Raw genomic sequence first — 72,089 nt, forward strand, 5'->3', positions numbered from 1 at the left:
TGTGGGAAAAGTATGTAAAAGGGAAATGAGCTGATGATTTCTGAATGAATTGAAGACTACTTGCCATGCTCGTTCCAGAAGCATACCGTAACAAACCGCCCGCATAAGGTGCTTATATTGTTATGATCTTACCATACTTATAGCACTGGTCCCACAACTGACTCTCGTATACATGCGGCCGGAAATTAAAAAAAAAATATCTACCTTTTTTTGTGAATGCATGTATGTTCGCAAAGAATCATCATATGGTTATAAAAATTTATCACTTCAGCTTGGCCGGTGGGTGTAGAACAAAAACACAATCACTTCTTAGCAGCAATGCACGACGAGTTATATCAAAGCAGAAATAGAAAATTGGAGAAACTCTATATTCAAGGTGAACCAAGAAAACCAAGACTTAACCAGTCTAAACCAAACTCTCGCTTTCAATATGCAAGGTTAGCTGAACTAACTCTCATTCATTTTAATTTTCGAATTTCCAACTGATTTCCATTGCATACATTTTGTCTTTTACCCTTCCAATTCAGTATACTAGCTGGTCTCTCATTCTAAAGTTACGTACTTCACAAAAGGGGACAATATATTGTAAAAAAATATCACCCGTAGTGCAATGATGCGCGGTAGCATTGGGAATTTCCGGAGCTGGTTGAATTGACATACCACATCAGCTTGAGAAGTGGCGAAAAATTGTGGCAGCTGTTTTGTAAAGTGATAGTTTTAGACCATCTCGAATAAACCGAGCTGTTTTTACCCATACGTGCAACACAGTGAGGCCAAATTTTGGTAGTTCTGGCTCGCCGCAGAAGCGCAGGCGAAATTATGGCTGAATAAAAATACTTTCACAATTCCGTGCTACAATTAGGCTACGCTTATTGTGGACCACGGTTTTTTGTGCACGCAACCGATGCGACGTTTTTTAAGGGGCCACCCGTATCTGGATATTTTCTTAGCTCGGCAAACTAACCTCAACGCTGTGCCAAAGAAAAACGATTCATCAAGATAAGAGAATGGCCAGTGATGTATTACCGTGAATAAACTTTTCACCAAATAACCTTGCATGCCGCGCTAGCAACAGACACTTGTTGCCGAAGTTTACCCTGCCATGCGTTTGTTTGCATTTTGTCCTTGCCTCTTTTCGCGCCAGGGAGGAAAATTTTGACTCTTCGTAGATCAAGTTGTGACAGCAGCCATGTCCGATTTCAGGAAGCGCGTCGAACTCACAGAGCAGGGCAATGCATGCTCCTGCGGGAACGTTCAGATGCACATAAAAATAAATAGGCACTACTATTTCAGCCCACAAACAGCCATATAAGTTTACAATGATATACAATAATATATATATAAATCACCGAAAAGCAAGCAAAACGTATTGCTGCATCCAAGGGGGCTACTGGTCCCGCTTTTTATGGGTATGTGCTTTTAGTTTATATTAAAGTTGTTAGATAAAGTAAATAATGGTCATTTTTGGCGGGATAATACTTTCAAAGCTGAACGTATACACATACATACAAAGACGCAGCAAAACAATAGTCTCGGTTCCAGGTCAGAACGTTGATGCAGTATGTTCTTTATGCAAGGTAACTATGTAGACGTAATCTATGCCACTTTGAAAAGCGCATGATCAGTCATTACAATATTTGGTGATGAGAAAAAGTATTATGCCGATGGGAGCTTAGATCGCTTTTTTACTCTCTCAATAACATTACTAACAATTACAAAATAACACCACATTTATTGTACCACAAGAAAGACTGCGGTTTTAACGACAATATTCTTATACCTCGTGCGGGAAAAAAATTAATTCGCCAGCAATTTTCCAGTTGTTCAAGTGGCCGAGACAGTGTTCCAACAATTGGGCAGCTGGTCAAAATGAATTTAGTGAAACCGTCACATTACCGAGCGACTGGGAACACGCGTCTACCTCTTCCGTCGCTGCGTTTTCATAACACGTGAAGCTGCGACGGAAACAGCACAACCAACCAAACGCAACTAAACACCCACTGTGGCCAATGACGACTGACTTCTTTGCTTTTACAGCTCGCGGAACGATGCAGCAAGCAGTGCCTGATATTCACCTTAAGAGCAATCAGCTGGCTATTCGTGCTAAAAGCTGGTTCGAGGCTGCTGAAATAAAAACAAAATAAGCTATGTTGCGCACATTTTCGGTAATTTTGTTTAGTGATTGAAAGAAACATTCTGCTAATATAACGAAGAGTAATATCTTGTCGGACAATTTGGTTGTTCTTGTTCCTTGACTCTATATAGCGCATGATGGCTGCATTTCGGCGTCCAGTAATTCGGTCAAGTTCAGAATATAGCGTGTCCAAAGAAACAGTCCCCGACTGGATTACAGTGATAAAATGTGGCAAAAGGTATAATAAGATGTAGCAGAGAGAGAGAGAAAATGCCTTCAATGAAAGCTGAAGAGGTCAGCCTCGTATTAAACACAAGCATATCTCCAATTAGGGTAGCTCTTTCAGCTTCAAGAAATGCTCTTAGCGTGGCCGCGTATAAGTATTTTTTAAGCAACGGATGTATTGGCTGACACGTGTCGCTGTCCGTATTGCTGATCAGGTCATGCTCAAACATCCATTCTCAACCACCTGACCTCGTTCGTCAAACGCCACTGGCGGCTGGAAACCCCATTTCGTCCGCAGCTGGAGTCCCGAACACGCCATACGTGCCGTCAATATCAGGCACTTTTTCCCTCTAGAGAACGGAAAAGGAGTTTAGCTCGCTTCATATGGACCGTTTTCTGGCAAAGTAACGAAAAAAATGGGTAAAAGCATAAAAAATAAAGAAACAGTTACACGCGTCCATCATCAACTTTTACGGAGCTAATTCACGGATAAATTTCATTATTGTGGTTTAAAAACACACAATTACAACAAATATAATTGGTATTTCCGAACAATCAACATGGTGCCGACGGCGCGTGCCTCGCGACAAAAACCGCAAATGGCGCAAAGCCGACGAGCACAACGGCGACCATAAGCCCACGCATTTGTCATTGCCACGGCACACGCAGAAGTGTATTTCCGTTGTGATCGGTCGGGGATTGGATTGTGGTTGGACAAGGACTGGACATTTCGTTTTGCAGGGATTGAACGAGGGATCGGGTTAGGGTTCTGCAATGTTGGACAAGCACCGCGCTCTTGTTTTAATTCTAGGGCGGGTTGGGTTTTTGTATGAGGCAGGCACAAGAGAGTGAGCTAGAAGCTTCTCACAAAAAACCGTAATAAAAAAGAAACGACAAAAAAACAAATTTGGATCGGGTATATCTGCCCATTAATATTTGGAACATTTTTCTGTAGTGGTAGTGTCCATTGCTTTTTTCAACACATTTGTCGTAGAAACACAGAGAAACATCCAATATTTGTTACTTGCTTCACTGGTGTTTGGTCGCGAGTATATTTTACTTTGGCTCTGCTTGCATCCAGCGACCCGTTCAATTAAGTTCTTCTTTAGTGGCTTTACAGCAAGCGGAGTAACGCAGCCGAATTTACTCGATTTTACAACGCTTCCATTGACAATCGCGTTACCTCTTGAGTTGATCCTGTCAAGTGGAGATTGGAGAAAACGGTTGCATCCTGTCTCTGCACGTAGAATCACAAGCTAAATACAATGGTCAGGACGGTTCAGCCCGAGGACTGCAGGCGGATCATATTGTAACAAACTGCTATAGCCCTACTTTATCCCATGTATCACACTGTGTTTAATTCGTGTCCATTTTAAACAAAACAAATGATGAGTAATATTTGTAAAAGATAAATTTTATCGCTATACTGAACTCTTCCAAGAAAATGTTTTACTCAACTTAACATTCCCAGAAACTTTGCAAGTTTAATCCTTCTTACTACAAAATCGAAAAATTACATTTGAAATATTTGTAAACCTTTCTGGGGATCGTAAATCTATTTTTCTCCTTCTTCAGCTATAAACACCACACACAAAAAAGAAAGCTGCTGCATGTTTCAAAAAGATCACAACAAGACCAAGTGCACGACACGCTGTTTCTTCTAGTAGCCTGATTACGCTATCGCATATCCATTTCTGCCTTTATCACTGTTCTTGCCTTATTCACTGCACACCCCAGCTACCGCAATCGTGTATCAGAAAGGCATAGAAAGGAAAATTTTTTGTATGAGACCATTGTATAAAGCGTAGGTATCACCAACAAAACATCGTAGGCCGTCCCATTCTGCTTTGAATGCTGCCCCGAGAAAGTATTCACGTTCCACGTGGAAGCCGTGGGGCTCTAGAAAGCCAGTAACAGCTCGTGTGCTCCTCTCTTCGAGGCCGATTTCGGGGTGGGACCCCAAAAATGAGCTCAGTTCTGCAAGCTTGTCAGAATGGCGTTCACTAACACCATTTACGTCGTTCTTAGGCTCACCATCATTTGAGAAACCCGTTGAACAACCTTGTACACACCAGCCATTGCCTCATTTCAGCCTAGACGCAGCCTCCTTCGCTGGTCTTGGTATAAAGACCTACAAATCATGTGCAGAAATCTAAAAAAAGTGTACTTGATTTATTATATGCCCACCTTCATGTAAGACGTTGTGGGGAGGGGAAGCTCCCTCGCAGGTTCTTTTAAGGTATTCTGTGGAGACTGGTACCGGCAACAGTGCATATAATTAGACGAGGGCGTTTGACCGTGCCAAAAAGCATATTCTTACCTAGCATAAACACACGGCAAGCAATCGCAACTCAAACTTATACGACAATCATTTTAAAGAAGGATTTACAAACTCTAGAGAAAATCTAAACTACAGTCTCCACCAAATGTTCAGTGTGCTGAAGTATTTCTGCAGGGAGTTGTGGGGGCTGCTCATAATGCGAGGCGAGGCGTCGCGGGTCAACGATGAAGTGGTCAGGCGTGCCAGATCGTCGACGAGGAAAACGCACCGTTGTCCTCGTGTACGACGGTCTGCTCCGCATCCGCTCACAATAGGGCGCCCTGTAGCAGCGTGCAGAATGAAACCATGCACTGCCGATTGCCCACGGGCAGCAGGGATCGGGTCGTCGAAGAACGGAGCAAGCGAACGTTGCGCTCCTCTACGTGTCGGTCGGGCCACGGCCCCAAGATGCTAAGGCGCCTTGTAGACCCTTCTCGAGCTCGGTTACCGAAAATCCAGCGAGCTCCAAGTCATGAACCTCGACTTCGCGGTCCTTGAAACTGCTCCGTCCACTCCTGCCAGCGCTCTCCTCTATTCTCGCATGGCCTGCCTAGCTCTTCGGTTGTAGCCGCCCCTAATCCCTCCACGGCCTCACCTCGCGTGACTTGCCGCTTTTTTTCATCGGAGAGGCCGGATAAGGGCAATCCCTTAATGGTTACGTTCCCGCGCTTACGCCAGTGTGCTCGTCAAAACGAGCGCGTAAGCTCACACACGTTTTAAGTCAATACTTACCTCATCTCATCTCAACTCTCAACTCACCTCATCTGATCTCATCTTTGGCGACGGCATTCCTCAGGCAGAAAAGTGATCGCACATGTTTGGTCGTGCTGCTGACCGCGCTTCTAGCTCACCCAGTGCAAAACTTACTTCCAACACATTGGTTTTACTCTGTCACATAAAATTATCGGTTCATTTTTACTCCTTATTACCTATAATTATTCCGCTGACTGTTCTCCAGCGTTTCATTGGAATAGAACCCGCCGCGGTGGCTCAGTGGCTAAGGCGTTGCGCTGCTGAGCACGAGGTCGCGGGTTCGATTCCCGGCCGCGGCGGCCGCTTTTCTGATGGAGGCGAAAGGCAAAAACGCCCGTGTGTACGAGATTTCGGCGCACGTTAAAGATCCCCAGGTGGTCAAAATTAATCCGGAGCCCTCCACTACGGCGCGCCTCATCGCCTGCGTTGCGTCGGCGCGGTAAACCCCACAATCAATCAATCAATCAATCATTGGAATTAGATAGTTTTACCAGCGTACCAGTCACCGAAGCATCGCATGGGTTCTTGTGTGGAGCTATCTGGACTTCGAGCTTGGTATAGTCTACAAGGAAACAAACGAAGTGCAAATTCGTTCGGGCGCAGAACATGTCGTGTAATAATTTCAACTGAGCGTATGAATTGCAACGACACACCAGCGCTGGCGAACTGAACAATCGGTCGACTGATTCTGTCGGAGAGTCGCCGATCGGTGGAGTATCGCAGTCAAGACAAGCCATCTTTTTCTGATGTCATCCGAAAGGTCGAATGCAATTTGCGAGGAGGATGCAGAAAAACCGATAGCACTTTCAAAGGAATTTCTCTACTGAATAGGTTCCCGTAAACGCAGCGAGAGTGTTCGAAGCACGGCCTACGGATTCCACACAGCAATTGGCGGAAGTAATTCACCAATGTTTACAAATCACCTCAGGGTCCCTATGAGACACTTAATTTAGGAAGAAACGGTTTCGTATACACCGCAATCAAATAACTTTTACGCACTCCACCACCTAAGTGCCTATAATGATTCCGGTCTTAAAATTTGTGTACGATTGCAAGTCAAGCATCAATTTCCCAGAGGGCTTCCACGTTTCAAAATTGGTCCCAGAAACGCTCACCTGCTTCCCTTGCCGTTGTGTGAAAGAACGGTAACGGGTGGATTTAGTGAGGAAATAAGCAAGAAAACTCCATTTGCTAGGGATTTCGCTACTGTAAGACTTTTGGTTGTCTGCATGACTGCTGTTTTTTTTTCGGCATGGCCCCTTACAATAACTCCAGCACGTTGCTCGTCGACAGGTGAGTGCCTGAAGTTCCTCTATGCCACCCATCCTGCCTATTTCGTGCCTAAGTGGCGCTCAGTGCAGCCGTGGCATCAATAAAGGAGCCAGGACGCTGGTCGCCTTCTGCGCGATCTGTCTTTGCGGTTCCAGTTGCGAAAGCGACAAGTTGCAGCGGGTCATCATGCAAATGAACCTCGGCGTTCTAATGAGTTATATCAAAAACTTAATAGAAGAACCCAAGGCCGCAGTCGGGAACGAGTGAAGAACGCAAGCATCCCTAAGCTACGTGTAGGGAGAGGAATCTTTAAATGCGACAGGAACAAGGTTTATAGGCGGTAATGGACGCTTGCGTTAAGACGGCGGTTATGAAAACTGACGAAGCGACTGTAGTGAGTGCTCCAGTACGCAGTGTTCGACTAGCTGTATCGTTCGGTTTTCAACTGCACTCCTTCTGGCTTTACTTGCTTGACCGTGAGAAACCGAAAAGTCGCGGCTAATTTTTAGTTGAAGGAGCAGTCGCATTTTTACAATTACATCAGCGTCTTTAAACAGGAACAAGTGTTGTTAGTGCCAAATGAGGCATTAGAAAGTACAAACCTTTCAAGTGCGCGAACAAAATGGGCGAGAATTTTCTCCACAGTTGTTTTTATTAATTTGAGAGTATTTACGAACTAAAGTGATTAGCATTCCTTGGTACTTAGCTGTGTCAAGCATATCAACAACACGAAAGGTGTTTATTGAAAGGTGGTTTGTATAGGCGACACTGTATTTATGATATTCCGAGTTTTTTTTTATGCTCTTGTAGGTCTCATGCTCCTCATGCGGCAACCTTTGATCTCGAAGGGACAAAACAAATTTTACGGCCTAAAGTAGTGGCACGTTTTGCCCAACCTAATCAAGACTTCGAACTCTCAATTTTTTTTATTTAAGTTATCGGCGTCACGTCGCAACAGTACACATGGGCGTGTGTAGTTGGTCAGGCGTTGCCTGAGCTGGATTGAAGTACTTCTTGTGTTGGTGGCGATATTAACACATGTGGCAGCCCTTACGTTGTGGCGCTGCCTCAGTCAATAGGTTGTATTTACTGAGTAGTTTAGCTGCTGATTTCTTCGCTTGGCAACAACGGAAACATCCACAGACATGGCCGAAGCACCGCGGACATGGCGCGGCTTGTGCCCTGCGCCCGTTCACCACAGAAACAAAAACACCGGCGTGCGTCCTCTGCCACATTTCAGCACAATTTTCAACGGTGGTATCAACAGAGATGTTATCGATCGCACTGACATTGGAGTACAGGCATTCCTTTGCGTTCGGTTGGGTAGAGTTTGGAACGTCTAACATACATCGTTTAATTCACACGGACAAGTACCGCCATCCCGCGGGGCCAAACATAACCATTAACGGCGCACCATGGCGTCCGAGATCACCCGCGCGCGTTTTCCTCCGGCGGTTCCAATCGCCCCGCACCCCAATCAAATTTCGTCAGCGTGCGGGCTCGACAAGGCTCTACGAAGCAGCAGTGCGCACCTATGCAACAAATGCATCGTTCAGCACGTTGTTCCGCTGTTTATGCGGTATTCTGCGGCATATCAACGCTGGAGTTTCTGTGGTCCTGTCAGGATTGTATTTGCGAGCTCATCTCCCGCATTGCTGCTGAGCACGAGGTCGCGGGTTCAATTCCCGGCCGCGGCGGCCGCTTTTCTGATGCAGGCGAAAAGCAAAAACGCCCGTCTGTATGAGATTTCGGCGCACGTTAAAGGTCCCCGGGTGGTCAAAATTAATCCGCAGCCTTCCACTACGGCGCGCCTCATCGCCAGCGTTGCGTCGGCGCGTTAAACCCTACAATCAAAATCAATCATCATCATCTGCCGCATTTATGCTCAGCTCCTGCCGGTGATTCTGGCGCAGAACACTTGTATTAATTGTGTCCTTCAATGGAAACGGCGAAAACGACACCTTCGTGCCACAGGCCACCTCCAACCTTGCATATCGCCCATCGACCCTTCCCACCGCCCCCCCCCCTCCCTCCCCCCATCCAGATATTCACTGGTGCATAAAACGACCACACCACCGCGCTCTTGCCCACTCCCGCGAAGCGGACGCCAAAGTAGAAATTCATTTTATGCCATGAGGCATACAATCGCATTTAGAAAAAGAGCGCTGCCTATCGTTGTTGGCTGGATATTGAGGGAACACACAACCGGCGGCTACCCCACGTACTGCACATTGGTGCAGTACGTGGGGTACGAATAATGGAATCTGCACGTACTTTTTTCGAACATGTACCCTACTCTAAAAGAGCATTCTGGTAGAATGGGACTCATAGGTCGAGAAACTCACTCATGAGTGCCCTCACACACCCCCCACTCACCAGTCACGAGTGAGTGGTGAGTGAGCCTCATCGACGTTTTGGCCTGGTGCGTGCGAGTGCGAGCGCCACTCACGGTGAACCCAGTTCACCACTCGCGAGTCGGACTTCCACTCGCGGCGAGCCATGCTCAGCACTCGCGAGTGCCAGCGCCACTCGCGGCGAGTGGAACTCGCCACTCGTGAGTGCGAGTTCCACTCGCGGTGCCACTCGCGAGTGCGTGGGGCACCGCTTACCACTCGCGAGTGCGTGTTGCACTCGCGGTGAGCCCTACTCACAACTCACGAGTGAGAGTTTCACTCGCGATGAGCTCCGCTCACCAGTCGCGAGATCGAATTCCACTCGCGGTGAGTCCCACTCACCACTCGCGAGGGCAAGTTCCACTCGCGGCGAGCTCCGCTCACCACTCATGAGTGGCGAGTGAACGCGCGCTTCTTGCGCGCTGTGCAGGGCTTACCGCGGTGAGCATCACTCGCTGTCGGCATTCGTCCCAGGAACCGCTTGCTGTGGTAACTGTTGCTTGCGATATCCACTCGTACGCACAGCCACTATTTAATATAACGACTGCTTGTAACTTCTGAAATATCTGGCTACTCCCCTTTGTAATTAAGGCACCGTGGAACCAACTCTGAAGTGACCTCTTGATTGAGGATTATGATTTGGATGGACGTCTGACACCATAATGGGCTGATACTCTCACTGTAATGACTCATTGAGGGGCCGTTGCGCGCAATCTCGCAGAATGATGTTTCTGGCTCCCACCGTTTTGTGTTGGAATTAGTGTCGGCAACGTCGTCGCAATAAAGCGATTGCACTTCCCTATCGCTGAGCGCAGCGATGGAGGCATTAGGAAGCACCGTAGTCTAGTGCCGCATTACTTGGTGTACATAATTGGCCGGCGGCTATTCTGAAGCGAAAATTGTGAGTGCCCGCAATGGTTTGAAAAGGTATCGCAGATTTTTCCAGCTTCGCGTATCAGGATGGCAAACGGTTCGGATGGGCGAATTGCGTCTTGTGGAAGTAGTAGCTCATTTTCGAGGCCTTGGCGTATTAAACGTATATGTATTTGTCATTACTTGTTACGGCGGCGTTCTGTTATGATACTCGGTTTTAAGCGGACCTGGCGTCACACATCCTTCTACAGCAATTATGGTGCGTGCCTTGAGGCATGTGATTTGCTTCGGGTGTTTGACACAGCTGAAAACTCCACCGCTGCTGTTTTATTGCAAACTTCACTAAAAATGTTTACAGTTCGTTATGTTGCGTGAATGTTGCGTACCTTCCGCAAGCAAAAGAAGTAAGCTCGCTTTAGCATCACCTCACATATTATTTGTCATGATGACTCCCCGTATGCACCTCTTTATTTAGTTCCATGTCTCCATCTGAAATTTGTGTATCCGTTCGTGCAGATTCACAAGAATCGTACCTTATGTCTGACTCCTCATTCGCCGTACCGAAACGCGGAGTTCGAATCGTTACTGTTGCGCGCATTTTGTGAAATATATATTTCATATCTTCAGATCGCGAAAGGTAAGATACTAGCTGTTCGCGCTGCTCTGGTGTCATCGACGGTCATTTACCATTAACCTTGTAAATTCGCCTAGCGAAGCTAAAATTGTGACCTGGGCTCCCACGTGTTGTTTTTGTTTTGTTCTGGCCGTTCACGGTCGCGAACCAGCTAGTTATGCAGGTGAAATTGCTTCCGCTGCTTTATTTTCGTATTTATCGTTCTGGTCAGCCCAAATACTGTAGTCCCCGTCATGCTTGCTGCGCTTATTCGCTGAACAGGGCTTCGCAGTCAAGTGTTTCTTATATTTTGTGCCCCGTATGTAGATCGTCGTCCGCGTGCCGATGGCGTAGGGGTACTGTGACCCCTGAGTGGTGTGATGAATAGTAGACGTTCTCGGCAGTCGGATAGCGTAAATTGTTAGTGGGTGACTGAGTGAATGAGTGCGTGCGTGCGTACGTGCGTGCGTGTGCGTGTTCACGTGAGTGCGTCTGCATGCGTGGGCTCGTGCGTGCGAGTTCTTATGTGTGTGCGTGCGCGCGCGTGTTGAAGTGCGTTTGTGTGCGTGTGCGTGTGTATGTATTGCGTGCGTGTTCGTGCTTGTGTGCGTGCGTGCGTGTGCGTACGTGTGCGTGTGTCCGATGACTTATTCTCCCAGTTATTTCGTATAACATTTCGACGTGAACTTGTCTCGGTGCCTTGTGCGGGCGCATGACGGTGTAGTTTAGGATCAAGCTGCGGTTTTGCTCTGTGGCAGGCTGGCGCCGTTCAGGGAGGGAGACAGGGATGGAGGCGGGCGCTAGGCAAATCGTCTCCATCAGGACGCCCGCGCTAAATCAGGCGTCGCGTATTTGGCACGACCACGCGGGGCTGCCTCTCTGCCTCGCCTTGTCTCTGCCAAGCGCTCAAGGCCAAGCGCTCCAATAGCCTTCCTTCACTTTGCTTGCCGTTTCCAATCTTTTCGTGGCCGTGTTTTGTTGGACACTCGCTCTCCGCCCTTGTTCACCTGGGATTACTCTTTAAATAATCTGTTTGGAGGGTTGTCAGAGCAAATAGACTGCGCAATTTTAGTGTCGGGGATAGCGCGCTTCGAGGTAGAAATATTTGCGCGCGCTAGCCAGTATTTTGACACATGGCAACAGCTTTTCTAAGCTTTTCTTCCGAACTGGACTATTTATTTTATGTTTCCACCGCTGTAAAATATTCAGTGTCTTTTCTTTTGTAGAATCTGAGCGAAATAGCATAGACAATAATAAAAAGTTATGAATGGTTCAGGCAAATTGGCGAGAATTTGTTCATTTCGTAAAAGAGTCTAGCCACGATTACCGCTTTGAAAGTGGCATATCAAGACATGTGCTCATAATAACCGAACACATACTTAGGAAAAAGGGAGACCCCATTCGCTAGAAAGGTAAATTTTAGCTCAAATCAGTAAATATTTCATGCCTGAAAATATTTGTACATGCGTGTGAGTGGAGGAAGCGAGTGGTGACCGCGAGTGAGTCTGAGTGGCCATTGCAAGTGGTGAGTGCGAGTGCAAGGGAGTGTAAGCGGCGAGTGCGAGTGGTGAGGTTAAGCGTGGATGAGTGCGAGGGGTGAGCGTGAGCGCGAGCGAGTGTGAGTGGTGGAGATGAGTAGTGAGTGTGAGCGTGAATGACTGCGAGTTGTTACGACGAGTGTTGAGCGTGAGCACGAGTGAGTGCGAGTGGTGAGGACGAGTGGCAAGCGTGAGCGGGAGTGAGTGCGAGTTGTGAGGGCGGAGTGGCGAGCGTGAGTGCTAGTGAGTGCGAAGGGTGATGACGAGTGGCAAGCGTGAACGGTAGTGAGTGCGAGTAGTGCGTCCAGAGGGGCGAGTTTGAGTGCGAGTGAGTGCGAGTGGTGGGGCGGAGGAGTGAGAATGAGCCCGAGTGAATGCGAGTGTTGCGGACGAGTGGAGAGCGTGAGCGGGACTGAGTGGGCGAGTGGTGAGTGTAGAGCGGTAAGCGTGAGTGCGACTGAGTGCGAGTGATGCAGACAAGTGGAGAGCGTGAGCGGGAGTAAGTGCAAGTGGTGAGGGTGGAGGGGTGAGCATGAGCGCGAGTGAGTGCGAGTGGTGCGGAGAAGGGGAGAGCGTGAGCGGGAGTGAGTGCAAGTGGTGAGGGTGGAGGGGTGAGCGTGAGCGCGAGTGAGTGCGAGTTGTGAGAGTGGAGTGGTGAGGGTGAACGTGAGTGAGAGCGAGTGGTAGGGGCGAGTGGCCAGCATAAGCGCGAGTGAGTGTGAGTAGTAAAGGCGGAGGGCGAGAGTGAGTGCGAGTGAGTGCGCGTGGTGAGGGCAGATTGGCGAGTGCGAGTGCGAGTGAGTGCGTTAGGATAAATATATTTTTTTGAGTGAGTGTGAGATAGTGGCATCCAGTTTTGCCGAGCTATGATGAGACGACGCCGAAGCACTCGATTGTTAAAAGATATAGCTCTGGAAAAATACTTATAAGGGTTGATGATCCGTCTTATGGGACCACAAAAGTGGCCCTGAAGAAAAAGATGCCGAAATACTCTACAACCAAAACTAGGGCCAACTACTCTCATTTGATAGATGAGTGTCGGATTTTCCATGGCAAAAGTTCTCGGTTGGCATATGAATCCGGGTGGAGCGTTCCGTCAAGATGGTGCTACGCTACAGTGCCTACAATGCTTTCTGACTCGTCGGACCGAAGTACAAACACGTTACGGATATCGGGAGCTCGAAGGACGAGGTTAGAAGCCAAGGCAGCCTTCAACGGCTCGAAGGCTCGTATCCTGGGGGAGGGTGTTCACTAGACGTTGTTCTCAATATTTTAGGTCATTTCTACGAAAGGCTTGATTTGTCGGCGTAATGTGGGATGATGCCTCGGTAATAGCCTGCTAGTCCGTAGAAGGAGTTTACTTTCTTTTTGGTTTCTGGTTTCCGGAATTCAGTGAGCTTACTTTATCACGCCTCCACAGGGTGTATCATGTATTCTCCCAAGCTATATCCCAGTAAAGTGACCGAAGTGGCACCCAGTTCGGCGCGATCACACTGAGGGCAATCCAGCAGCCCGCATTTGAGCCACGACCAGAGCACAGGAAAGTAACCGCAACGTTGTCGTCGTAGTCCAAACAAGCGCCTTTCGTCACCTGATCTTGAAAACATCAAGCTACTCAATCTTACCCCCAAAACTCAGCTCACAACAGGGACGTCACAATGTGAGAGTGAGGATCGCGTATTGATTAACCATGACAAGGCTACTGATTTGTCACAATGCTAAAAATTTATAGGGCTACAAAATCGTCACGTGACCCATTTCTCTCTGCCATACAAAAAACCACGAGGGGTTCGGCAAAGTACAATTATACCTAAATAAAAAGCAGCTCGAAAGCCCGCCGTCGCTCTCGACGCTGCTCTCATGCGGCCTTTGTTAATGTGTTGTCCATACTGTGCGCGCTAATGATTCGGCTCCTCGCCTCCGAAAGTTCGTGCTTTTTCATCTCTTTGTCATCTTTTTTTTTCATGTATAAATTGCAGAACGCAGTAAAGCACCCCCAGTTGTTAGTCAGCGCTTGTACTGTCTTTTCGTCCGTTAGTCCCCGTCTCTGCGCTGTTTTCCCCCCTGAGATGTCAAACCGACTAGCCCAATCCCAAGCTTTAGTGCTTTGTCAACACGGCACGTACATTACGTAGCGTGGCCATCTACCCATTGACGTATCTTAGCCACCGAGTCGCCATGGTCAAAATGGACGGAATCGTTACCCTTGTCGATCCCACAGCTTCGGTCTGCCGCGGACATTGTCATGGCGGTAATCGTGGTTGTTACAAGGCCCATGGTCCCTCTAGGCCCGTTTCCCAACACAAGAGAGAAGAAACCCTGCTTGAAAAGGTAGCATCGCCTGTGACGACTTTCGGGTGACCTGGGTGTTGGTATAGGTCTTCCACTGGCCTGCTCTCCAATAAAGCGCAGAAGCGCGGCGAACGAAAAAATGAGCACCCTTCAACTCTGTAAAGAAAGACGGCCTGCGAAGCTGGGCGCAGTCTATGGAGCGCACGAAAAAAACACATTTGTTCGTAATTCGCGATTCAGATTACTACCTAGCCAATTAGGTGAATGATATCCGGAAGAACCCGAGCTCCAGTCTCACGGACAAACATGGAGCTGTTTGTTTCATTTCCGCGTCATCGGCTTCTTACTGTTTGTCTAACACACCAACCCAATCCGCTGGACCACTGAGAGGACACCGTACAAGTCTCATCGGGCTGTTTGACGTCCACGTTTTAACCTACCGCCATCACAACGGACATGTCATTAGCAATGGCATGAAACATAGCTTCGTATGCACCCCCGCCACCCCCTCCAAACCACACACGCCGGCAACCGATTATGTGCGCCGCTTTCGAAATGAAAGAAAGAATCGAACATATCACTATGAAAGATCTTCACGCCGACCGAGTTATATAGGCTCGCGTCAGCGTTCCAATCGAGCAAGTTGCAGTTCATCCGGCAGATATTCGCAGTGACTGACTCGAAGAGCATGAACTAGAGGGCGCAGTGGCGGCGGCACCCGCTTTCCATTTTTTTCGCGACTATTCGCGCTTCTATTCGGGCGGATGCTTCTTAGATTTGCGCTCTTCCTCCAAGCAAACAACATGCGTCCGTCCCAATAGCGTGTTAAATCTGGAAGGTCTGGAGCTTTATTCTAGCGGACAAACATACGGATGTTCGTTTCCCTTGCCCGTCGAAGGCATCTTACTGTCTGTTTAGCACACAAAACCAGACCGAAACCGCTCGATTACGGAGGACACCGGAAAGGGGGCATTTGTGAGCCATATGACTTCCACGTTTATATCTCGTACGAGCACACCAAGCTTTTTCATAGTGGCATGAGGCCTATCTGTGCGTGCGCGCCCCACTTCTCTTCTCCCCCCCCCCTTCCAGCGACCCCTGCACGCATAAGTCGGCAACGGGTAATGGGCGTATAATTATGCGGGAAATACACCTGCGGAAATGACCTTCGGCCTTTTAGGTTGAAGAAAAACTATGCGCTCACGCCGGCTTTCCAAGTGTGCAAGTGGCTCTTCAATTCACACCCAGTCGGCGAGGTGGATTTTGAGGTGGCCGCGACGGCGGTGGCTTTCGCTCACTTTTACAAACGTTCGCGCTTCAATGTGTTCTCCGCAATCCTCTAATAACACTGCTGCCGCCGTCCTCAGCCGACAGCCTAACAGTGAAAGAGGCATCGGTGGCGGCGAGGGAAATAGCAGTTGTGATAGAGCGGTCGGCAGTGGCGAGGAGGAGCTTCGGAGGGGTGCCTAGTCAATCGGCTTCAACGGGATGAAAGGGAGGGGTTAGACATTGGTTAGACTGGTTGGCTTCTGAGTAATCTGTCTTTGCGGTTCCAGTTGCGAAAGCGACAAGTTGCAGCGGGTCATCCTGCAAATGTACCTAGGCTTTCTAATGGGTTATATCGAAAACTGGGTAGGAGATCCCAAGCCCGCAGGCTTCCAAGTAAAAGGGCCGCCGCGGAATTTCCGCGCGCCCCACCGGCCTCGATCAGCTCGGCTAGCGTGAAAACAAACACATACATAGAAACACACTATACACAAAGACCGATATCTAGTGTCCTGGATGCCATCATAATTAGGTGAAGTGCCCGAACTCAACACTTTCCAAACGCGTTTTAGGATGACCCTCCCCGTTACTCGTTTTCTTCGTAGAGCTAACCCGCTTTGCGTGAACGTCAGCACTACACACCGTCAACATCCACACAGCACTCTTCCGTGTTCCACAAAGACATGGGGAGAGGGAGGAAGGGTTAACTCAGAACAACTGGAATTTTTCAGTGCTGCTGCACGATGGCACCGCAGTTTTTGCTCTCCTCTACATTCACTAAGGATGAAGCCACTGCCCACGCAAATCTTGCCACGAAATCATATATGCCGGTGGGTACGCTTACCTAAATCCGTTCATGCGGATTTTATGCTGACGCACCGCAGTCTTTGTCCACTTTCGAAAGCTTATTGGTCATCCATCACTGGAATGTTTTTTTTTTTTTTTTTTCTGCCTGCCGCCGCCGTCGCCGCTTCTGGAGGTTTCATTGTCCGTTCCGTCAACCGTTTGGTGCAAGCGCACACACGGAGTACTGCTCAAATCGGCAAAGCTCACCAGTCCTTGCTTCACCCACCTAACGTGACGAGTCAATGTGCTTTTCTGAATTGGATTAGCGAACTTCATTTGTTGTTTTGTCCCGTGGGAAGAAAGACTCCGCCAGGTGGTTATCACTGTATCACCAAGCTGAATCGCTAGAATATCGATCCTGCACCAGAATAGTCAAAGACTGCGGCGCCACGTAGATTGGTAAATGGCTCCCGCGTACCTCAACTGCAGTTCCGGTTGCCGCCACGCCGACAAGCGTCGGCTTGTCGGTTTCACAATATGTGGCCGCTTTCGTGTTTTGTGAGTGTTATTAACGTAAATTTAACTATTATGCCGTATTGGAATTCGGCAACTTTAAAATAAAGTGGAAATCGTAAGTTCCGCAAAAAATTGTCAATACGGCAGGACGTATGGGGCGAAGATCTCACCCACAAAAACCCTTGGGGGGGGGGGGGGTAGCTCTGGCCTCACCCTGCACCGAAGATTGCGGCGTCCCTGCCTATAAGAAGGAATATGCAGTGCCAGAAAAACACTGAATGTCTGAATGTGGCGTTAACATTCCGCGAAGGTGTTGCTTCAAGAAGATGTCACCCGGTTCGTCGCCCTTCACTAAAGGAGAAAACCCTCCCATCATATTCTGGGAACATTCAGGAACGCAGTACCCGTGCACACTCAGGCACTGCCGCGCCTTTCAGCCGTTCACGGAAAACGAATAACACAAGGAGGGACATACGCACATATAGCAAGTCGACTGGCACCAAAAACTTGGGCATTTAAAGAACTTTTCTACGCGCAGTCCAATGGGGTATTCTTGTTTACATTCTCGTTATTAAGGTTTTCGTTCTTGTCTTCGGTCATCGCGCTAATTTTACATTTTTGTCATGCCTGAATGCCATGCTTATTTGTTTTCCTTTGGGGAAAGCTTGACTTGTTTTTTTTTTTTTTTGCTTCTGCGGGGGAGATCTATGTGGGCGGCGTGGATTTTCCATAGATGTCTTTTCTATAGCAGCTAGTGATAGAATCCTCACAAACCATGTTGCAAAATTATTAGTAATGGGTCTCGAGAAATATGGGTTGTGATTTTTTGTTTGATTTCTGTGTTACGCAAACTTCATGGTTTAAACAGGGCACGGATATGTCAACGTACCCACCGCCATATAGGGTTTCGTAGCAAGATTTGCGTGGGCAGTGGCTTGCGCTTAACATTGCCTAGCCATTTTGTTTGGAATTTGCGCTATTGAGTAAGGAGAACAGGTGCCTATGTGAAAGGCTTCTTTTGGAGCTCCGTATAGAATATGTTGTTCGGTTCCCAATGCATCGAAGTTACTATCATAATGAGGCGCGTTGTGATGAATGGATTTTTAATGTTCGAAGAAATATCGACGCACGAGCATCCTTGTTTTTTTCGCGTCCCTGAGAAAAACGCCCGCCGTGGCTGGGATCGAACCAGTATCTCGGGCCTCAGTTGCAGATACCTCACTCAGCCACCACGTGGCTGGTGGCTGAATATACATTCTACGATATTTCATCTGTGTTGCTATAATTTAGGTTTGATTTGGGTTTCGTGTGATTAGTTTCACGATGTGGCTTACTCTCTATTATCGTATTTTTTGTGCACCCCTGATAGGTTTGAGTATAGGGTTATTTATTTTTCAACGCAAATATTGTTCTACTCTCCAATTGGCCCGTCGCGATGGGGACGATAAATAAATATTAGCTTTGTTTGCTTGCAAGTGTCGATACTGCCCTGCTCTGCGGGATTCTCATAAACAAAATTCTTGAATAAACAGCTTACAACACTCTTATCCGTGGCGGAGATTAAGGGTAAATAAAACGCTTCACCAGATGCCTAAATCCGCCCGCCTTCATGAGCGTTTTGATTTACATAAAATACTTTGCTGAATGACGACAAAATACCGGAACTCAGTTGATCAATGGATCGCAACAAATACTCCGCCAAATTCCAGAAAACACCTCGATTCCTTCGTAAATAAAACTCCCTATACGCAGTGCGCTACAGGACAAGCCATATCCGCCCTATGTTGTATTTTTACATTTAGTGTGCAAGACGAACGTCCTGGTAACCCATACAGGGCAATGCATTCAGTGCAACCACCCCGCCATAATGCAAGCAGGGACTTAAGTCCTAGTGCGTGACATTTGCCACTTCTGTACGCAATTAACAATGTTCTTCCGCAGTTCGCTCTCTTAAACGGGTATCACTGCATGCCTTACCACAATAGTATTAAAGCGCCACGGCACCCGGCGCTGTACTGTTGGTTGGAAGCAATGCGGTACGACGGTGCCACGCGGTAGCTGTCGATGGCATGTTACCTAGGGGCTCCTACCCCGAGGATGATTTGACTAACACAATGGACTACAACTCTGGCTATCCTTACAGGTAGTAACACCGACCGGAAAAACAATGAATGCCCTTCGTTCATGTAAGGGAAAATGGCTGGCGAAGATAGGCGCTATTCTAGGAAAGCGCCACACCAGACATATTTGTTGTAATTTGCTACTGAGCATACCTGCTTGTTAATCGGGTGGAGCATACAAAGAAAGAAGAGAGCGGAATTTAAATAAAAAAACATGAGGGTCTGTTGCGCTCCCGTAGTTTCCCATTAATTCACAGCGGACTCAAATTACTCTCATGTAATCACCCCGAACTACATACTTATACAAATAATGATGCAGTTCGGTGTACAATTAGCTTCGTTTAATCAGTAAACTTCATATACAGAGTAGTACACCCAGGAATGTGCGTCTTTAAACATCATTCCCCAGAAAAGTCCTGCACAGTTCGCGCTCACATCTCACGTGAAGGTACTACCTTCTGGTCTATTTTGTTTAACAAAAAGAACAAGGACGTTGCATAAATGTTTGATGAGAAATTAAAAAAAAATCAATTTTAGCCACCAGGAAAATGGCGGCCACTTCCGAAGTTCATGCCCAGTTTGAAACGGAGATGCAGTAGCCGTATGCAGAACGAAACGCTCCATGGGCTTCATATTAGAATGTGCCAAATAACGCGACAAAAGATCGCTATCATCAAACCTCTTTCGACGACAGTTTATGCCAGTCAAAATTACCCACATAATAGTTCACAGAGATCGTCATAAAATATTTCAATGGTTCAATATACGCGCTGTTTATATGATTTCGGTTTGTCGTATGCTATGCCAGGTTACCCAGGTTTCCGACACCACAGTCGCGAGTAGTTCTTCGTAATTGGTTCTCCTTCTGCTGGCATCATGTAGGTGACTGTCTTTGTGTGTTATGTACCATTAAGAGATCGTTCACTGCGGACTAAAAGGCGTCCTGTTTTTCCGCACTGGAAAAAACCCATAACGGTATGTCATGAGCGCAGACCCGGATGTACACAATAAACGTAAACCCAATTTTATTGAATTTTTTACTAGAGCACCACGAGGGGAAGAAAAGGGAGCCAGGAGTGAGAGCCGAGAAATTGTTATGTGGCAGGGTTACGGACGACTATCGTCTTTCGACGACATTTGCAATGAAGTAAGCAAATACGTGACCAAGCCATATAAAGCGGTCACCCTTCCGGGTCTTCTAAACACGAACATTTTTCGGCGTCTGTCTTCCCCTCGATTCATCGTTGTAGTACGAAGTTTAGATAATTACCAGAAAAAAATCGGTATAAACAAACAACGCCAAAGTACTACAAAATTCAGTTGTAAGTAAATAGACCGGCCCCCATTATGTTTCGTAAAGAAAACTTTAGGCACTTTGCAGGGAAAAGGAAAGAAAACGAACCATGCAAGGAGGCAGGACCGGAACTACACACGTTCTTTTAATAAAGACTCCACCTTCGGTTGGTAATTACAATAGGAACTGAAAGAACCAATCCCGGGACATTTCCACTAAAGTGAAATTTGGGGAAGCCGCGAAGCATGCAGTGTATAAGTGTATTTTTGGCGCCTTGGTGTGTTTTCAACGCAGATGAAACCATTAGGGGTATAGGTATAGGGGTATAGGGGTAAAGGTATTCAGGTGTGCTGTAAAAGTCTCATGCCTTTGCAGCACGAAGCTCTCGAGCGCGAGGTGTACACTCCTATTTTGGTGTTTTTTGCTAGTACACGTTACGTTCTAGTGCGATGCGTAAACGAGTTTCCCGGTGTTTTAGAACACTGATTATATGAGACGACGGTTACGATGACTATTCCCACGACGACGACGACGACAGAGGACGCCAACCACCACATCCGCTACGGAGCTTTCGCTCTAATGATAGTTTAGAAAGGGGACAGAAAGACTCCACCTCGGGCGAGATAAAATAAAGAACATTAATAACAGTGCTCCCGTCGTGCGGTTACAGGCGTTATAAGAAACAAAAAAAAAACAGGAAGTGATGAGCGCAGTCTCAACAGAGGGTGTACGACAAGTGCGAAGTCGTGAAAATGAATTGCATTCAAACAATTTTAACCAAACGAGGGAGAGTGTAGGAGAGAGCGATAAAACAGGGAGCATGGGAGTCGTGGGTGCATCAGAGAACGATATTCTTTCGACGCATTTCCGTTAAGCGAGCAGATATCGGCCTGATGTCTATGTTGTAATTGCTTGAATGTATAGAATTGACTGAACAAATACTTCGAAGGCAAAAATAACAGAAACTACAAAAACCAATTAACAATGTGTAAAACAAATCTGCAAAACAATTAAAACCCCGAAAAACGACAGCAAATAACAAAAAACGAACCAAACAATTACTGCATAAGCTCAAATAATATTTTGAACAAATTTATTTCGTTCAGTCATTACAACTTTTAATGTCAAATATTTGCATTTTGTAACGCTCGGATATTTCTGTCGTGATATTTTATTTCAGGGATTGGAAGTCTTTAAAAAAAATGTTTTTGATGGGTGCTGAAAAGAAGTACGAGTTTAGAGAACAATAAAGCTAGAAAAACGCGATAGGTACAAGATAACCTTCCTTGCGACTGCGAAATAATGACGTTAAATCATTAATTACAAACCGAGATCTATGTTGTAGGCAATGATTGCAGCGCTCAGAACTGCGCTAACGGCACAAGTATTCTTAAGCAATAAATATCAGAATGGCAGACGTCACACTCATTTCCTCTTACCTACGAACACAAAATCGTATAAGATTGGTCAGCTTACGTTGAAACATGTCACTCAAACGCAACATACATGGCAAAGAGAACAATGCTTGCATGGCGGTATCATCCATGCAAGCATTAGTCTGTTCTACTATAGTCTGTTAGTCTGTTCTACTAAACGCTACTCTTGAAAAGAAAGGAAAGGTGATTTGAAGATAGTAGAACTATTTTATGGTAGCGAAAAGTAAACCTCCAAATATGCCATAAAAATGTAAATATGAGAGGTCATAACACACAACTCTACTTTCAGATATTCATTTTTAGCCTGAATAATGTTAATTCGTGTTTTTTAACAAGCTGGGTATATAGTCATCCCCCACACATCAGCCTTTATGCAGCATTTCTTGGCTGAGTGCTGTGAGCGGCGAACTCTTCTTTTGCTTCGCGAAGTAGCTCGGGGTTGGTGAGCAGATCCAGGACTGTCAGCGCCAGGGTCTTGGCAGCCCTCAGCGTAGGCGCCTGCGACTCGGCGGCCCCGGCCAACACTGCAAACTCCCGAGTGTGGTGCGCTGGACCTCTATTCCCCTTTTCTTCCACCAAGCCAAACATGGGGTGCACCGTGGGGACACGGTGAGACACGTTGCCGCAATCAGTCGAAGCACCAGTTGTCGGCAGGTTCTTTATGTAGTCGTCCACGAAGGAAACCCCTGGAGTAAGGAAAAAGAAACACGCATAGGTTGCCCTCTATACATGCAATACCTTAGTAAGCGTGCTTCAGGTGAAACCGGCCACAATGGGAAATCAGCACGCGTATTTTGTAGCGGGAGCGGTGAACAAGCGTGATATTGAGAGCTTCCCGCTCACATGTCAACTGAATGTTTGTGTTGAATGCAAATGAACAACATGACTTTTTAGAGCGATTGTCGCAGGCCGCTGGATATTCTCGTCTTTTATCTCATATTTTCAGCCTCCTTCGGGAAAGTCACGTGGTGCGGATGAGCTCCAATAGGAGTACAGATCAGCAAGTTGACATGAACGCGAAGCACTCAGGTCATGCAGAGAACTTGACGTATCTTTTTTGTGTACGTTGTGGAAGAACGCGTTCTCTTATATGCATTCCTCGTTTGGCGTTTTCTTACCTCTAACGCCATTTAACGCCGCACCACGGTTGTTCAAATTTTTGATGTTATTTGAGTTTCATGCGCACGATCTACGTCTGGCCATTAGGCGCGCCTTGTCCTGAGTAATTCTCACATCAGGATCGTTAACGTCCGCGAGATTCTCGACACGCGCCGTTTTTGCTTTTCGTCCTTTGCTAAAAAGCGGTAACAATGGCCAAAGCTGCAGCGCGCGTCCTTAGGCTCAGCAGCACAAACACTAACCCAGTGAGCCACCGCAGCTGATTAGAGCGATTTTACCAAGTTACAATAGGTTCTATTCTTGGTGACATTCGAGTGCGTTCGAGTTAGTGTACAATTTCCCTAAAGGCTGTGTCTAGCGTTCCGTCCAGACGGAACGGAAGCTGTCACTAAAGTTCCGTCCAGAGGAAACACAGCTCGCGTTGAGAGCAGTCTTTCTTGATTTTTACCCAACCGGCCAAACCGCTATCGCTCACTGACTAGCCAGAATCACTGATAATTATGAATCATTATTAATAATTACAGATTGTCGGACTAACTGTAGCTCTATCCGAACAGATCACGAAGCCGCCACCCGACGCCCGCTTCACAATATTTCAGCTAGAGCAGTTGGTCTTGATTTTTACCTAACCGGCCAAACCGCTTTCGCTCACTGACTAGCCAGAGTCACTGTTAATTATTAATCACTGGTAATAATTACAGGAGATCGGGCGTAACTGGCGATGGCTACGTCGGGAGTGGTTCGGTCGCTTGAGTGAGCGGGAGCGGTTTGGCCGCTTGAGTAAACAACCAAGACCGACTGCTCTCACCACGTGAATTATAAAGCGGACGTGACGTTTTGCTGTTATAAAACGCTAACCACGCGGCCACACACACACACAGACAAAAAAATTCCCCCGCATTTCCCCGAGGGGGAGAATGTGAAAGTGCGAATGCACGGTTGTCGGCCCGCTTGCGGCGCTTGCGCTCGGCCCCCGCCGCCCACCGCCTCGCCGCCTTCTCTTCCGTCTCTTCCATCGGGTTTGTAGTATCACGTGTACACCACGCAGTTATCAAGCCGCTATAACGCCGCTGAGTCGCCAACGCACGCCGCTGACGACGTAGTTTGAATGCGTTAAAGATATAAGGCGCGTCACTAACACTGATATCAGCGTCGCGTCCGTGGCTTGGTCGGTAGAGCGTCGCGCTGCGGCCGCAAAGTCCTCGGATCGAAACCTGGCGCCGGATGCTGTTTCTTTTTTAAATATAGAGGAGAACTGCGGACGCCGCCGCCGCCGACGCCGCCGCCGCCGCCGCCGGCGGTGGATGGTTTGGGGTCGCTTATAAAGTGCATTCGCACTTAAAATAAAAATAAAAAGGTGCGCGAATCGAACCACCGACTACAACGTCTGTAGTCAGCGGCAGAACGACTACACCAAATCCCAGAACGACATACCGCAGCTAACCGGCTAGTTATGATTTGGCGTTCAGTCTGGACGGAACTTTAGCAGTTTTTAGCGTTCCGCCTGGACGGAACGATACACAGTTTTTTCTTTAAGAACGTATGCAGGTTAATAACAACAGAAAAATTCCAATGTACAAAATATGAACCTTGCTAACTAGAAAATTGCTTACACATTTAAAGCTTGCAAATTCAAACTTTGATATTTTTAATTTGCGGGTAACAGCAACTGTAAGATATTGTTTGTTTATACTAAATAAAAGTTACTAATGAAAAATGGTGCGCCTTAGCTCCCTAACTCTGGATATCCAAAGTGAAAGATTGGATTCTCACAGCACAACCACCACAGAATAGTAGCAATAAAATATATGACCCACTATTCCCCCAGCAAATCGCTTATACATTTAGAGCTCCTACATTTTGACTTTAGTATTTTGTATTTACGGGTAATTGAATAAAATGGCTGCGCCCGAAGTTTGCCCATCCTTGATTTTCAAGGCGAATGGTCGGTTTAGCCTGGTTGAGCCTTCATTGCAGTTTGTTAACCTTTGGTTTTTTCAAAATCACTATATTTAGGCATTCCTTCATTGTTAAGGCAGCTATAACGGCTATGCTTTTTGTTGTGGTCCGGCTTCCACCGTTTTGTGAGCAGAACTGCTCGTCTTCCTCAGTCTGTGATGCTCAGTCTCGTGCCTCGAATTCTAGACAGTCTTCACTGGAGCAGCTCGCGGGCGATATCCCCGCGGCGGTCAAACGACGTTTCCCAATCACAGCTCAAAAAATATTAGAATAGGTAGAATCTGAGCTAATTGTTTTATAATTCAATAATTAGTGGTCGGCCTAAATTTAACTGAGGACGCAGGCAAAGACGAGATCTCGTCAGCGGTTGTGTCAGCGCTTTTGCTTCGTCTATGGTATTTGTCTGCGTCCTGAGTTAAATTTAGGCTGACCAGTGTTTAATCAATTTGTTAGACAGCTCAAAGCCTCCCGCTCCCTATATATGCTCAGAGAAGATGGCCAGGCGTGCGGAAACTCCCGTGTTCGGGCGGCGACATAGCTGCGGAGGGCGCACGCGCCAAGCCGGCGGAGGATGTGGCTCTAGGTGGCGGCGGAGCTCAGCGTGCTCAGTCATGGGATGCGCTCCTAAGGCTTCCGCGTGGCTGCGGTGAAAAACGGTCTAATAGCTCGCGACGGCAACACTCGGGGTCATTTGGGTTAGTAAACTCTGAAATCCCTTTCATTCGACCGCAACGGTGCTCTACGACGGATAAATAGAACGAGCAACGGTACCGGCACCTAGGCGCGTGGAACCTCCCGGACCAAAGCTATGTTCCGGAACAAAGCCCGGAACAAAGCTCTCATCGTTAGCTCGCTGGACCAGCACCAGATCCACCAAGCTGGTTGGGTTGCGGGGGTCACATTCGCGGAGGTGGAGGCTGCCCTAAGTGCCAGAACTTCCCACCAAAGTGCCACCTGCCGAATCGCAGGGACAGGGCGAACCCATGGTCACCTACTCGGGACACGCAAGATGGAACGCGCTCCCTGTACGGCTGCGCAAAGGGCGACCTGCAGTTGAGGACTAGCCTCCAGCGGAGTTCCCAGTGCGCGAGCAGTAGTACCCGGACGCCTGACGCGCCCACGGGGGCGTAGTGTGCGATACAGATAACCACCCATGCCGTAGTGTTCAGGGCCGAGTAAAACCCCTCGCGAACTCTGTCATATAGACGGGCAACTGGTCCATTAGGACATTCCCCCGAGCGGAGACCTCCGGCCGATTGCTCACCGGGGTCCCGGATGGGGTAGAGGTCCGCCCTGACGCAGTTTGTGCATGAGCGCGCTGCTTCCTGACGTCGGCAGCAGCTGAAAACTAGTTTTGATGGCGACTTCGCGCTTTGTTTTGCTCTTTTTTTGCGGCAGAGCAAATGTCCCTGAACCCTATTTCTGCCATGTCTGAGATTGGAAAGAACAATGAGCGATAAAGTGTGCGATGGTGCCCGGGAGGCGTCTCGGGGAACATTGTGTCAGCTTTCCCACCGCCCTTCGGCAAGGGTGCACCGTCTCGGAATTCATTTCGCATGAGATCTAACCGGAAATATGCGGGAGATCTCGCTCCTGCGCAGGTACGTAGGATGGGTGAACCACGGGACCACCACGGAGGCAAAACAGTGTGTCATTCACCGACAGCGCAGCGACACGCCATGGTCGGCCTACTGCGCGCCGCCATGGCACCTCGCCGCTAGTGTGCTAGTGTTGGTATCGGGAGCTTAACGCTCCCGATACCAACTTAGTGTGCGGGGTGATAAATGACCTCAGATGCAATTGCAAGGTACTAGCGCCCGTAGCATATCGGCACGTATGCTCCGCTATGAAGCCGGCCACCTGCTGTCGCCGATTGCGTAACACCCATTCTATACATTCTGTAAGACGACTCTTAAGCGTCAGCGTCGGTGTGGACGCAAGTACGGTGTTGCACGGTGCGCTATCATTTGTAAAGATCGTTTCTCAGCCAGAAACGCACAACTTGTCGGCGGCATTTACTAGTAGGATGATGAGAATGAAGCACCAGTGCGGTCCCCACTGCGCAAGTCAAGGCCGGCTTGAATGCTGCCTGTCTTTTCTTAGTTTTGGTGAAGGTGAAAAAAGGTTTCCTCCTATACGGTATGATAAAACAAAAAGGGCTGGCTCTCGTCTTCTCGGACGCAAAGAAGAAGAAATCACGGCTTCTAAATACATTGCATGACCTACTGCTTCCCAGTGAATGGTACCGTTATTCATGTTCTTTACGTTGAATTTTAATTTTATTGATCTTAAATCCATTTGCGCTTCAAACTGATGAGACTTACTGTATTGCTCCATTTTATTAATTTTTAGTAGTTTATTTACAAGGAGAAGGGGAGGGTCTCCGTAAACAGCAAAATATTCGCACAAAACACAAAGGCTTGTTTGCGTTGAGCACTTTTTTACAATGGACTAAAGCGTAACCGTGTATATTTCTGCAGATAATCTGTCAAAATACTTGCTTGTGCAAAACAGTAATGCCCACCTAGAGAATGGCCGTGCTTGCGGTAGGACTTGGCGATAGTGGCATTCTGGATGAGATGCATGTAGGTCGCCTCTTTCTCGATGCTCACAGTGCAGCCGGTTGCCTCCGCAGCCCCGCGAAAGCACGCTTCAACTTTCCCCAGGATCTGAAGCAGGTCCTCGGTGGATGGCGACCGAACAAAGAAGCGCATCTCTGTCTCCTCGGGTATGATGTTCGGATACTTCCCGCCTTCAGAGATCACACCTGTGAAACAGTCGCTGCAGTCAGTGATTGGCTACACCTGCAGTGTTACGGTGCGTATTGCCGCTGACATTTAAAAACTGAGTTTTGTTCTTACTTTTCCTTTTTTTTCTTAAACAAGGTATACTACACACGCTCTGCTGTTAAGCACAATGGACGCCTTATTTAACACCCGCCCATCTATTTGCTGGCGTATGTGTCAATAATGCAAGTGGGCTGAAATAGTTAGGTGTAAGGCGTGCGTTCATGCGGGTGTGTAAACAGTGTGCGTAGCCGTTCTCACGAATTCATGCCACTTCGGTGTGTATTGAAACACACGCAGTAAATGCGATAAGCAATCCCCTCCGCATTATGGGGCCCGTAAAGGCCCTCCTTACTTTCACAAACTAAGCTATATTGCCCTCCAATACAGTTTTTCCTTTAATATAACATGCCCGTTTTCTATCCCCAAGCGTTGCTTACGCACTTTTTAGGATAGTCATTCTACCTAACAACGTTTTCCTTCGAGTCACATTGCAAGGCGCGAAGTTAAGTAATCACTGAAATGATACCTCACTACCAGTAAATGCGTAAGAATTTACTCTAAGAAAGCTGAGGAAATAGACAATAGCGCGTTATGGTAAAAGCATCTGTTTGAGTTTGTAGGGTCTATCTGATTTTTGCCAGTATCTGTTGACAGGCACCGCAGTTTGCTCCGAGTTTGGTTCATAAGAAAAATATTATCACCGTTTTCGGATATTTGTGTGTGTGAAATACGCGCAATACCATTACGACAGAAAAACAGCTGCAGCACATGAACAATCGAACGGTGTATTTTTACAAATGTGAAAGCTTGATTGAGCATAAATGGGGGATACATGGTTGGCTACATAATTATATCTGCCTGTAATAGGGCGGTTTATTTCCGAAAATGTTACACTAGCGATAATCTTGCACCGCCCGGGGAAATAAAGATAAACATTCCGCCAACCGAATGGACTGGCGACATTTGGAAAATTTTGAAAATAATATGTCTTTGCGTGGGTCCAACCCTTTTTTTTTCATTTGCTTAAATTCAGTGCGAATGTCAGCACAGTTGAAAATCTATCAAACAATGCTCGTGGGGGCACAAAGTTATCACGTTAAAACGACAAGAAATGTCTTCTCGGAAATATCAATGAGGTTAACAAGGGGTTAAGAGCCCATTACAACACAAAATAGCTATTTGAAGGGCTGAATAATGTTGACAGAATGAGGACTTTGTATCATGTCATTGTATGTAAGGTTGAACATTAAAAAAGTAGCCGCTCAAACAAACAAAAAAAAAACAAATCGAACATCCGGGCTCCCGGTTTCTATTAACGCCTACAGCTGCGCCTTCGCCTTGGTCACAATGACCGCGCATCAACTTGTAAGGCGAAAACGTTCTTATTTGAACCGATGGCGTCCTGTAAGAAAACTAACGCATTTTTCCACACACCGGTTGATCGACCGAAAAGCTCAAGATCATTAAATCCTGAGCACGCGCGGGAAATCAGGCTTGCAGTGACTCGAAACAGTTATCTGAAAATCGTCAAAAACGAACGGTTCCTGAAGAGATAATACAGGAATCCATCACGAGGAACGGGTGTAATAGTTATACCTTTATCTCACCCACCACGCATGGCTATATAATTTGATCGCTCGTAGATGCTTTCATATACTGCACAAAAACGGTGCATAGGTTTGTTCTTTGTTCTAGATTTCGGTCTTCGAAGCTGTGACGATAGATTGGATGCATGTTCAGCAGAAGCTGAATGCATCTATAGCTTTTACATTTGTTTCAACTTTCATTGGGAGGGAATGGTAGTTTGTGTTGCAAGGAATACATATCTGCAGCATCCTTGAACTGGGTGTGGTATTCCTGCTATATAGTTTTTTTTTATTCTGTCGGAAAATCGCGGGTGAGGATATACGTTAACGACGTGTTTGTGTTGCTCAATGTAAAAATTGTTTAATCCATTAGGACAATAATAGCACAACTCGGGTAAGCAATGAAGTCTCTTATTTACACTTGCGCTGTACCTCTTACTTGGCAAAAATAAATAGCAAAGGTACATAAGTACAGAGCCCAATAATAACACACGTGCAACGGTACATTTCATACCGTGTACCTAGCTAAAGTCCTTAATGGCCGGCAGGTAGTACGCAGCAAGGGTTGTTGTCATGTGTGGAAACACAATATCATAAAATGGACAGCCGTGAATCGGTCCGAAATAAAGACCTGAATATATTTAACTTACACATTTAAACATTTTCCAAAAATTTGCGTCAGACGTCAGTTTCATAAAAAAAATTCTGTTTATCTTCCATTTCACTTCCTGCCACCACCACTAATTTTTTATCTGGACTAAGCTTGCAGCGAATGAGCTTTAATAATAACTCGACTTTCGCCACAGGAGTATGCTTTAGGTTGAACAAAAAATTACTCGAAATGAAAATAGCTCTACCAAAATCAAAGCAAGTCACACTTGCAGATTAGTGTACACAGAAACAGTCGGCGGGTGGTGCTAGTCGACAGGCAACTGAACACCTCTAAATATAAACCCCGGAATTGTCGAGAGAAAGCCGCTGCAGTGTTCCCTGTAGTTATCGATTACCGCTTGAGTTATGCAGCGGCTGGTGGTTAGAATCCCGGTAACTTAACACAGCTGATTTGGTTTCACTTTTGTAGCCTAGTTGAGATGCACATCCATTTAAATTTCATAATAGGGTAAAATTGCTTGCCTTGTTGCCATAACATACTGATAAGCCAACTAGAAATCGTTTACACGTGTTTGAATAACGTCAAATCAATACGGGTTAGGCCTTGGATGGCAGTTGAAGCCGTATCAGTGTGACATCGCATGACGGACGTCCCCAACCCAAAATGCGCAAACCACTTCATTTTGGTTCAAGCAACACTTTCAAACCACTGTCTGCTGTCACAGGCGTGTTGCAACGGAACGTTGTCCACAGCGCTAGGACTGTCCGAAGACACCTACGCACATCTTAAGGGTACTGCATGCCAAATACATAAGGTTCCACGGAATGCCTGAGACATCTTTCAACCAACATATTCCTCGAAGGAATTCACCCATATGCACTTAACACAATATGGATTGTAATTAGGTTCCACGTTAAACTTTCGGATGTCTCTCATACGTCTCATAGACCGGACCGCGTTTAGTGTGATGTTGCTAATTTAGAGGTAAAGCACATTCTGTAGGGAAAACTTGTAATTACCCAGCGGATAACCGGACCCTCGGCCCTCGGCTGCGAGGAAGCAAACAGAATGTGTAGGGGTTGTGAAAGCAGCCCCTAATCGTTCGGGGAGAGGAATATGATACTCCTCAATACTGTGAGACTACGATACCCTCGGAATAGTTTACGCTGTAAGACTCCTTGCCCTTTAAAGACACGCGGAGCCTTACCCGTTTTCGTGCAAAGAAATGTACAGTTTATAAAATCGAATATTAACACAATGGCAGTGAACAGTTTAAACAAAATATCCTGCATTGATGGGGACTGCCATTTCATACTAGTACACTTGCTGTGCGATGACGACCACGCAGTGTTCTGATTTTAAAATACAGCGAACAATCTTTCCTCGGATCTTAATTAATAGGTTTACGGAGTGTAACCGAGTGAATACTATGAAGTGCATTTTAAATCTCCTGATTAAAAGTAAGTAATTGTGTCGATGCAACAATGTTACTTTCCTAATTAATCACAGCCCAAAAGACGGGACAGACAGAAGAATAACCACAGGACAGGCGCTGCCAGGGCAGGACAGGACAGGACAGAAAGCGTCTATCCTGTGGTTATTGTTCTGTCTGTCCCATGTTTCAAGCTGTGATTATTATGAACACCTACCAACTCGCCCAACTTGCCACTGTCCTAAATATTACTTTCCCACAAACCTAGAAAAGGAGGCACTTTCCCCGGCGCTGGTCGTGAGCTCCCACCACAACACAAAAGAAGTGTAAGAAAAAAAAAACTCCGTGCACGAATAACTATAGTGCAGATGTCATGGAGCTGTCGGTCGGAGTACATAGTACCATGTATTCTTATAGTGGGCTTCATTTGTTGTCGCAAAACGCTGATGTTGTTGTAAGAAGCCACGGCAGCGTCGAGAGCGTTCACGCCTTCCCAAGGAGACGACGCCGCGTGAGTGGCTTTGCCCTTGAAGCGCACAGTCAGCTGCGGCAGGTTATGAACAAAATACCAATAATTGGCGTCGGGTGATAGTCAGTACAAATTGCATATTAACTGAACCAAAGCTAGCATCTGGTTTGAGAGGTTCGTAAAAGTTCACAGTACGGAGCAGAGGGCATGTTGCGGTTTATCTGTTAAAGCGAGACCTCCATACCGATAAGAAACACGATGTGTTGCTTCTGCTGGTCGCTCCGGAACAAAGGGGATGTTTAATTTTTTGTACTGCCATAGCAGGCAGTCTCGAACAACAATACGGCCTGTCGTATTTTGTGTATTTTTTTCATGTAAGCATTTTTTATCAACATTAAAAACACGTACTTTTCGGAGATCGTTTTCAAGCACCCTCCGGGCCCTACAATATACCTAGTTCCAATTTCCCCGCTAGCACATTAAATTTGCTATGAAGCCCTGGAAAATAAAACGTTGAACGTGAGACCAAACGCCAAGCACCCGCGTAAATCTTTTTTTGTTGTGTTCAAAATTTTTTTACCTAACCCAGTATTTTCAACGGTATATACTACTGCAATATCAAGATACATTTTAGGAATCCCGCTAAGAAATTTGCTGGGTTGAAAAGGTAAACGCAGGAGTTCTGAATGCAACTGTAACCTTGAAAATTTTGTCGGGAGTTTCTGAGTTGTCAGTGGCTTGCTTGTCTTGTTGGTTCCGATGCAGGACCTTCAAGAAAATTTATTAATCGCCGATACAAAGACCCGCTGTGCTACATACTACACGGGTCGCATAAACCATACACACTGCATGTATCACTTCACTCACTACACCACTAACTACACACACAGTACACTCCACAGTTCTCCATAGTTCACTAGTACACAGACTATTAGAAGCACAATTACTCTGAAAGATCAGCTACTGTGCATCGTCGCCGGAACATCACAAGCTACGCTAGGATATCTTTGACGCAGAAATATTTCCCAGCATTGCCCAGAATGTTTGAAAAGTATGGCCACAATTCTGTTTGGGTCCCAAAGGATACGTTTATTTCATTGGTTCTATTCTTGTGCGGGAAGCTTATTTATTTATTTATTTATTTATTTATTTATTTATTTATTTGTTTATTTATTTATTTATTTATTTATTTATTTATTTATTTATTTATTTATGTGTTTATTTTTTTACTTATTTATTTAATTATTTCTTTTTACTTATGTATTTATTTATATTTACTTCATGCAACTTTGGGCATCACATAGGGAAGGATTCTGTGTGCTTATGATCGAAACTGCAGTAAAGTTTACCGGTACCACGGATCAATGGCAGCAGGGAGGCTCTACTAAGGCGGCCACAGCTAGGGCAAAAACGGGAGAGCGTGGCGTGAGCTACTACTACAGCATCCTAATGGCGCTTCGCCGAAACAGCGCGCATGCGCATTTCGGGTGCATGGAGAGTACACATATCGTCACGCGCATAACGTAATCAGGCGGGGACGCGTCGTCTCCTACTTGCGAGCTTTAGGCGCTCAAGGAACAGTCAACGTTGCCAGTGATAGCTAGGTCAACGGCAAAAATAAATGCTCCAGCGCTGTTTTTTAACGCGCGAACAAAGCTGCGGATGCAGCGAATCAAAAACGAATCGCGGTGTTTTCCTGATTTGATTGATTGTATGGTTTAACGCACCGACGCAACCCAGGCGATGAGGCTCGCCGTAGTGGAGGGCTCCGGATTAATTTTGACCACCTGGTGATCTTAACGTGCGCCGCAATCTCGCACACACTGGCGTTTTTGCTTTTCGCCTTCATCAGAAAAGTGGCTGCCGCGGCTGGGAAACGAACCCGCGACCTCATGCTCAGCAGCGCAACGCCTTAGCAACTGAGCCACCGCGGCGGGCCGCGGTGTTTTCCGACGACAGGCCTCGTTATTCTGCAGCCGTGAAGATATCTAGCACGAGCCGTCACGGCGAGCAGCGAGACAAGTCCTAGCTGCATATGAGTAACAATAACTTCAATCAACGCGGTCGAAGAAACTACAGTGCAGTTACAGGAAGGTCAATTCGAGAGCAGAAAAAAGCATCACTGAAGCAGTCGTCGCTGGATCAACTGCTATATGATTTGTCTTATTAGTTGCTGTAAGTCACGCATTGAACGACGATTTGGCGCACGATTTGCTGCTAGCGTAGACTGCCGTATTTTAGCCCGAGATTTGAAATTGCATCCCGACATTTGTTGTGTTATTTCCGTTTATGGAAGTGCGCGCTGCACTTGGTCCGGATGTTTGAACCAGATCTCTTGCGGGATATCGCGTACGGCAAGAGGCCTGTGGTGTCATTATAGAGTACTGCTCTTCAGCCCGGGACCATATAAACAGAGGTAAAAATATTTAAACTTGAAGCTCTGCGACAAACTTAAGATTAATTTTTAGCTGCCATGCCACCCCCTCTCAACAAAATTATGCGGATGAGGGAGGAAATCGTCCAGGGTGGCTTCACTCCACAACTTATAATACTTTCACTGCCCCCCAGAAGAGGAAGGTGCGGGTGTGTTTTGCCAGAAGACTAAGAACGGGACACTAAGACATAGTCGGGGTTGCTTCTCGATATAAGCTGTACTAGGCCGCGAAATAAAAATTTCTTGAAACCGAGAAGCTAGCTTCCCCGTCATGCTCCTTGGATGGGCATCTTCACTGCGCAACTTCTTATTGCAACTTCTTATCTAGCTCCTCGCATTGAACAAACACCCTGCCCAACCTGCAGTAAAGCTAGTTATACAGCCCTACGTAGGTAGCAGGTAACAGAAAATACACACTTTAAGAAGCAAACTTGGCGCTACTGTTATTGACAAGATTGCACAAAATGCGCGAAGATATAAAAAAAAACCATTCGTAACCAAAGCATGGCAGGGCCGACACGCTCCTTTTTGGGTTTCGAACGAGGTTCATAATGAATAGAGATTTTTCTTTATTTACCCCGACGGAGATGAAAGGTGTGGAGATTGCGAAGCAAGCTGCAGACATTGCGCGTGGTAGTGGCGCATCGTCCGGTCGGTCGAGAATTGAAAACATTCCACAGATGACAGTGACGGATCGTGCTAGCGATCCTCGCTGCTGCCGGATGGCGATGCGCGTCGTAGGAAAAGCCCGCGATTCGTTCTTGCTCCCCTGCATCAACCTTTTAATTTTGGCGTGTAAAAGAAATCTTTTTATCGTAACCCGGTGGAGTTATTGTTGCTGTTCACAGCGGGCACTGGCAACGCCGACTGCTTATTGAGCGCCGGCAGGTGAAAAAAGCAGACGACGCGCTGGCACCTGATGCCGCGATGCGCGCTACGATATTTCTACTCTCCGTGCCCCGCAACATCTAGGCGCGCTGTTTCTGTGAGGCGCCGTTAGGATGCTCTAGAAGTAGGTCGTTCTGCGCGCTCCCATGTTGCCCCTAAGTGTGACCGCCACAGTACATGACTACAAGGAACGTTGGTTAGGTCTACCCTAGTAGTTTGTAAAATCCGCTAATTGGACGTGCGCGGGGTCCGTACAATTATATACAGGAGTATAGTCTGTGGAACTGTCATTCTTGTGGCATAATGTTTGCGCGCATCGGTTAATCTACCTAGCGTTGCAGCCAGCTCGCCAGGCGATGCTCAAAAATTAGAAATACTTGTTGAAAACTGCGGAATTTAGGAATGTCACAAAAAAGAGGGAACGCCGGGAAGGTGGAGGCTTGCAAGGAACATTTATAACACACAGCTCACATATAGGTACCGGCAAAAACGCCGCCACTGTGCACGCGAAAAACAACAGGGTAACACTTGCCGAAAAAGCCACAAAACCTCCTACCTTCAATTATCAAGAAAGTGGAGTGCGTCATGAGTGCGCCAATGAAACGGGGATCTGCTTGCAGAACAACGAGATTACGTTTAATGATGACGGGAATTTGGCTGGTTTCGACAAAAAAAAACTCCTAAACGCGTGAGTATAATGTATAAACGCCACCGTAACGAACACGCCTTCTACGTGCCGATCGTACTCGCACAAAGCAGGCAAAGCAATCATTATGCAGCCAGTTCCACATACGTAAGTATACTGAAAGAATAATCTCATACTTGATAGCTAGTGCGTCGTAGTGCTGGTCGACGTTCAGGAAATGCTTTCAACCATTATTGTAACGTTTGTGGCAGGCTTGCTATTTAAACTTGTATCGGGTTCTTTATTTCGCCAAAGTTATTTCACGGAAGCTTGACATTGGGCTGGGTGTTTATGTTGTGGAGTATCAATAAACAGAGAACAAGTGCCGATGGGAAAGAAAACAAAGTATTCAGTGTTTATCTAAACGAATGTTCATTCCTTCGGTCAGTGATGGGACGATTTGCATAGCAACTTGAGAGGACATAAACAAAAGATTAGATATTTCGGAGGAAAAATCAATGCCCTAAAAAAAAAATGCTTCTGGTACTAGTGAACCTGCCTGAGAGTAGCAACTTGAAGAATCGTCTACACAGATAACCATTTCTTATTAAAAAGATTCTGATGCATTTACAAATGAAATAAGATTTTCTTGCACATGCTTGAGCCTTTATAAAGCTCCTTGCTTCTCTACATGAAACCATTCCGTAGCATTGCTAGCAGTGTGAAGGCACACGAAGGGGCGGCTAGCTAAACCAGACAATGAAAGTACTATTGCCAAGCATTCGGATTACAGTTGCCCGGCTCAAAATTTGTATATTTGCACAAAATGTAATTTAACACGCACTGCAGTTCCTGATTCAGAGAAAGCGTTTATTGGGCTTCTTGCCGATGTTGTCCTTCATGGGCGAGTGTTCACCATCTCCCGGCTTATTTAAGCAGTTCTGATTACAAAAAAAAGTTTCTGAAAATTCTTCACATGTGTTGCAACGCAACAATTTTTTAATATGACACATAGGCATTAAAAAAATATTTTTGAGGTACATATCTTCCGGCTAGTTTCCTCTCCCTCCAGTAGTTGGAATAGATTGAAAGCCTCCGCCATGGCGCACATAATACCACAAAAATAACGTGGACGTGCTGAACCCCACACGCTTTATATATTTACTATATTATCGTTGATACCGGTTTTCGCTTTACAAAACACATGCATCATGTATAAACATTAAATTTGTTAAGGTACGCTCTTGCACCAAGTTTTGCAATTAAATTCTACGGTCATTTACTGCGTATTTGCAGGTACCATGAATGATGTCATCCCACTCAAAAGTCAACGGCACTGGAGACGGCCACACGGCTGTTATAGGACTTCGCGTAGAAATTTTCCTTCAGTTCATTTTCCATGTATCAACTGATGAAATGTGGTGTTTTGAAAGAACAATGAAGGGGAATGTTTTATTGATTGGTTCGAGGATCTTGTAAATTATTCACCAGTAATAATAATTGTTTTGTGTATATAGCTTCTAAAGTTACCTCTAGTGATCCTATGTTCAACTTGACATTCTTTTTAGTCATTGAGTCGACATGCATGGCCGAGAACCCTTATAATTGAATTGGCTTTCAATATATTTAAAGCTGACATTTAGGTTTCTCGCATTGATGTCCTTACATGCAGGTGACGCTCACCGAACATAATAGATTAAATTATGTCTAAGGCAGCCACAATACTTACTCTTGACTATCTTTGTTTAACTGAAAGCTTCGTCTAAGCGAACTCTCTTTCAAAAAGGGTCTGGCGACCCAATTAAAGGTGTTAAAGTTAGAGTAAAAAATACACCCTTGTCTCTAGATTTGGAGTCACAGTGGCATCGTCCTACGTAGTCCTGCATACTCCCTCTCGACTCAAGGACTATACGGAGGGTCGGGGCTCTCTTTTAAAACGAGTCAGGCGCCCAGTCATTAGTATGGTCACAGAGTAGACAAAGTACCTTTCTTTGCTTACTGATTTGGAGTCGCAGTGACTACATCCTAATGAGTGCTGCATGCCTTCTTTCGACTCTTGGTCACTGCTGTTGTCTCAGAATTCTGACCCCGTCTTTGCAAGAAAGTCTGGTGACCTTTACTCTGAGAGCCCGAAGATGGTCGATGCTGCGAGAAGCGAATAGCTCAGTAGGAAGAATCAGCACAGATTTCCTTTTTTGAACAGTTTACTATGCGTATATAAGTGAGAGTGCCGTCGTTGCTACTCTGAGCGAGTCTCTACTCACAAATGTATTAGCCAGTTGGCACACTACTGTTTGTCGCTTTCTCAGCTAACTATTCCTCACCAGGCGGCGTCTAGAGTACAACCGGGAATATTTCCAGTTACACAAGGGAGACTTACCTGTTGCGAGGCTGAGAAACCAATTGTTAAGAGGTCCTTCCCAGCCGGATGCGCCATAATGGCGGCATCTATTCCCTCAAGAGCCCCCTTCTGGATGAGGATTTCCTTGCCGCCAAAGCTTTCTTCAGCGGGAGTACCAAGCACGACCAGCTGGGAATGGTAATTAACCACGCAGGGAGCATGCGAAAAACACTAAAAGTTAACATTTGTTTTATCCTGCGCAATGACACACGAAAAATGACTTATCCTATAGCATACGTTTTCATTTCTTGCTTACTCTAATGCAAACGTGTTAGCTATAACTAGTGGCACGACAAGGTACCGTAAGTAAGTGGTGCGTTGAGAGCATGACAAGTTAACATGCACGTTACGAAACAGTGCTAAAAATAACATATTACCCCGCTGAACGTCCCCTCAAACAATAGGTGAATTTATACAGCTTTCTGGGCCCTTCTATGCCTGATTCTGCCCGTGCGGATTCGACTAAGTTGACTGGATTATTACAGTGACATACTAGTTTGCAATCAGGTATCATATGGTAGGAAAAGAAATATCCTGGATATGCACGAGCCCGTTTTACAAAGCGTCTTACGCCAAAAAATTCGGCGCAGAGAATGAAGATCAACGCACTGAAAGGAATCTTTTTTTTTTTATTCAACTGTGCGTATGGAACGGAAGGTATTTTTTTATATTTCGAAATACGTGAGGCTATGTTTATTTTTTTATATTTTGTACTAGAATCTCTACGTAAGCGGTTTTGTGGACGTAATTGTAAATATTTCTTTCTCAAGGGTTCCTCACAGCTTTAAAAGTACACTGCGGCTCTACTATTCTTACTCTACTGCTATTGATCTTCGCTGAATTAGCTCCTTTTTTCCGTCTTTTCATTTTAGTCGATCACGTATCACGTGTATCACGTGTATCTACGCCGCCATGTATATACATGTCGACGGCACCGCTGCACCGCCGTGCGGTGCAGCAGTGGCGTAGAGGTGGAGCACCCGCCTCGCGTCCAGAAAGACCGTGGTTCAAATCCTGGTTCCGGACGATTCCCACAGGGGGAAAAAATCCGCGCATTCACGGAATTGCAGATTGGGGCTAGGGGTGCGGCAAGACCCTGGCGACCATTGCCGGTAACGCACTCCCACACCAGAGCAGGATTGGACACTCTTGTGTAGTAACGGCCACAACCTCCCATGAATACGCCAATTAACCCACGGCCCTCAGTCTCCAGTGGCTGCGAAGCAATTAACCATGGCGGCGGTCAGACCAGTGACGCAGCAGAAGGTGATAAGAATACCTGGATCCGGTCAGGCCACCATTGGAATCTCAACCTGGCAACGGTTAACACGAGAACCTTATCTAGTGAAGCGAGTCTAGGCGTGTTGCTCGACGAATTAAAGGGCATTAAATGTGATGGCATAGGGCATAGTGAGGTTAGGAGGCAAGGGAAGCCCTTACGGTGCTGAAAAAAAAAAACGCGCCAATCCACCCGACGAATGTGGTTGGAAAGCAAAGCTATAACCGGCACCCACAACGATTACACATTCGACGTCACCTAAAATCACCTACGTGGCTCTACAAATAGGAAACCACAGACAGATTCAATGCACTTAACCACCCCCTTTTTACGTCAAAGGGATATTTTTTGCTTAAGTTAAATTATTGCCTGATGCATGAACGGTGGTTGGTTGAGTTGTATTGGTGTAGCACATGAGTGGGAACTTTTTTTAATGAAATTCAAGGAAGCTCAAACCCGCTGTTACACGGCTTCTCTTCTCCGTTTCTGCCACCGCTGACGGAGGCAACGAGCTCGGCAGCAGAGACACGAGGCCAACTTTCGGGGACATTCCAAAAGCTTCGAAAATCTGACACCACGTGGCGTTCCGAGGTGGAGACTTTTTCTTTTTTTTTTTTATTTCCTTCTCCCCTACTCGGGAGGCCCGAAGCCGCTCTTACCAACACGCCCCAAGGGCCCCCCTCTTTCCGGCGAAGCATGCCGAATTATCAAAAGAAGCAAATAGGAGGGTCGGGACGTGCACAAAAGGCCGTGCTCTTTTGTGCTCTTCGGGTCTCCACCATTCCTAAACATACAAGAAAACACGGCTAGGCGCTCGCGGACCGCGCACGAGTGGGTGTCTTCGGTCCCGTGAATGCGACTTCTTACCTCTGGAGATGTAGCCGTTTTATGCTCCTTGCGCTGTAAAATATTTCAGCAGTGTGCCTGCGAGGGGCTGAAGCTGTACATATGTGTTGGAAGCAAGCGCTAACAGCAATTAACTGCACTTCTCCGTGCGTTTTAACGTAGTAAATATTCAGGGAGTGGTCTACAGTAAAATTATAATTCAAAGGCTTGTGTTTAGAATTGTGTTTAGTCATCGCTACTGAATATTTTAGGTGAGGCGTTGTTGACGGTTTTTTACTTCGCGGGCAACTTTAGCTGCCGAAAAGGTGGATGTTTATAGCGTATATTATCTGGGGAAAAATTATGGTGTGACCTGGCAGATCTTTCATCACGGCGAGTTCATTTACTTGTCGTAATTAGGTGGGCCACAGTGAAATAGTCAACGTTGAGCAATTGTTGTAAACATATGAACGTCTACGGGATGGGAATGGTTACAGAAAATGGCTGTAACTCTTGTTGTGCTGAAGAGACCCCGAAGCATATTAATGAAGTCTGACTGCTCAGGAGGCTACATGTTCATGTATAGTTTTATCTTAGGCGATATCGCGCGCGGGTAATTATGAGTCACAGTTTTAACACAAAGAACATGAAGCCGCTGCCCCTAAGACATTCCATTAGCGCGTTGAAAACACCGTAAAACAGACAGCCTCATGTTTGTCTGCTTGAATAAAACTGCAGGCTTTTCAAATTTGATTACTATATTGAACAGAAGAATAGCTTAAATCGCAAACAACAATCGTGTCGTGTTCCTTGTGCTCGTTCGGACTGCGTCCGGTCAATACGCTCGCAAACAAGATACAATCGACCCCCGACAATTAAAAGTCGCTTAGTTAGAATTTTTGGTTAACTTGAAGTGATGTTCTGGGTCCGGAAATTATACGGGCAATTCGATTAAAAAAATGCCTAATAATTCGAAGCCAAAACCAATTTTGTCGGTTAATTGGGAAGTATTTTGAATAAAAACATACAGGTGGCAGTCATTTCTCGAGGAAATTCAAATTTTTCGGCGTCAAAACACCACCGTGATGTGTTATGTCGGCGCCCTCGCAACTGAGGCCGCCCGCAGCCATGCAGTTCACTTGAAACTCGCGCCAGCGTTCGCATGTCTACGTTCTTTGTAGTTTCCTGGCTGCACACAACTCCGTGTAAGCATTTGGGTGGTGTAGGCTTCAGGCTTCAACTTTAGCGATAAGCCTTCACACTCAGGACAAACCATGTCGTGCGCTTGTATTGGCAAGGAAAGTCGAGGTTGTGACCAAAATCAAGAAGGAAGACGTGTAGCGTAGTTATGGCATTGCTCTCATTGTGCTTTCTGTTTCATTGATTGATTGATTATGAGGTTAACGCTCCGACGCAACACAGCCGGTGAGGCGTGCTGCAGTGGAGGATTAATTTATACAACCTGGAAATCTTTAACGTGTGCCGAAATCACGAATACATGGGCGTTTTCACTTCTCGCTTCCATCGAAAAGCGGCCGCCGCGGCTGGTAATCGACACCGCGTCCCTGGGCTCAGCAGCACAACGCCATAGCCACGGCGGGATTCTGTTTGTTTGAGAGTTTTGTTAGTTAGAAGCTTTGTACGGTCCACATGGAGTTCGTATTAGTAGGAGTCAACTGTATTGCGAAATTGCAATTCGAAGCGCTTTTGTAACTCATTTCGTAGAATCATTTTCATTAATATCTAACAGCTTAGCTGTCTGATCAGCTGAGCAGGAGTAATGGTCAGTTTTTATACGAAGATTCCGTATTTTGGAACCAACTGTGCGCATCGCTGTCGAAGTTGTTCATTTTGGCTTTTTGAGTTTTTAAAGCGAAGCTTCAGAAAGGTTCACATATTCCAGCAAATATTCAACAAAAAATTGGCCGCGTATCTGCTCCTTTCGTTGCAAATGCCGTCAAAAGACGATAGTCTTTATCGGCTTTTGCGAAGTGAATGCCTCCCTTCGCTTTCCCGCTCACCTCTCATGTTGTTCCTCTTGCGTCACGCTCCTCCCGAGATAAAGACGCCAAAGGTTTGCTTAAATCATTTTAAATTTCCCGCGTTCCACTGCTCCAAACCGGGGGGCTCGATGCGAACGCTGCCGTACGGCGAAGACGCGCGTTAATCGAGGCGCCCTACTTCAGCGTTTATAGAACCGCGTTTCCCTACTCCACGTGCGTTGCAAGCAGAACGTGGAACCTACCTAGTGGAACCTTGCGTAACTGTTGCCGTTTGATTTCTTAAAATGGCCCCAGAAGCTACAGTGGCGCGGGCGACAGCAGGCGACGGCAGAGTGAATTCGTTTTCTGCAGTTGATGAAGTATTTAATTTCGCAAATTCAAGCATGTTTGATTTTTTTATAAAGGGACACTGCAAATATCACTTCTGTATTGATTTGTTGTCTCATATTTGCGTAATGTCTTGTTCTTCTTCAACAATGTTGAGAAGTATGAACATTCCACCGGACATAGACGGGTAGATTTAGCTGTGACTATATAAGACTATTGCGCAGGCATTGTTTTGCTTTGGCCGGGTGGCTGAATCGGGTCACAGACAGACAGATGGACAGACATACAGACATACAGACAGACCAAAATTTCTGGGTTTAAGTAGCCCAAGAAAGACTATCGTCTTTAATAAACATGTTTTTGGCAATGCCGCACAACCAACCCCTGGCCTAACTTATCGCAGGATTGCGAACAAGAACGTTTGTAATAAATAAATATGTTCGTATACTAAGTCCGAATCAACAGGTCCGCGGGACGCGTCTTTGAGACCCCTGCCTCAGAGGAATAGATCAGGAGCCCGGTGGGCCGGGAACGGCTAGCGGGGCTCCGGCCGTGGTTGGGGTCAAGATGACGACGTAGGCCACGTCTCAAGCAGTATTGTACAGAACGGCGTTCCTTGCAAGGCCGAACGTCTGTGCACCGACATGTCCACACCAAAACGTCCTGCACCGAAATGACCTACACCGAAATGGCTGGATCCCCCGCGGAGCTTACGCGGCGTTCGATGGAGGAATAGCGCAGCCGCGAGAATGCTTTTCACCTTTCATCGTTTCTCTGGAATGGCCAGAATGCGCGTCTGGCCGATAGAATTGTTCACTGCCGAGGAAAGGTTGTTGGAAAAAACTGTCTGGTGTGGGGGGGGGGGGGGAGTTGCGCTCGCTGCGAGGTCAATCGAAGTGTCGATTGATTGATTATAGGGTTTAACGCGCCGGCGCAACGCAGGTGATGAGGCGCGCCGTAGTGGAGGGCTCCGGATTAATTTTGACCGCCTGGGGATCTTTAACGTGCGCCGAAATCTCGTACACACGGGCGTTTTTGCTTTTCGCCTCCACCTGAAAAGCAGCCGCCGCGGCTGGTGATCGAACCCGCGACGTCGTGCTCAGCAGCGCAACTTCTTAGCCACTGAGCCACCGCGGCGGGTTCATCCGAAGTGTCACCGGCTATGAATACGGCTGAGCGCGCCGCTGTGTCTCGGTATGCTGTACTGCTCAAAGTTAGAGTACGCATGCAGTTCGTCACGGCGCGGTCTGGGAGTCGACGGGAATGGGTCGAAGGGAGTGCCAGGACCTTTTGTATTGCACGCGTCGTGTTGACAAAGGACAGGAATTTCGTCATTGTTGGGCATACTTTTGTCGCATGCGGTATGGACAATACCTGAGAGAGGCCGCTGGAACGTGGACGGCCAGCGTTCAGAGTTACTTTAGTTGGTTGGTTTCAACCTGTGCTTTTATTTCCTGTGCTTTTCCCTTATGCGTATCTAACCACAGCAACTGATTTGTGCGTCGTGTCAACATATTTGGATATTTTCGGTTGTTTACTTTATCTACTACCCTGATTGTGTTCGGTATACTTTGTAATTCTTGCGCGTAGATTTCATGTGTGACTACAGTGCTGACTTTTATTTTTTATTTTTCTTGACTAAAACTTGTATTGTGAACCTTGCAGCCATTACTTGTTCTGTTATGTTTTGTTACTCGCAAATTTGGGCTGTATGATCTGCAAAGCTTACTCAATTACTCTTACAAAGCTTACTCAAAGCTTACTCAAAGCTTACCCCCTTACTCAATTCCCTGCGCAGGGCCTGTAAGGCATTTTAGATAACCTGCAATATTGTAATAACCATTCATTAAACGCCTATGTATTGCTCCTTTCGACACAGTTCTTTATGCAAGAATTTTAATTGTGTGCCTGCATGTAACTTTCTATCTGCACATCTCAAGCGCAGTAACCTTACTGCGCATTCGTAAAACCGAAGTTGAAAGTGCCATATGTACCAAAAATCGCAGTTAGACATGTCTGGAGTTTTTCCGGTTCTCCCCAAAAAAATTTGTCTAGGAGCGTTTCTGTGGATCCATTTTATTTCAACATAATCTGCTGCCGGCAAGGCTCCTATTCGTATAATATACGTAGTTTGGTGTGAGTTTTAAATTTCACACTTTATTTCGCCTCGGGATTATCCGACACCACACTTTTATTTAAAAAATGAAATGTAACGTTAATGTAACGACACATTCCAATGTTCGAAGTGGAGCTGGAACACGTGCCTTTCGCAATAAAGGAACTTGTAACGGTAACTCGTTTCAAAATTGGGAAGGAACGAGGAACGAGTTTTCTTTCCTGTTTTAGAGTAACGTGTACAACACTGGTCTGAAGTATATTTGCTGACTTTACTGCATGATCAATAAATATTTCTTCCAGTCGATATTGAAAAAAAAAACATAAAATGAATACAACATAATCGAGGAACGATTCTCAATAAAGAATGACAGGAGAAATCGTTTCAAGGAAGTCGAGTGCATTTATATTAGGCTGTGTTTATATGCCGTCCGACAGTATTGTATGCACTCCACTGAAGTGCGCCCACCGGCGTTGTTTCGATTAAAAATGTCCCGCCTGGATGTATACAGTGCCTAGAATGTACTAGGCACTGTAGTCTGGCACTGCTTCGCCTTCCATTAACGCACCTAAGGTGAACGAATCTAACATAACCTAACGAACAGAAAAAAATTGAAGACACCGAAAACTAACCTGAGCTGCGAAAATTACAATAAAATATGAAGATGTAAAAAATAATAAGCAGAGAACCGACAAAGACTCCTGGGTTATAAGGTTAAATGGATCTTTTTTCTAGTACCGGTCCTCCAAGCAGCCGCCACGGCGAACTGAAATTAGTCGTAAGGCACTTCCCCCCCAGAGTCGGGCTTTCGCAGAACCTGTGCACAAGATATCTTCGGGCTGCAGTGCCTCCCGCACCCACGTGTCACCTGCGCTATTCACGTGAATGTAGCAGGTGCACGCTCGCGTGACCAATCTGCAGTGGCCGGAGCGCGCCTTTTTCTTCACTTTTTTTTTTTTTTTTCATTTTCGTTGCTCCCTCACTGGTAACCAAGTGATCGCAGGGTGGTCAGCCTCAAAAATTTTCGCCCCTTTCTTTTGAACGCCTTTTTTTGTGTGCACGTACGGATTCGCTGGGAACTGTCCGAAAAGAGGAAACAAAAACGTACAGCCCTAGGAAGCATAACCGCTCCCTAAGCAGCAAGCTGAGGGGCGCCTTTTTGTTTATTTCACCTGAGGCTACTGCCAAGAATGGCGTACCGGCAGTCCGCGCATGCGCAGATCGCTACTGGTAAAAGGTCCATTAGCCAGTGTTTAAGGTGTGGTAATGTATTTTTATGTAGTTTTCTCTAAATGAGCTTCACAAACATTCGGTTACCTGAAAAAAAATGCAGAAAATCGTATGAAAATATTTATGTAGGCTGAACTGTCACGCTAAAATGAATTTGCAAACACTGTTGTCGCTAGCTTTTTCGCAGACAAGCCTATAGGATATTGTCGTGGAGGAAAAACGGTCCTTTTTGGAAAGCTCGTACGGGTTGTGCTCGCAAATACCACTCATTCCCGTATTAGGGATTTCTGGTTGCACGCGTACTTTCATTTCATTTTAATTCTTCGCCCAAGCCTTCACCCATTCCCTCCCCACCCTCGTCTTTAGGTTTCAATCTCCCCCGGATTCCTTTTCCACTCATATTCTTTTCGGTTTCCCTTGAAAACCTTACAGGCCTCTGAAGCCTCACTGCATTGATGCAAAAAAAAGCTATACGGTCACCATGAGCTCACACAACCTCAATTACGCAACAAAAAAACACCCGAACTTGAAGCCGCTGAGGACACAATGTCCAGGTATCGTTGGCGCCTGTCCACCCATCGAGGAACAAGCTTGCTGGCTACACCTTTTCGCGCGTGGGGTCTTGCCGACTGCGCCTCCCCTCCAGGAATCGCTCTTTTTTCGCCTTCTGTCGCCCCACCGGAAATTGCCTCTTCAAGTCGTGCATATAATAGACACCCCAGATAAACATCGCTTTCTTCCATTATAAAAAAGAAAAAAATTGAATAGGCTGGTTTGGCGAGAGCTGAGACAGTCGTCTTCATGAGAAAAACAAGTGACACACCCCTCTGTTTACCAAGGGGGCTGGTAGATGAATAGGAGAAATCCTGAAAATTACCAATAAATATAGTTATCAAATGAACTAGAAATGTGCTCGGAATTGCGATTTTATAATACTTTCTTATTGAATGTATTGGCTGGGCTCACTCTAAGCGTGTGTGTAAGGAGTAGAACCACCTTTACCACTGTGATGTTAATGGATTGTTTCAGGAGGAGCGGCTTTGTGTTCCTTGTATTAAAACTGCGACTGGCAAGTACTCATAACATCGATTGGGATAAAACTCCCTGCGATTATATAGCCGCTTGATCCGTCAAGCGTCATTCATTCGTTTCAGGGTAATTACGAGAAGTAAAGAAACTGCGCAGGGCGTAGTGACATAGCAATCGTATCGCACCGTGATTTCTTCCCGAGATACAGAACTACAGAAGCTTCGTAGGAATGTTGGCTTCGTCGCAAAGCATATTCTGCTGAACGATCCCGCTTACGGGCCGCGACAACAGGAAATGAAGTCGAGTGAGCCATATACAGCTTCCCGCAAAATAAAGATCACTGCCACCTAATTCTCACATAAAACATAATAATTGCCATCGTTGATCGGCTCATGAATCAATCATTCAAATTATTTGACTAATTAAATTGATTGATTGATTGATTGATTGATTGATTGATTGATTGATTGATTGATTGATTGATTGATTGATTGATTGATTGATTGATTGATTGATTGATTGATTGATTGATTGATTGATTGATTGATTGATTGATCAAAACATTGTTATTCGGATATGGGGAAAATTCTCCTTGATTAATAAAATGCCGTCGGGGTCGAAGCCCCTTAGGGGGTCGGGCTGTCGGCGTCCCGTGTCATCGTTGTCGTCGTATCATGTAGTCACGGCACTAAAACACCGGGACACTCGTTTTCCAATTCCTCGCGCTAGAACGTAACGCATACTAAACGAACGCCCCGGGACACTCGGTATACAGGGCTTCGCGCCAGAACGTTTTATCTCCGTCGTCAAAAACTCCTACTAAAAACACACCGTGACACTCGCTTTCCAACGACTCGCGCTAGGACGCTTCGTGCTTCAAAGACACGAGACTTACAGCAAAGCTGTATATCATACCCCCGAACGGTTTCATCTCCGTAGGCAAAGCCGCCAAGCCGCCGAGAATACACATACAGTCGTATACCCTTCGCCCCTCCGCAGGTTTCACGTTAGTGAAGATGGCCCGGGACTAGTTTGCTAATCATGCGCTGGTCCAACCTTCGACTCCGCGTCCTTTAAATGTACGTGTACAGAATATAACATGCAGAAACGGCCTCTACAGAAGGTTTTGTACCAAAAAGCCTTTGTCCAAACGTTGAAATGTTCGATGAAACGGCCGCCGGGAGTTCGATAAAATGGCGTTTGATAAATTGCCGGGAACAATTTCGCAATCCGCCCACCTGCTCTCTCCCTTTTTTATTTGTCATGATTATTTTTCCCGTGAGTGCGGGTTAAGTAGTTTTAAACATTCCCCGAAGGTAATTTGAAAAATCTCCATTTTCTGCCCCAGTATCGCGACACAAGGAAGAAATCGAGAAGCTCGCTCTGGGAATTCGAAAACTTTAGGGGGGCGAGGAACCAACAATTTATGCTCTGCAGGGCTGAAATTTTACCTGTGAGTGCGCTTTAAGTAGTTTTAGGTATTTCGCGAAGGCCTTTTTAAAAATCTTTCTGTGCAGCACTAGTATAACCGCTAGTATTGCGAAACAAATCAGAAATCAAGGGCCCCTTATGGAAAACTTTAGGTGTGTGAGGAACCGGTAATTAATGCTTTACACTGCTCTAATTTTCGCCGCGGGTGCGCTTGAAGTAATTCTAGGTATTTCAAGAAGGCCTTTTGAAAAACCTGCTTCCGTTCGAGAGCTACGATTTTTTTTTGCTCCCTCCCATTCAGTTACGCTCGCCGTCGACGGCTGCCGCCGAGGAGGGCGCTAGGCGTCTTCGGAGGCGCGTGTCCCCGAAAGTTGGGGATGAGAGGAGGCGGAGGAAGAATAAGAGGAGGAAATACTTCTATTCAGATTTCTGAACGGCCCACCGGGCGGCGCAGGGCAGTGGTTCTGTCACTGGAACCCATATGCACATCACGCCGCCCGTGCTCTGTCTACAAGCTGAAGCTGGGTAGGCAGAGAGTGAGTAGACAGCGGCCTCTCCCATTGCACTTGTTTGGGTAGTTGACGGGAAGAGAGGAGGGTGCTCAGGTCTAAAGTCCCACACCCTTAATATGTCGCGGAGTGTTCCAACTACTGAACAAAATTAACATTCAGCGTCGCAGCGATTCGGGTGCATTAAGTGAAGACGCGTCGGGTGTGGGAAGGAGCCGCATTGTATGAGCCGTAGGGTAGTCTCTGGAAATGTCAGGGTAAGGCGAGGATAGGGTCTCCCTGAAGGCGATTATTCTGGGTTATGTCCCTGAACGTAACAAGCGGGTGACTGTTTTCGTGCAGCTCCATTGCCTGGGGGGTAAAAGCGCTGGCTTGTTGGTGGGAGTATTTGTTGCGCTCCATGGAAGCGTGAGCGGCCGTCCCGATGGGCTGAATGAAATCGGTTGGGGAAGTAGGTTTTTAGCGCACGGAATGCGCGGGATACCAACCCGGACTGGTAATTGCGATAGGATTGTTGGGAATCGGTGACTACCTTTTCGAACCCCTGTTTCAGTAAGAGCCAAAGCGTTGGTTGCCTCTTCTGCTGCCGTCATTTCTTTGGTCTTGAGTGAGGCACACGCAAGGAGATTGGTTCTGGATGTAGCCACAATTATTGCGTATAGCTGCCCTCGATGTTGGGAAGCGTCTGTGTAGATAACTGCATAATCCCCGCCGAGGGTGGTGTTGACCTCTTGGGTCCGTGCTTGTCAGCGACCCTCGTTGTGTGAAGGGTTCATATTTCCATGCAAAGGGGAGCCTCTTTCGTTGTTGTCGCCAAGAGTCCGAGAGTACATCACGCGGTGTGACAATCTCTGCTGCCCAGCCAATCATAGGAAGGATTCGGCGAACCACTGCAGGTCTGCTCAATCGGAGCTTCTGGTTAGAAAGATGGCCCTCTATAAGCTCTTTTACCGTGTTGTGGGCCCCCATCCTAAGAATCCTCTTCGTGGACGCACTCATGGGAAGACGAATGGCCAGCTCAACCGCTTTTATAATCACTATATCAGCATCTTTTTGTTATCACTGCTGAGAAGAAGACTGGGGTTGACGCAACTGATTCTGGAGAGGACAAAAGCTTGAATTAATCGAAAGGTATCGGCTTCCTTCACGCGTCGTTCCTTGGTGGCAACTCGCCTGATCATGTGTATGATTTTATTGATGCTGTATATGAAGTGCTGCAAGGATGCGTCACTCTTGGTGTTGGGGTGGAGATGTAGGCCCAGGATCTTGATGCTGGGCCTTGGAATGATGGCCTCGTCGTCAAGGAGTAGTTGAATATCTTCCATGATGTGGCGTTTGCCATGAGGGCAGAAGACAAGTATCTCTAATTTTTGTGCTGAATACTGGAGGTCATAGGCTTTCGCACATTGGCGTTCTAGAAGACAGATGGCATGCGTTTGTGTGAGCGTGTTTTAATTTCTGTAACTCCTTGCGCATGCGCAAGGCACTCGCACGGCTGCTACACCTGCCGTGGGCGAAGCGCACAGCGGCGCGATAGGTCGCGTGACGATACCACGTGGCATTAAGCGAGAATGCAGGTGGTAAACGCGCAGACGTGGTTGGTGAGTGCACCACCTGTGTTCCCGTCTCCGCGTGCGCTCATAGCTGAATCGGTAAACTACGAGCTCTCGCAATGAAACGCTATGAGTTCCAAGCTCGATTCCTGGCGGTGCCAGTCACTTCTTTCATTTGTTCGCTGGAGTTTTCTGTTGACACCAATGGTCGCGAAAGAACCCTTGGGGGGTAGAGGTAAAAAGCTTTGCTTTAAAATGGACACGCCCTACGTTACCGTGATCTAGTGGACAGAAGAAAACTGGGAGTGGGATTTCTAGTCAATAAAAGCTTAGTTGGCAACATAGAAGAATACTATAGCAATAACTAAAGGGCAGCAGGTCTTGTAATTAGGCTCAATAAGAGTTTCAAGCTCAAAGTGGTACAGGGCTATGCCCCCACATCCAGCCACGACGACCAGGTAGTGGAATATTTCTATGTAGATATCGAATCGGCAATGGCTAAAGTAAAAACACCGTATACCGTAGTTATGGGGGACTTCAATGCTAAAGAAGGCAAGAATCAGCCTGGACACAAGGCAGTTGGGAACTATGGTCTGGGCTGTAGAAATAGCAGGGGGGGACCTACTAGTTGCGTTTCCAGAACGGAATAACCTACGCATAATGAATACCTTCTGTAAACGGCAGAGCCGGATATGGACGTGGAAGAGCCCGAATGGGGACCATAGAAATGAAATACACCTCATATGCGATAACCCTGGCGTCGTCAAGGATGTGGAAGTGCTCGGAAGGGAAAGGTGTAGTGACCACCGTATGGTAAGATCTGTAATTAAGCTAGATTTGAGAAGGGACCGTAACAAGATAGTACGAAAGTAGCCGGTTAATGAGCTAACAGTAAGGTGTAACTTAGAACAATTCAGGATCGCACTGCAGAACCGATATTCAGCTCTTACCGAGGAAGCCGAGCTTACGACACAGGAAGCCAGCTACAACCTTACACGCATTATCACGAAGTGTGCAGTAAAAATCGGGGCACGATGGCTAGATAGGATACTGGTAAACGTTCCCAGGAGAGGAAAAATCTAATTAAGAAATGACAATCTCCCTCCCAGCTGACAGAATATAACCAACGGAGCATTCAAAGTTAATCAATAAACGTAAGACAGCTGAAATACGGCAGTATAATATGGAGAGGATCGAATACGCTGTAAAGAACGGAGAGAGCCTCAAAGCAGTAAAGAGGTGTCTTGGCGTGGGAAGAAATCAGATGTATGTATTTAAAGACAAGCAAGGCAATGTCATCACAAATCGGGATAACATAGTCACAGTGGCCGAGGAGTTCTGTAGGGATCTGTAAAGTATCCAGGACATTCAGGATAATTCCGAACGAGAAAGTAGTTCAGAGGAGATAGACATCCTACCAGTAACAACCGAAGAACTAAGGAAGGCTTTGAAAGAAATGGAAGGGGGCAAAGCACGTGGTGATGATCATACTAAGGGGGTTCAACTTAAATTGAGAATGGCTCAGAGGGCAAAGCAGCGGAACATGATAGGTGTAACGCTAAGGGACAAGAAGAGAGCGGAGTGGGTGAGGGAACAAACGCGTGTAAAGGGCGTACTAGTAGAAATTAAGAAGAAATTTACGTGGGCAGGGCATGTAATGCGAAGGCAAGATATGCGTTGGTCATTAAGGGTAACAGAGTGGATCCCTAGAGAAGGCAAGCGTACAGGGAGCGGCAGAAAGTTTGATCGGCAAATGAGATCAAGAAGTCTGCAGGAATATATTGGTCACAGTTTTCACAGGATGGGGGTAATTGGACAATAATCGGAGAGACCTTTGACCTGCAGTGGTCTTAGATAGGCTGGTGATGATGATGTTGATGATGACACTGAATTGGTGGGGTGTTGACCCCCTTGGGGTGTATAATACAGCTTTCACACCACATTACTTTCGGACATGAAAAGGAGGTTTTACGGGCTCTTTTAAAAGTGACATAACACAAACACGCCAAATAAGCCGAAAATTCAGTAGGTTGACTTGGCACGTGACAGAGGCATCAATATGGTAGTACGTATACCGCGCAGGAGTGGTTTAAAATTGAGCCCGCTTAAAAGTACACATTTCTGTGCTGCACAAGCATAACACAATGGAGAGCAAGGGCCACGGCAGTATCCGTACATCTCATCTCGTCTGTTCAATCAAGCCACCTACACTAGCTTTTCCTTAACCTGCCAACAATAGGCAATACTGTGCCAAAGTAACACTGATTCATGAAGCGATACAGAATTCTGGTGATGTCATATACGGAAGTAAAAATTTTCCCAAACAACACTGCATGTTACACCAACAACAAAAGATTGTTGAAGGCACTTGCCTTCCCGCGTGTGCGATTGCATTTCGTCATTGCCTCCTTGACAGCCAGGGCGGCTCCAATGGAAGCCTCCGCAATGAGGTTGTGACCGCAGCCATGGCCAATGTCTGGAAGTGCGTCGTACTCACACAGCAACGCGATGCAGGGCCCTGCGCCACATTTCACATGCACTGAACATTCCTGGCTAAAGAACCATGCTTCAAGCGTACAAAGAAGCGTACCTAATATAATATACGCTTCAGAATATTTTGTAACCACGCTTTATTTCAATATAGACACGTTAAGCTTTTCATGGCGTTGTAATGAGGGTAGCTTGACACTTGAAGCCGATACGTTCCTTTTATTGCGAGTTATGCATTATAAGTAATTTGTGGTGACTTCTATCCGCAATATTAGCTACGCTGGGCATTTTTCAATATAGTTGATAACATGGTAAAACTCTGAACTTTGTTTTCTACTTTGCTGGCGGTGAATCCTCGTAGCAAAACTCTTGTACACTGCACCGACGTCCATTTTGAAAACAACACGATGACCCATAACAAAGTTTGATCACGGAACAAGTATAACAGGAAGATATGCGCTCAGATGATGATAGTATGCTATAAAAATAGTAGTGAGGATTGCGAGAAAGAACCACTGTTGATCTGGCACACAATATACTGCACTAATGATTGTATACTTCTCATTTCTTAAGCGCGGTGCATTATTAATTAAATGGATATGACCAGGAACAGCAAATAGTATGATGTTACGGGGGCGCAAATACACTCAATCGTGTCTCAATCTGGGAAGGGGATTTTACTTTCAGCATTACCCTCAACGTGGCTGGGTTTGAGAAGTATGGTTTGTTTTTATGTGGTATAAACAAGACATCAAGCTAGAAGCTAAAGCAGAAGTTTAAAGATATAAAAAACATGAATTTTTTGAAAACGGTTTTCTTACACATTGAACCTGCCAAAAAATTCGCAATAATCGTCAAGTTCAAGTTTGTTTATTTCACTTCGTGAAAAACACGTTAGGAAAGATACAAAAGAGGTCTGGAAATGAAAACCCCAATGTTCGAAAAAGGCGCATTCCTTTGTGGAACATTTTTAACGTAAAAATTTACACCATCTTCCCTCGAGGGGCACCATGGGGTAGATGCGACGCATCGGGGGTTTCCGTTGCGTTTCAGCTATGTTAGCGTGTCTATTGTTGTTGTGAAGGAAAGTTTGACATCCACCGAAATGCAGCCATACGGCTACAAAGGAAAGCTATACAGCTTTCTCAGAAACTTCGCAGTTAAAGAAAAGTTCGTCCTGGTCCAGGATTCGAACCCGGGACCACTGCTTAACCGGAGCAGCCGCTCGACCAACTGAGCTAACCAGGAGGCTAGTCGTTAGTAGCGCGAAAGCGAATTGATCGACAACTCGAAGTGAAGGACAGGTGTTAATCGACCACATTTAGGGGAAATCCCCAAGGTTTAGGGGAAACTCCACCTTGGGGATTTCCCCTAAATCTGGTCGATTAACACCATTGTTGTTGTGTGTCCATATTTCACGCAGCATGTTCACCCGCGATGCGTCGCGTGTACCTCATGGTTCCCCTCGCGGGAAGATGGTGTATATTTTATCGGGGTGGCCGGTGGTTGTTACGGTTGCGCCGACCATCGCGATAACAGACCTGTTAGTCTCCATTCAAATCCTCCGTGGTCATCGGAGGATGTCATCGGCGGAGCGGCGGCGGAACGACTGAGCGGAGCGGCGCAGTTACCGCGTTTATATGCAGCGGAATGAGAGAGAGCAGCGCATAGCAGCGCATGCGCATGTGTTAACCGAGCGCAAGCTGCGCGCTAACCCGCACCCACGCACAGCTGGCACGGCGACGGAGCGAGCGCCGGCGAGCGCTAACACGCAGATGGAGCTGCAGTGATAGCGGCGCTAGCGCGCAGCTGGCGCGGCGAGGAGAATGGGGCAGGGATCCTTACTGCCGGACGACGCCGGAGGGACAAGGCGAGTGAAAGAGATGCGTCGCATCTAAAACAAACACAAGCAAATGAATCCAGCGGCTTACTTACACTACCGTCATACCACGTGTGAGGTTTGCGCGTGCTGAGCTTGCCCCTAGGTGCGCTTTCAAACAATTATGCTTTGCGGGTTTCACTAGAAGCGGTCCATACTACATTTGCGGCACCCCTTTTTGGTTTGGTCGGTCTAGTGGGGAGTCGGGTGAAGTGAGGTTTTGCTGAGCTAATCAGGAGCCGATTGAAACTAGAAGCATCGTTTAGACCGGCGCCCGCTGGCGGATCCTGCTGTACGAGCTGTTGCCATAGTTTCCGTTATGTCTGCAGTGCGTATACTGTATTTGTTTATTGAAACCAAAAATGGATACGCTCAAAAGTTTGTTAAAATGTCCATACATTGAATGTGAGTGAATATGCTCTGGGAATTTTATGTTAAGTCTTCTCTTTATCCTACGTAGTTCACGCAGACGTTCCATCTACGTAGTCTTCAGTCTACGTTTACACTAATTTGGCAAGCCTACCCGAGACTACGCTGAGTTCGAGTAACAAAATACACCTTCGTTAAAGAAAAACATTAGCAAATTTTGGGCCTTTTTTATTTCTCGTTCGAAAAACGCAGCCCATATGATACCCAAGCTGGTGAATGTTTCGAAAAAATTACAAAAACGAGTCCATTTGAAGCCCACGATGTTGCTCGTAGTGATCCGCTCTCTGTAATGCTTTCGAAAATCGCTCTTCTTCGAATCTTGTTCCCATCTTCCCCGCCCACACCACCAATAGGTGTTGTGTAAAGATATACCAGGAAGCATATTCATTTTCGCGACAGTCCATTTCACATACAATGCAAAACCTACCATCCGACCCTTCTGGGGCATGAAATTCTGCCTTGAATGCGGTCTCCAGCAGGTAGCCGCGCTCCACTCGGAAGCCGTGACGCTCTAGGAAGCCAGTCAGCAGTTCGTGTGCTTGCTTCTCTTTGAGGGCCAGTTCCGGGTGAGACCACAAAAATGAGCTCAGCTGTGCCAGGTCGTCAGACTGGCGCTCGATCGCATCATTCACAACGTCCTTCAGGTCACCGGACATGATGCTCTTCTGTTCAGGAACTTTTGCACCCCAGCAACGTCCTTTTTCGATGATAGCCGCAGCGTCTTTTGCTGGTCCTGGAAATACATCATCCAAGCTGTGGGTGCCAAACATAGAAAAAGTAGCTGAGTTTCTGCTAAATTCGTGTCATTTGTCGGCGAAAGACGATAGTCTTCTGCCTCCTTTCCAAAATAAATGAATATCTTTTATCCCCGGCCACTTCTCATGCTCTTCCCCTCCCATTCTGCTTCTTCCAAAATAAACACTATGCAGGTTTGGTCAACTGAATTAAATTTTTTCCTGGTTCCACTGCTCGCGCGCCATGTATTTGAAGCATGATTTGCTGTTGATCTTTTAATGCAACTCCGAGGTATAGGCTTGGAGTTGAGGTCCTTTTTGTAATTTTGGTGAGAACAGTGTTTAAGAAGCTCAAGAATGACCCTAGTATTTCGAAATGCTTACAGTTGTTGCAGGAAGCCCCACCATCTCATAAGTAACATTTTAATGGCGAGTTGTGATAACGTAGCACAATCTCTCGGTAATTTCGGAGATCTCTCGTCCCAGCAGTGGGAAAACTTTCTCCTATGGAGACCCGAACAAAAATTTACATTCTCGCTGCGTGCATAAGAAATCGGTATCGCAGCGCCCGTTTCGAGCTGCAATAACCTACGTAGAACAATAGAGTGACACTCGAACACAAACACTGGTGACGAAGCATCTTCTGTTCTCAACGCTGCATCCCTGTCTTCCAAACGGCTCTGTTTGTGCAACGTCCTTTGTAAGTTTTCCGAGAGCACGTTTATCTCGCCACGTGTGAATCTAATATAGGTTAGGTGGAGATCACGTGTCATTTGCCGTAGGAACCGTACATAAAAACCCCTCGGGCATGTGCCTAGCCAAATGGACAATGTGGGCTGGTGAGGAAGAATTGAGTAACGTAAGGGTGGTTGTTTCTGTACTTGAAAAATGGCGTTTTGTAGCACAACAAGCAATCTTTAGAAAACAACAAGCACAACAAGTAATCATTAGCCACTCGCCGCAATATATCTCTTGTATGCCTCTGTCATAAATACGTAAATAGTACTAAAATGACCAGACTTCCTATTGAACTACCCTCCTACTTATCAACTAGACTACACAACCAGCTTATCTTTTCGGGCATGTACGGTAAAACAAACTTTTTTAGCGCATCCTCATTGCCTCGAGCCATCACGTTGTGGAGTGATCTTCCCGATAACTTGGTATTAGACCCCAACCCAGTTTGCTTCCGCAACAAATCGGTCTTGCACTTCAGTTGATAACTTAAGATCTTAGTACTTTGTTCATGATTGTATATGGTATTTTTTGTGCTCTGCGCAAGTTCTTTTGCTATTCATTCTGCCCACTGATCTTTCTTGGTTCATTTTTGTTTGTAAAACGCTATCTAAACAATCTGTTCAGATTTCCTGTAAGCGCTGCTATGACATTTCCTGTTTGTTATGCTACATTGTTTTGTCACGACCAGTTACAGATATTGTATAGTTTTTTAATGCTATGTGCCGTGACTTGACTTTATGTGGTTCGGTGATTATATGTCATGTTTCACTTATAGATATTTAGTTCTAGTTTCCGTGTTATGTTTCGCGCTTGCTTCCTGGCTCCTTTTACGCAGTTACTTGTGGTATTTGTTAAATTTGTACTCATGCCTTTGTTAGCCCCGCTTACTCAATGCCCTCGCCAAGGGCCTGTAACGTATCTGTAAATAGATAAATAAATAAATCTGCTATAAACAAAATACATGTGCCCCTTCAACAAAAACTAGTGTTTTAGTGCTACGCGTAGCGCTACAAAGTGCAATCCTTTCCCGTGAGCAACATAATTGTTTCACAATTTTCTCTAGAGTGGCTTTCTCTTGAAGGAGAGTCTCCAAGAATGAAAGCCAACACCTCTTCAATAGGGTGCGTCATGTACACAAAGATTGTTTATTTAAAGGTGGTTTGTACCAGATAAATCCTGTTTATTAGTCTTGAAATATTCCCAATTGATTTTGTAGGTGTAATACCAGGCATGCTATTAGCAATTTGCTGAACGAATAAATATTTTTGTGCCGGAATACCTGAACGCTTTTACAAACCAGATCAAGCTTTCCTAGACATGTCGCAACCGTACAGCCACACTGAATGTAGATGTAAAATTATCAATGTGCAAGATTTATTAATTGAGTCGAGGTTACGAACCTAGAATTTCCGGCAGCGTTTATGATATTTGGCAATCTAGGTCCCTAGTTCAATTGTGACACTTAAAGAGCTACCACGCGAGTTAAACTCCCGTGACGAAATACTTCACCTAACAATCGTCACACACCTTTGCCTACGAAGATTGGATTCATTACACTGCCAGACGCCGCGCACTGAGAAAGTACAGGTTCCGCTGAAATGGTTTAAACTGGATCTCGTAGAGGAATTTCATATTCCGCGAATTACTGGCCCTAAGGGAGTACACCTATGTAGATGGAACTCACTGTACACTGATAATGCTTGCTATGGGCCAGCTGAGGCAAGATGGAAAGTTATTTACGAATCCATGTCCCTATTTTGGGAAACCGGCATATCGTTAGCCTGAGCAACAATGGATTAACCAAACATGTTTTTCCTGCTTTTCCACACTCTTGTTCATATAGCTGTCTCAAATTGCGGGCCTTATTGGGTTACGGGAGGAATCCAAATTATCTGGAGCGAATGGTCGAATCACGTGAGTAGTGACAGTGCGACGGGGCATTCTCGTTTTCGTGCACTGAAACGCTGCGGCCAACGCTTTTTATAGATTCTGAAGGGGTAAATGTGTGTTCGACAAGAACGTGAATACGAAATTGTGGACTTTGCGTTCCTTCCCAATTTTTATAATAACGCACCTTGGTGCGCATCATGGCCGTCAACGGCGGAATTAATTGGTTCCAGGCCCTTTCAGGCTGCTCGTGGTAAGTACAGTGTTCACGCCATCTAATTTCGCAGAGTGCAACTATTTGCAGTGAACAGTCCATAGAAGAAAAACGTTACAGTTTCAGTGCCTGAATAAGCATGTAAACAATCTATTTTTCAGGAGCCGCATTACCGTACTTTTGATTGCATTTCTCCGCCGACCAATTGTCGAGGACCAGACGCTGCAAAGCAAACGTGGCAGGGCGCACAGCTGTTGAGCAAGCTCGCGGAGTTGACATGCGGTATTGTGGGCTTTACAACTTGCCCGGGTTACGTCGTTGCTGTCATCTGGTGATAAAGAAGACCTCTTAAAATTATGAGAGATTTTTTTGTACAGTGTAGCTATGGCGTAGGATTATTGTCAGTAACAGTATTGTGTGCATGTGAGATTTATAATATTAGATGCAATTAGAATATTCGATTTGACTTGTACGTAGGTTTTCTTGAACGGACAAGAGTACTACATTGGAGAACGCAATTCCGGTACCGCTCGTCCTCTTGTACTATACTCAGAAAAACACGTCTGCTTAAATCGGCGTTCTAGTTCTTGGTTTTATAATTTTTCTCATTCTGGTACAAGTCTTACTCATGAATCGGCTTGGAATTGGGAATTCTCGCATCACATAACTATTCCAATACCTGCTGAGATAATTAAGATAGATGCGGAAAATCAAATATGAGAGTTAGTAAAAGAAAGGTAGATAGGTGCTAGAAATTTAAGAAACAAAGAGAGAAAAGGAAAAATTTTCAAACTGCAAAACTACAGTCTTCGCAATTGTATGGGCCGCAAATATGCACTAAGAAAGCACATAATACTTTGGTGCCTGTTATCAGAAATCAGGGACGAATTGCTCTAACATCTCTTTGACTATCCCAGCGAGGTGGCCGAAAACAAAAGTAGGGCCTGCATTGAAAGTGTAAATTTATGTTGCTGAATTAGATTATCAAGCTTCCGACGTCTAATCTCTAACGTACTTGGAACAGCGACCTGCAGTACAAATGCAATAGCGATGGAAGCGGATTCGTTGACTATCCGCATACATGAGAAACGAAGGATAAGATTGTAATTTATATATAATCCGCAGTATTAGACATATTGCTCGCGCCATTTAGCAATAAAAATTAGGGTCTGCAAGAAACATAAAAAAGCCAGATCCTTGTTTGTGCTTGGTTTTCACCTGTATTTCAGCGATGAGGCCTTCTAGACGCTGTCAAATTTACACATTTGTATTAAAATATTTTATTAACCGGTAATTGTAGAATAGGGTAATTAACTATCTTGCTGATTGCTTTTCGTTATCTGCTCGAAGAAAATTATTATCGGATGTCGCACTATGAGACCCACACGGATGGGTACCCTGTAGCCGTAATAATACTGCGAACCAGCTCTTTTGATGTTCCGACGTTGTAAGCGATTATCGTAGCGTGTATATCGTCACTTACGATCTTTTTCACAGGAAAGAATTTTTGCGAACAGCTCGAGTAACCTACACAAATGACAAGAGATACGCGTAGAGCGTAATACAATGCGAAAAGGTGACCCACCTACTATAGGACGGGGCTTCAGATCGCTCTCTTGTGGTGATCGTTTCAATGCTCCTTACGATGCAAAACAGCACGGAATGCGATTAGGCAGAGCTTTCCGTTGCACTCGCTCGGCACACAAATGAAGCTAACGGAAACATTTGCCGACTAGGTGGGTGTGTTGTATGAAAAAAAAATATTCCGTACAAAATGTGATCCCGGGAAACAGGTAAAAAAAATAAAGTACTAGCAATGGACATGACAGCCGTGTTCGGAGGGATTCAGGTAACAGCTGCACACTGCGTCCCTGAACTCGTGGCCTGTATTAAAATATCGCAATCAAAAGAAGCCGCGAAAGGGAGGTTTGTTTGATGAGTTAGGTACGTTTAGTATTGCGGCAAACCTCAATTCAAAGGAGAGATACGACAAAAAGGCGTTATTTTAATGTTCAAAATTTCTTGTATATTAGATGACTTCTCCCGATGTTGTTTCTAAAGCTGCCGTCCGCCCTTTTTTCAGTATTCTAGTGAGCGTTTGTGGCAACTTTGCTCACATTTGAAGGATTTTTGGGGCCTAATTTGTAGGTTGTGTGTCATGAACGAGATAAGACAAGGGTTATTTTTCGTTAGTAGCACCGATGTTGTTGTTGTGCTTTTACGCTCCAGGGACGACGAAAAAAGGGCAATTGGGAAGGAAAAGTTAAAAAGTCTAATTCCTGTGCAAAACCAGAATACCTTATGTTAAAAAAGTTGGAGAAGGCTGCGTTAGAATTTTGTGTCCTAAGACGAGTTTCAAGCAGTGCTCAGCACACAATTGCCGCACTACAAGACTGATTATCGAAGCCCTTTAGTGTGATAAAAAACGTCAATGTTCGTTGTGACAGGGATCACAGCCGCGTATGACATAAATATGGGATTTTCAGTTAAATCGCTATCAATCTTGGATTCTATATATCTCCGGGTGAATAATTTCTAAGAAACATGAATTTTTTATAACTGCTTCCTGAACATGTTGCATGTGCTGCGGGTTCTAACGCTCTACAATTTCGTTTTGCGATAAAGGCGGCCCTACTGGAAAAGTAACTTAAATCATTTTGTTATTATTAGGATTTCAAATCTCACTAAACTTATATAATACGAGGTTTTGTTGTGAAAAATATTTAAAGGAATCGTGAGCACCAACATACCAACATGAATAACTGTAATAGGTTGGTAGAGTTCACATTTTAAAATTTAACCACAGTTGTGTCGTCCTCCTTAGAGGGAAGTGTGCCCACATGAATTCTTCCGGTGTTTTCATCGGTAAGCATGATTGAACTTTGAATTATTACAACACAAATTGTGGGTAAGTACTGCGCTACATGTAGTTAAGAATTCAGCGTACGATGAGTACGAAGAGCGCTCGTTGGCCAAGGTGTTGAAGTTTCATTCGGTGAGTAAATGAGGACTTTTAGTTCACAGTGTCATTGTAAGGAGACCCCTTCACAGCGCCTACTACTAAGTATCTGAAACCGTGATATATAAATAAATCATCAACCCCCCCGCACATACTGCAAAACCAGTTTTTTTCCTGGCACCGCCTTTTCAAGTTTAAAAATCGTGATAAAGTTGTTAACAAGCTTCTCTAAAGCGCAGCGCACAAGCAAAATTTGAAAATTTATGAAAATATATTTCCATATATACGTTTGTCTGCCGCAATGAGGAAACCCTGATACTTAAAAACTAAGTAAAGGACACGCAATTAGTGTAGGTATAGAAGCTAAAAAACATGTGGCGGATCATGTAGTGACGCGACACCAATCGAACGTATTCCATCACCTATGTCCAAAGTTCTTCAAAAGATCAAAAGTTTCATTCAGCTACCTAAATTATATGTGTTTTATTGGCAACTTCTGAAACACGCCCGCATAGAAAACTAGGCATGGGTAGGAAAGACCAATAAACTACTACTAGCAGTCGTGAATTTACCTCAATGCTTCACCCCACTCAGGGGAATAATTGTGCGGACGGGCTTCAGCTGGGGTGAGAGCACTACGCCTACCGAATGAGAGCATGCAAGCCAAAGGGTGCATCATTGCGCTGCTGAGCACGAGGTCGCGGGTTCGATTCCCGGCCGCGGCGGCCGCTTTTCTGACGGAGGCGAAAAGCAAAAACGCCCGTGTGTACGAGATTTCGGCGCACGTTAAAGATCCCCAGGTGGTCAAAATTAATCCGGAGCCCTCCACTACGGCGCGCCTCATCGGCTGCGTTGCGTCGGCGCGTTAAACCCTACAATCAATCAATCAATCAATCAATCAATCAATCAATCAATCAATCAATCAATCAATCAATCAATCAATCAATCAATCAAAGGGTGCATAATTCTTTTACAGCAAAAGCCTTAAACGGCATTGATAGGACGCGCCTTGTGAATACAGGTAAAAAGTGTTGCAAGAGAAGTTCATCGGGAAACGCAGTGAATTTCTCTGCTCTTGTTTACGTTTGTGTTGCGTAGAAGCATTCCAATAAACACACTTGTGGGTGTTTAACTGGATGATAAGGCAGCATTTACGTGTAAATCGTGAAAGAAGAGTGGCCTTTGTGGCGGCCGCAGCAACTGCATCAGTGAAGCGCAATGACTGGTATTCTTCTTGCCATATGATACGGCGATATCCAAGAGATGAAAGCTAATCCATGCGCATTTGCTTGTGTGCGTAAATGTTATTTTAATTATTTATGATAATCGTTAGTACTTTTGGTACCAAGCATGCCAGTCGAAATGTAGTTGTTTCGGTTTAAGTTTGGTGACTTGTGCGAACCAGTTTTGGTTTTGGTTCCGTGCAGCATGTCTGTGGCTACCATAGGACTCTGTTATCGCCCTTTAGAAATACCTTACCAATCGCCATTTCCCGCTATTCCCCTGTCGGGCTTAAGAAATGGGCCAAAAACATCTTGTAGCCTCGATTGTAACAAGGCTATAGCCTTCATATGCGGAAGAACTGGGCACCCCTCAAAATGACTTTTCTTGGTAAAACTGAGCTCATTTATTCCCAGTTTATTTTATTTTCAGGTGTGATGACTGCCATCCCCGGCCTTCTAAAAAGGCGCTAGCAGACGACGGAGAAGAACCGGCGATGGAAGATGAGAAAGAAGGAAGACCACTGGTAGCAGGCCGACCGAGAACAACGAGAGGGGATTGTGCGGGTGGAGGTAGCGGCCAGACAGCACAAAAGGAACGGGGTGAACGAATGTGCTCGGCAGAGGTTCGAGCTCAATCCAGGGGCGTGATTGCGCCGAGGACTGGAGAATCGTAAAAGAAACTGTTCCTGTGGTCCCGCTGCTGCTAATCGGGGGTGCCTGTTCCCGTTGGCCTGTTCCCGAGGCACATTCCGGGCCAAGGCTCGGGGACGGGGCCTATACCGGCCCGGCACGGGCGCTTGCGTCAACGTTCCGAGCGGTGGCCACTGCATCTTGACCGGTGCCACGGATAAAGTGTACCGTCACATTTTCGGTGTCTCAACACTCTCCACCGCCGCGTTCGAGGCTTGTCTGCTGTGCTTTACCGAGACGCCCCGGCGCAGCGTCGAGTAGATTCGAACGTGAGAGCATCCTCGTCTCTTTTTCCCTTTGAACTCTTGTTCGGACTTCTCGCTTTTCGCCTCACGCATGTGTAGTCCGTGGAGACTGTAGTTTGCTTCACCAGCTTTCTTTTTTTAGTGTGTTTTTCGCGTGTGATTATATCTACCGTTTTTTTAGGAAACCTTAAGGAGCCATGGCGTCACCTGTTTCTACATCATCCTCTGCGAATCAAACGCTGACCTGTTGACATGCGGCCTCACAGTAAGCTATTTTCCCGCTCACATTGCTCTTTATGTAATAATTTGGATCCATATTTGTAGTATGTTCTGCTGAACTTCGTGGACGTTCCTGTAGCTACATGACAAGCGTCATGGGAAGAATCTTCCGAACCTCTTTCTGGTCTGAAAATGCTCGTATTGCACCTGCTGCAGCTTTCTAGTCTTTTCATGACTGCTGGTTTACTTTTCCGGCACGTGCTTACCGGCCGGAACTTCTGCCGTCTGTACCCCTTGGATACCTTGTACCTCCCCAGTCGTTTGATACACCAGAGATCGTCGGCATTCGTCCTATAAGTAGAATTACTGCAAAAAGAACCGTCTTTGTTAGTGAGGGTAAAATTCTTAAAGCGGTGAAATTTTCAACATGTGGGACATGTTTAATCTTCAAATTCTGATTACTAGGAAGAACCCCGTCATTTATTCAGTATGGCGGCGCACTGGCAACACGGTGAAGTCATAAGTACTAGGCTAAATTTTGCACCTAAAAAAAGGTGGTGTCTTCCAGCGGACACCATAAGAATTACCGTCGAATTTCTCATGGAAGTCGCCTCTCATTGGCTAAGCATGCTACGCGGAAATACTATGGGATAAATATTCCCTAAAACGTAATATTTGCCGCGGCCTATGTAGCCTCGTAGTATAGTACTTGGTTTTAAACCAGACGGCTCACGTTTGAAGCCGACATGCCCATGTTTTTTTATCTTTCGCATTTCTTTGGTGATCCTGACACTTTCACGACACATCATCGTAACACTTTCTTTCATCATCGTTTTCACTATATCAATATATCAACCTACAGGACTTCTAGAATGGTTTGAAATACGTTTTATATAGGTTGTGTTCTGTATCGTTGGGCTGGGTTAGATTATGTTTGTCACCGTGGGGCTGGATTTGCATAGGTTATGGCATGTTCGGTTAGGTTACGCTATGTCGGGTGAGGTAACCTTATGTTAGGTCACGTTGGGACGTAATATTACTCAGCAAATATTAGGCCAGCCAGCTTTTATGGAAACTGCCGTGTGAATTTCCCGGAGGTAATTCTCACGGCTGCCGTGAGATTAAATGCAGCCAAAAAAAAAATACTGGCGTGGCTTGCGCTCATGCGCAATACTTGAAGGCCGAAGCTGTTGTGGATGAGCATTGTCAGACAAATAGCTAAGTGTCGGTATCATTGTATATGTGTGTAATTGCGGTGCGTTCTAGTAATCGCCGTCATATGCTTCGAAGAGATCGTAGTCTTCTTCGTGGCCAGTGGTGGATGCAAAGTCATCCTCTGCATTGAAGACTTCTACCAGCTCTTTGTCATCGACTAGAGGCAGTTGTCTAGGGATGTGCAAGTAGTCTCGAAACGGACTGAAACACTCGCAGCCATGGCTCCAATTATCCGCAATAAATTCTAGCGAACCCGGCGGCCGCGGGGGCCTCTCCCAAGCACGGCGGTTTTTAAGCTTTAGCATCATAGCGTGAGCGCTGGAGACTTTTTTTATAGGCTGGGCAGCCCGTTACTACAGGGCTGAAGTTTTCTTTCCTTTCTTTTGCTAAATCAGCTGCGCCAGCCAGGGATTCGGCGGTCGCGGCGAGGGACGCGTTTGCGGGCACTCGCGATTTTCTTGATTCCCGGGGTATTTGCCGGTGTTTTTTTATAAAGCCACTGCGCATGCCGAGGATGGTCGGCTGTCTCCTCGGGGTCGCACTTAGGAGCTCTCAGTTTTTTCTTCGTATATTCTCCTGCGATGGTGAACTTACGGCTTGTACAACACTCCATTGTTAAACCAACGCACAGAGCCCATGCTCATGCCGATAATACCTTGGAGGGAGGAAACGTGAAGCTTTACACGGTGTTTCATGGACAGCATGGATCATCAACAAAACCAAGCAAACGAGGGTGATACGAGTAACGCTTAGGATGGGAAAGAGCATTCTATATCAGAGAGAAAAGTCCGGTTGAAGACATTCAAATCCCACTAACTCAATCCACTTCCTGTTTGGTAAACACGTCCATGCTCCCATTCAGAGGGAGAAAGTTGCCATGACTAGAAGTTCTAGCTCTAGTGAGCACATATGAAATGTTGTTTAGGAGTTCCAGGAGAGAACATCTCGCAGGAAGAAACATAGCTCCTGTAAATAACGCAAAGGTGCCTAAGTTCGCTGCAACCTGATTGTGGAGCCTATTTTCTGGCACTGCCCAATCTGGTAACTTCGGCAACATCCTTACGTCGGACCAATAAACGACGATCTGTGGCAAACATTTGAGTAATCAATGCCCTTGCACGGAGCGAGAAATATTCGAAACGGTAGTTCAGTCGGGATTTGGGTGACGTTTACCTGAGCATGGGTAACGTTTAGCCGACGATCGCTGCCGACATCATCGGTACGTATTACACCACGTCGGGACAGCACAGCGGTTTTAAATAGGTGGCGGGTCAGTGGAAGTGGTAAGCGAATATACCTATTTAGGCCAAGTTACCCCTGATCCCGACCATAAGGCAGAGATATATAGAGGGATAATAATGGGGTGGTGCGCATACGGCAGACATTCTCAGATAATGAATGACAACCTACCATTGTCCCTGAAGAAGAAAGTGTGCGGCAGCTGCATCTTACCGGAACTCACTTACCGGGCAGTAACTTGGAGTCTTACTAAGAGGGTTCAACTTAAATTGAGAATGACTCAGCGGGCAATGGAGCGGAAGATGATAGGTGTAACATTAAGAGTAAGGAAGAGAGCAGAGTGTCTCATGGAACAAACGCGTGTAAAACACATATTAGTATTAATGAAGAAGAAGAAATGGACGTGGGCAGGGCTAGTGATGCGAAGGCAAGATAACCGTTGGTTATTAAGGGTAACGGAGTGGATCAATAGAGAAGGCAAGCGTTGCAGCGAGTGGCAGAAAGTCAGATGGGCAGATGAGATGAAGAAGTTTGCGGAGATAAATTGGTCGCAGTTAGCACAGGATCGGGGTAATTGGAGATTAATGGGAGAGGCCTTTGCCCTGCAGTGGGCGTAGATAGGCTGGTGATGATCATGATGACACCAACCAGAACCCGTGGTAGACATTCCTTCGCTGATCCTGTCGACGCGGACATGTACGCTGCACACTAACAAATCGAGGGGAGTATTTGAATAGTTCAACAGTGATTGTACCCTTGTAAGCGTTGGCGCACTCAACTCGAAGGCAGCGGGGAGCAGTATGCAATGTTCGCTCCCCATGAGGGGAGTGCTATTGGAATCACGCTGTCGGATTGCAATCATTGGAATCGCCATTGAAATCACGCATGTCGCTCGCTTGGAAAAAGGATAGCGGTAATTGAAGTAGTGTCGCCCCGACCAGAACCGCGAATGGAGGCGAAAACAAGGGAAAGCCGCTGCCGCCGCCGTTACCGCGTCAAGCTCCAACTCATCGAGCATCTGCAAATCACTGCCGGAAGAAAAGCAACTTGCTCCGTTCGGGACGCCTGTTTTTGTTCTGTGACTTGTTAAGCTCGAAGGGCTTTTGAAGCAAGATTTTCGAGTATTGATTTCACAACTAAAATTGCGCCCCGAACCGGTTGCCGGATTATGCTTGCGTGGGTATGACGGGCCGGTAAGCACAGCTATAGGTTCCTGCCCTAACAATAGGTTTATGTCCGTTGAGCTGGCGGATGGTTTTAACGTGGACGTCAAACGGCCCTGTGCTACTTGTCTAGTGCTCTCTCAGTGGTCTAGCGGATTAGGTCGGTGTGTGTTACACAAACAGAATGATGCCTACGGTGACGGCGCGAAACAGGCAGCTCTTCGTTTATCCTCTATAATAAAGCTGGGTTTCTCGCGAAAAGCAGATCGAATGTTACACACAAACGGAAGGCAAGGAAAAACAGGGCACGCTCCCTGTAATTTTAATTGAAAAACCCTTGCAAACTCGTTCTCTTCTAGAGGATTGGCTTTGCGTGGCCGTTATTTGTGCGTTCAAAACCCGAACTCGGCTGCTTGACAAACATCGCCCTCTTTCCCTAGCATCTGCCTGTGGCGAACTCATGAAACACGTAATCGCAAAACCAATAATGAACGTTGTGGCAACAGATAAAATCACGTTATGCGAACCAACAAGGCTTCATGCGGGGCCTTTCGATGGTTACTCAACTAGTCGAAACGGTCCACGACTTTTTGGTGGCCTTAGACGAACAACGGCAGACAGATGGGATCTACGGTGATTTTGGAAGAGCCTGTGATAGCGTGCCTACTGGAAAACGGCTGTATAAACTTGGTCAGTTTGGTATCGCTAATGGTGTATTAGAATAGATATAAAAAAATTTGACAGATCGAACCAGGTTGTGAGTGTTAGTAATTCAGTATCGAGTTTCTTGGATGTATTCTGTAGAGTAACACAGGGGTCAGTATTCGGCAGGGTATTCTTTTTCTTTATAGTACTCCTGTTACTAAAGTTGTTCACACACCAGTGGTGTACAAGCTATTTGGAGATGACTGCTTACTTTAACCTCAGTTTGCGGTGAAAAAGACAAGATGAAAATTATGCAGTCGCTTGAGAGTATTTCTGCTTGGTGTAAAAAGTGAAACATGGAAATAATTATGCCAAACCTACTGGTGCACACATTACCCAAAGAAAAAGTTCTCCTTCCGTGCAGTATTACGTTAGAATTGTTATTTTTCGAAGAGCCACTAGTTTCGCATATTTTCGTGTAGTGACCGCCGATGACCCCAACTGGCACAGCCACATTAAAAATGTGTGCTTGGCTGCCTACAAAAATCTCTGTTTAATTCGAATAAAACTACGAAACGAAACTGAAGGCGTGGACCTATTGGCACACAGATAATTTATTGTTTCTTTACTAAAATACGCCGGAGTCGCTTGGAGAAAGGTCCGAAAGGTGAACGTGACAAAATTAAAAGAATCGCCGTATTATTTGTATGTAAAAAAACTGACTCGATATCTGAGATGCTCAGCTCAAGCAATCGGAAATTGTTAGCAACTATGCGACCGAATAACGGCACAAAAGTATTATTTAACGTAGTCTATAGCCATATAAGCCATAATAAAACATGAACATACGAGCACCTGGTACTCATAGCAAGAGGTTAAACCATAATGCAACAATCCAACCTCGGGCCGCCTAGACTAGATTTTCTGTACACTTTTTTGGATTCCATTGAAAGCTCAAATGGTATACGTGGACTAATGGCTGAATATATCGGTTTTAAAGTGTTTGAAAATTATTTTTGATACGCATGGTCCTTGAAATTGTGTTCGTTTAAACTCTTTCGATGTTCTATGTTCCTTGGAAGCGATTGCGTCCAAGTTCTTATTTGATGACTCCGGTATATTTCGAGAATATGTGGTCTTTTTTATTGTGTGTTCCTGTCGGTACTCGAAAGGGCCTTGTAAGTTTTATATCTCATATATTCCATTCCTATAATAACCATCAGACGAGCGTTAGCAATACGTTGAAATGTTAAATAAATAGAGATTAACGATAGCAGTTCCCCATTTTAACGAATCCTTCTTCGTAGTACTTTTGGAGACGCCTGTACATCTTCAGCCTCAGCAATACAAACACGTTTTGGCTTCTTTAACACAGTCCCCTTCATATATCTATCCCAATTAGCTGGCTGCAGCGAGCTGCAGAGGAAATCAAAATTATCTGGAGTAGGGGATGTTTTCAGGTGAACGGTGGTGGCGAGCCGAGACCTTCTGATGTTTTCGCGCGCTGAAAATCTCCCACCAACGCTTTTTTCGATTAGCAACGGCTGAAGTGATAGAGGACTTGTTCGAGAATAAGAAATTGTGGCATTTTCATTTCCTTCCCCATTTTTATAAAAAGCGCACTTCACAGCGCATTACTGTAGTCCACGGTGGAGACCCATACTCTGAGGCAAACCTAGGGTCATTGGCTAAAAAGTGTTTCGCCCGTGCCATGTGTTTTTAAAGAGTGCAACTGCTCACTGTGAACTTTCTATGCGATAAAAAAAATCCGAGTTTCTCTGTCTGACTAAACTTGTCATGAATCTATACTCGTGGCAAGTGTAGACTAAACTTTCAAGAGCCGCATGACTGCGCTCATTCTAGCAGTGGTCCGACGACCAATCGCTAAGTACCTGGCGCTGCTGCACAGAACCGTCAGCGTGCGCACTTGCTCATGAACATTGTTAACTTGACGCGGTAGGTCATCAGCGCAGTTCTGTTTGCATTGCTCCGCCGACCAATAGCCAGGAAGCGGGCGTTACAAAGCGAAATAAATGCCAGTAGGTGCAAGTGTTCACAGACCTCGCCTCTTTGGCACGTGAGATTGTATCCTTCGGTACCCACACTGGTTTGCGTTCACCTATTTCTTACTCATGAAGTAAGATTTGAAAAGCAGTGAAGATTGATCTGCTAGTGTGTAGTTATTATTCGCTCATACCCAGCTTTTTCGCGCAAAATTCCGACATCTCATGAACCTAGAAAAACCACTTCAGGAAAGTGATATTCGGTAAAAAGCAAGAAGTTAAGGTGGGCATGAAAACAGTGAAAGAACTTTCCTGAATTCCGAATATTTTGTACTTAATTTGCTGAGAAATCTGACTCCCATGCATTTCTAAGGGACAGTTTTCATGGATCAGGAACCTAGTCGCGCAACGTGCGAGACTTGAAACTGTGCTCCAAGAAAGATTTCACGCCCAATTTTAGCTGCGCAAAGGAACTTCACATTTCTCTAAATAACTACATAGTAATCACTGTTGAAAGCAATGCCATGAGCGGGAAAGGTGCACATGGTAACTGAGAACGACTGTCCGTAGCTGTTTTTTCATTCATAACCCTTGTAATTGGTCGGTTTGACTACGAAACGTACGCTGTTTTGAGCGGATGCCTGAAAAAATCCAGCAGAAGGCAAGCTAACCATCCATTGGTTCACGCTGTCGTAATTACGTGTTGCGCATGTAACACTTATGAGGCCTTTCTCCAGAATTATTCTTATAACAATTACAATGCTTAAAACGCCGTTATTGTTTTTGTTTTCAGACTGGCGCATACCAGCTGTTTGGTGTTGGCCAGAAATCAGGAGCTGGAAGAAATAACATGCCCTCATCGCCAAACAATTGGTAAAAAACGCAAAAAATGAAAGAAAGCTAGCGTCCTTTAATATAGGATAACTGCTAATAGATACGTTATTCGATGCAAGAAGTTAGAAGAAGCTTGTCGGAATTTCCGCCCGCAGCTTGACTTCTCTCTCACCTGGGAGTTCTACATTGATACCAATGCCGAACGCCGCCACCGCAAGAAGCGCCGCCGTCACGTTCTCCTATCGTTAGTGCCCATCAAACCGGACGCAGTGCCTCCTGGTATTCCCCGCGCGGAGCACAGGTATTCATAAATCATGCGCGTTTTGATTGGGCGTTCACTGATGACGTCATGGCCAGGTGGAGGGACACGTCGACCACAACAAGACGGGGTGGAAACTCCACTACAGCAGTTTCCAACGATCTTTCACCTGTGGCGGCATCAGCATCTGACTCTTTTTACGTGTGCTATTTATGTGAGCAGGCGCTGGAACCCAGCATACACCACCTTGTTTGGGACTGCATAGACCTCATGGGGCCACGCTCGACACATCGGCCTGCCTGTGTCCTTGCTTATGAATACGGTATCCGTACAAAACACTGCATTGAAGAGACTTTGTCCGCATTGCTGGGGTTCGTCAGTGACTGCTCCATTTTAGGACATTATTGACGCCTTCCTCTTCCTTCCACATTTGTCGCCCCTGCGGCCTTTAGCCACCCCTACCAATTAATATTAGTTGGTTATTTAATAGTAAAAAACAAAATATTTGCTCAGCACAAATATATTGAGTAACAGCTGTTAACCGTTTCGGTGCCTGGTCTGAGATACGCACGTGTG

The 72,089-nt window shown here is 45.9% G+C and overlaps 1 protein-coding gene across 1 annotated transcript; it reads right to left on the bottom strand.

The window, feature by feature from the left end:
- Positions 1–21,619: 21,619 nt before the first annotated feature.
- On the bottom strand, positions 21,620–60,502 carry LOC144148870 (peptidase M20 domain-containing protein 2-like). Its single transcript, XM_077680391.1, has 7 exons — positions 60,405–60,502; positions 55,674–55,979; positions 52,821–52,966; positions 38,126–38,275; positions 31,732–31,873; positions 27,434–27,676; positions 21,620–22,517 (listed from the first exon to the last, which is right to left on the bottom strand). Exons 2-7 carry the CDS (start codon positions 55,900–55,902, stop codon positions 22,201–22,203), a joined length of 1,227 nt encoding a protein of 408 aa, XP_077536517.1. The 5' UTR covers positions 55,903–55,979; positions 60,405–60,502; the 3' UTR covers positions 21,620–22,200.
- Between the last annotated feature and the right edge of the window lie 11,587 nt (positions 60,503–72,089).

Source organism: Haemaphysalis longicornis, unplaced genomic scaffold, assembly GCF_048455015.1.
Source record: "Haemaphysalis longicornis isolate Haplotype H1 unplaced genomic scaffold, Haemaphysalis longicornis Haplotype H1 scaffold_8, whole genome shotgun sequence".
Classification (NCBI taxonomy): Eukaryota; Metazoa; Arthropoda; class Arachnida; order Ixodida; family Ixodidae; genus Haemaphysalis; species Haemaphysalis longicornis.

Coding starts and splice junctions, on each gene's coding strand:
- LOC144148870 (XM_077680391.1), bottom strand. CDS start 55,902: ATGTCCGGTGACCTGAAGGACGTTGTGAATGATGCGATCGAGCGCCAG. Junction 38,276..52,820: donor GCAATCGCACACGCGGGAAG/GCAAGTGCCTTC, acceptor TACCATTCCCAG/CTGGTCGTGCTTGGTACTCC. Junction 31,874..38,125: donor GTTTCTCAGCCTCGCAACAG/GTAAGTCTCCCT, acceptor AACCTGCCGCAG/CTGACTGTGCGCTTCAAGGG.